The sequence below is a fragment of the Parasteatoda tepidariorum genome, chromosome 3, assembly GCF_982258835.1.
Source record: "Parasteatoda tepidariorum strain Cologne lab strain chromosome 3, Ptep-v5.0, whole genome shotgun sequence".
NCBI classification, from domain to species: domain Eukaryota; kingdom Metazoa; phylum Arthropoda; class Arachnida; order Araneae; family Theridiidae; genus Parasteatoda; species Parasteatoda tepidariorum.
Genome location: NC_141757.1, coordinates 89635353 through 89707441, shown reverse-complemented (window position 1 = coordinate 89707441; position 72089 = coordinate 89635353). Strand labels below are relative to the sequence as shown.

The 72089-nt window shown below is 28.3% G+C and overlaps 1 protein-coding gene across 1 annotated transcript; it reads right to left on the bottom strand.

Moving 5' to 3' along the window:
• Positions 1 to 22036: 22036 nt before the first annotated feature.
• LOC139426552 (uncharacterized) lies at positions 22037 to 56479 on the bottom strand. The gene is made up of 2 exons (XM_071185819.2): positions 56331 to 56479; positions 22037 to 22622 (listed from the first exon to the last, which is right to left on the bottom strand). Exons 1-2 carry the CDS (start codon positions 56477 to 56479, stop codon positions 22037 to 22039), a joined length of 735 nt encoding a protein of 244 aa, XP_071041920.2.
• Positions 56480 to 72089: the final 15610 nt, after the last annotated feature.

Genomic DNA, 72089 nt, shown 5'->3' with positions numbered 1-72089 from the left:
TCTAGTAAAATTTTTGAGTGCTTCTTACACTATTGTATTGATATATTTTGCTGCTTTGACCATATTGATGCAATATTGGAAAGCCGCTATTTTTTGCGGATATAAGCGTGTGAGCTGATGAGAAGATTATATCTTTTATTTTCCGTTTTTTTTTAAATGTTTTTTTTTTCGTCTTTTTTAAAAGTTTTTTTTTTCCGTCTTTTTTAATTTTTATTATTATTTTTCTTTTTTTTTCCCCTTTTTCATTGTTCTGTAATTTTTCCCTTGTTTTCTCTACATTTTGAACTTATTATATATATATATATATATATATATATATATATATATATATATATATATATATATATATATATATATATATATATATATATATATATATATATATATATATATATATATATATATATATATATATATATATATATATATAACATAGTGATGCATGTGCAACAGATAAAACAGAACATACATTATTAATCCAATAGTTACAATAAAACGGTTTTGAATATTTAAATTTTTAAAAAGAATAATGCATCTTTAAATGTTTCATTTCTCAAGAACTGTTTCTCTGAGATCAACCAACTTTTTTTTTTATTTATCTTCTTTTTTTTTAATTTTAGTTGCATTGTCTAAATGATTGATAGCAAAATAATAGCAAAATATTCCGTATATTACTATTCAACAAATGTTTTATTTAATGCTAATTTAAGTAATAAAATATTTTGATTTAATTATCTTTTATAAAAAAGTTTAATATTTTTGTGCAACAAGTTTTTGAATCTCTTAAATAATCCACTGTAGATAAATAAAAATTACGTAATAAAAAGTATATTAGCAAGTATATGAAAAGATGTTTACAATGTTCGTAAAGTTTTCAGAATACTAATTGTTTTAGAGTGATAAATGCAACGCACTATTTAGACAGAATGCATTTTATTGTTTGGTTTTGTAACTGAATATATTGCCAGCTGAATTTAATTAGCATAACGAAAGGTAGTTTTTCAAACGACCAAAACTGAATCATAGAAATTAAAAGTCTGATTCTTAAATCAAAAGTCATTACGGTGAACTATTGTTTTTATTTTTTTATATTTTTCACGTAGGGAAACATTTTGTACGTAATACATAGACGATTGCTGAAAGTCTCTGAAAAAGTTTCGCTGAAGAACAAATGTTAACACAAATGAATATCATTGTCTATGAGAATTTCATCTGTATATTAGCAAATTTTTGAATGCTATTATATGATACTGCTTAGTCTATTAACATACTGGCGGTTTATCAAATTGGCAAAATTGGAAGAATCTTTCTGTCCTATTATTTCTTTATCTTGTAGCATGGAAAAACCGGTTTGCTATGCGAAGAAGACTGTAGGTTGAAATAAGACGTTTTACGTGCTGTAACGTGAGAGTGTTGATCAGTAAAAAGGTCAGTAAAACAATTGATCAGTACTTCATTGGTCAGTAAAAACATTAATTTATGCAAAAATAAAATAAAAAACAGATAAACCTGTTAATTATGAAGAATAATTATCTGTTTTACTAATAAAGCAAAAATAAATGCTTTATTACAAGCTGTAATAATATTAAATATGAATTCCTTTTTATGAAAATATTCACGTCATTTCAATAAGGTATTCCTTAAGAACAAGCTTTTATTTTTTAAATATTTTGTGTTGAAAAAACATGAAAAATAAAATGAAAATCACGAATCTTTGCATGCTAATAGTTTACTTTTATGATGAATATTTTCACCTTTAATATAGATGCATGAGAAATTCAAAGCGGAAAAAAATCTCCTTGCTTATTATTTTTTAAGCTAACCTATAAGAGCCTCTTTTATTAAAAATTCCCTTTCTATAAAGGCGGAAAAAAGTGTAGTAAAATGTATTTTAAAAAAGCAATTTTTCAAATAAAAACTTGTAGCAAAAAAATAAATTTGTTTGCTTTCTTAAACGATGTTCTCAAAAGAAATTGTTTACAGTAAAATCTGTATTTTTAAATGTATTAAACCTGTTCGTCGAATGTATTTCTGAATAATAAAGCATGTTTATTTTTCTTGCACGAAGAAATATCATTTATTTCGTAATTTCGCAGCTCATGTGGAAACGGTTTACAGGAAATTTTGATTTTCAAATTTATAATTCTTATTACCACACATTTATTAAAAAAATTAAATCCAAAAAGCATAATTAATAAATATTGCTTACGTCATGTTCTAAGGTATTATAATAAAATCACAAAATCGTACATATTATAAAGCCGTATTCTATTGTCAATTGTACCAAAATCATAAACAAAGTGCATTATCAAGCTTTTCGATGTTCTCGTAGAGCCAGAAACAATGTGAATTTCAACATTTGAAAATTTAAACCATGTTTTTTTTCTCAGTGCACAGCGAGAAAAATAAAAAAACAGACCACCCAGAATAATTTTTGATCTAATGATCGGATCTTCACGTTTTCAGACTCAATCTTAATGATTCGTGGGGTTTACCTGAAATATGATAATTAATTAGTGGAGGAGATATTTTAAGTTAAGAAATCGGACGCAAACTTGTATTTTCTCCTAATTCGACAAACTCGGATTTTTTACTCCCTAAATATAGGGCGTAGTTGCAATCTCTGTAGCTTAGTCTGGAGAGTGGTTTAAAGTTTGAAACCTTCAATGTCAATATTAATTTTTGCTTATTTAATCATAACTCAAGAACTTTTTATGCACAAAAGTAAAGAACTGGAAAACTTTTTGATTCCTGAGAAATTGAATTTTAAAAAGCTGTATTTTTAATATATATATATATATATATATATATATATGTGTGTGTGTGTGTGTGTGTGTGTGTGTGTGTGTGTGGGGAGGGGTGTTTTCCACACTGCTTTGTAATTGCAAATTTATTAGTTTAATAAATTTTGCATTGGATGGGAAGAAAAGTTGAACTCTCAACTGGGGCGTAGGTGCTTACGATTTTTTAATATAGTGAGAAACTAGCGTTCCATCAAACAATTGACTGTTTATTTTGAAATAGTGAAATAAATAAAAAAACTTATTGCATAGGTATTAAAATCTAAAATTTCTTTTTTTCCCATAAAACACGTGGCTAACAATATTTTCCACTATCATATAATCATTAAATAGTATTGATTAATTACATGTGAAAACGTTTTTGAAATTCTGTCAAATAGAAATTCATTATCCATCAAACCATGCTAAGTCTACAAAAAATATTTTTCGTTTCTCTTTCCAAGTTGTGACTTTCAACTAATCATAGAATAAAAATAAATCACATTTTTCTGTTAGTTATTACTCATGAATTACATTAGATAGAATGATTCTTGGCAATGCGACTGATTAATATTTATACTTTAAAAAAACTGCGTAAGTCATGTTACAACACGTTTTACATGTATTTTGAATGTCCGCTTAATCCCGATTTTTAAAGTACTTTATGCAATAAACACAATAATAAAACTATTTGTCCAAAAACTTTAGTTATGAAAAAGAATAGATCGGTAAAATTTATAATCAAATATATTTTTTCCATCCATATATGGAAAATATTGATACAATTTTGTTTTATGTATCTTAGATGCGCAGAAGGGATAATTCACTAAAATATTTTATCTTTGTAGGCGCCATGGGATTTACTTCATCGTAATGTCCCTAGACTTGGGTCATATTTCTTCTGATTCCATTCATATCACATTTCTTTGTTTCCATAGCTTGCATTTTTTTTTTCTAAACATCCCTCAGAGAGCACTCCGGAAGCAATTTAGACTAAAGATTTTCTTTTCACCAAAATAAGAAAAATGATCTTTTTTAGTTGGAGTTAAAAAACCGTTCTGAATTTTCTAATTTTTAGTTTAATTTTCGTTTATCTAGTGAATTAGTTTTGAACACTATTTTATTTTTTAAGACTAATATAAAAAATGATGTTTAAAAATTTTCTAAATTGTGAGTAAAATGTTTTTAATAATCACGAAGCGTGATTATTAAAAACATTTAACTCACAATTAGGAAACAAACATTTCTGGAGTTCTTATTTTGAACACATTTAGTTCCATTTATTTCTTTTTTAATGTTCAGTTTCTGGTTGTATAGAAGGAAAATCATTTAATTTTGCCATCAATAACTTTTTGTTTACTCGAGAATACACTATAAGTACTGCAAATCGTCATACATTTATAGTTTTTCAGTGAATGCCATTAAATAATACAAGCTGCATACATTTTTCCAAAGCAAAAATCTTAAAAACTTTCAAAAAAGCATAGTTTTAGTTTTGAGCCTACGCTATAAAAACATATTTAAAAACAGACGTAAAACTCAGGTACTTACGGAATTTTGGGGCAATAATCTGAACAATACACATGTACAGTGCTCCAAAAAAACTGGATCGCCATAAATAACTCTTGATCTAATGATTGGATCTTCACGTTCTAGAATCTTCACGTTCTAAATGGTTTAAAGGATTTACCTCGAATATGCTAATTAATTTGGGCAGACGATATTTTAAGTTACGAAATCAGTCACAGAAACATACTTTCTCTGAATAAATATACCTTCTTATTCGCCGGATTTCTGACCCCAAAAATAAAGGGGGAGCCCCAATTTGGGCGCAAATGGTCCTAATAGTTTAATCAATAGTATGGTTCCAGCAGTTTATTCATTAGCGCCGTTAAAAGTTTGTTAATTTTAGCCCCTTCATATTAGTTTTACTCTTTCCGTATCTCGAGAACTTTTCAAGCAAATTGAAAAATGTCTGCAAATAATTATAAAATTCGTTTATCCAAGGATAATTCCAATACATAATAATTATTTTTTATAATTTTATTTAATAAATAGTCGATAAAAATTTGAATTGTAATATATATAATTTTTGACATCATTTAAAAGTACCAAATTTTGCATGTCAAAATATAAAATTTGAATGAAATTGTTTGAGAATCAGTTGATGAGAATTTGAACTTTAAAAAAGATGTATATTTAATTAGCAGTTTTTTTTAGCGCACTGTTCATAATGCTCATTTTTAACAATGAGATATCTGAATGATACGAGATGTTTCACAAATAATTTCCCACTTTCAATGTTTTTTTTAACTGTTTTATTTAGACTACTTGCAACTAATCATGTCTCCAACCAAAGGCAAATCAACCTAGTTTTAATTACAAACGAATTATGAATCATATTTTTACAAATGTAATTACCTAAATGTTTCATTAAATTCCAAAAAACATTAGTTATTTGGCCTATATTCAATATAAAATTTAATTATTGCCATACATAGGTTAAAAAGTCTGTTATAATGAATCGCTATCAACATTGTAATGTGTTTCACTACATCATGAAAATAAAAGATAATTCCTAGCATAGTCAAAATCCAAGAAAGTTCAACGAAATATGATGCACACGTGATTCAGTAAATCATTGATAAAATACAATTAAATGCAAGAGCAGTTCATTTCGGAAACTTAAACACGCTAATTTTTAAAATTTAATTAGGGTAAACCAACCAGTGATGGAACACGACCCAGTGAAGGAACATTTCATATATATTGATTTAAAAAAAGATTTTGAAAGCTTTTCTTTAGATTGATTGGTAACAACAGCTAACTGCCAAGCAATAGGAAGTCATCTAACAATGTATTGGATTACCTGGCACATAGTGTTCTCTGGAAAAAAATTTTTTATTTGTTATTATCTGTGCAACACCTTGTTTCTTTGATAAAATTATAAGGTGAGTTCTTGTATTTATCTGTATAGTGTGGAATTAATTGAATGTAGTGGTTTTATTTTTCTCGGGGTGAAAAAGAGAATTCAAAGTATAGTTATTGAAGCTACGTTTTATTTATTTTAAGCATCATAACATAATCAAGTTCTGAGATAAGGGGGCGTTTATTTACTGGATCACCAAACGATGAAAAACCAGTGAGGGAACAGATTTCTCTAAGTTTATGAAAATAAAAGAAAAACTTTAATTTTCTTGCACCTTTAGTGATGTTATGCATCAAAAGTATGTTAAAAATGCAAAAAACAACTTCTAACCAGTGAGGGAACAGGCATGCTCCTTTACTGGGCAAAGATTTTCCAGTGTATGAACAGTATGTGTTGATATGTTGACACTTCACTTTTCAATTTATGATTTCTAAAAAGTCATCATTTTGTAAAAGTATTTGTATGTTATAATTTCCAGAATTGGCTTGTTTTTAGATGTTTGTGTGGCTTATAAATTCATAAAGAGCACCTAAAAATAACCAAAATTAAGTGTTTCTTTACTGGGAAATTTTGTGTTAATTCAATGGTAAGAACTGTTCCTTCACTCGGTCTTCTTACTGCTTGTTATTTGAACCTCCAAAACCTTAAAACTATATTATGTAAATTCACTACATTTTTTTTTACATAATTTGCAATTAGTAACACATATGTTGACACTGTCATTTGACTAAAATTACGAATTTTAAAATTATTAGGATTTTTTAAAAGACAAACGAAGCTTAAGTGTTCCTTCTCTGGATAGTGTACCCTAGTTCGTGTATCAAATATACTCGTAGCACAGAGAGATTATTAAGATTTATGTATAAATAAAGAAATAAAGAAATTTGGAAAAGTTTCTTACATGGTCTCCGTTGTTTTAACTACTTCATATGAATATTTTTCATTTCATACATAATCAAAAGCATAAATTAATAAATCGTGATATCCTTTTCTTAAACTTAGTTAGATTTAAGAAAAAAATTTTTTTTCATTAACTATGTAATTTAATAGTATACGTTTTAGGAAAGATTTAGAAAATAATTCGTGATCATAAACAATAATCAACAACAAAAAACATTATTTAACGGGCTTAATAACTCCTGCTATCCCAATTAAAAGTTGAAACTTTTAAAGAAAATAATATTCTTTTCTGCAGTTAGGTAGAAAAGCAATTCCAAATGAAACGTGTAAAGGTAAAACGGAATTTTCCGAAGCTCCGTTGAATTCATTACTGATTAAACTTAGATTTCGAGACATTTCGCGGTTGTAGAATTCTTTTATTCTGAAGAATTCTTAAATTAAATGAACCCTAACGAAAATGTAGAACTAAAAAAAGAATGGTTATATCCATAACTTTTGCAATTAATAGGAAAGAGTAAAATAATGATTTTCTCGTTACAGTCCTTAGATATTAAATTGCAAAATTTTTAGTATCAATGTAAAATTAATTAAGTTTCAGGTTCCTTTAATTTGAATACATTTAAATTTTGAATGCAATTTTTGTAAGAAAAGTGTCACTTAATATTCTTTTAGATATGTTTGATTAAAAATGTAAAATAGGAATATATGATATTTATGCATGTTCAAACTAACATTATTGTAAGAAAATGTTAGTATTTTTATATAAACAGGTGATGCAGTGGTAGCTTAGTGGTTAGAGATTCTGACTCCGGTCTGAATTTGAGGGATTCGATCTATGACCCACAGGATACATGCGATACATGTGCTCGTAAAATCTGTGGAATCAAAAGTCCTGTGGTCAAACGATAAGTCGTACCATGGATACAGGGATCTGGAGAAAATTTCCTTCCCTGTCAAATTTAAGTTCAAACTAGAGAAATTGCCTCACGAATGAGTGTTACTGTGATCTACCCGTGGGCCTCTGAGCCAATGTGTACCTTCCCCCATGCGGTGCTCTCTTGTCAAACGAAAGGCGTCCATTCCTGACTTAATGCGCAAAACCAATGTCTGACGAGCTTGGCTTGTCCAAGTGTTGTAAGAAAAAATAATAAGAATTGTTATTTTTTCTGTAAGAATTGTTCAATCATGTAAGGTGAAGAGAAAAAAATTTTAAACTATGAAATTATTTCCAAAATTTTAAATCAATGGCAGATTTGAAGAATTCTAGCAGAAGAAAATTCTCAAGCTTATGTTTAGAATTCCAACTATGTAGGGCGATGGTAGGTCGTTTAAATGTTTAAGTTCCTGATGAATTTCCTTTAATATTGTGATTTACCTACAACTCATTATAATGGGAATAAATTATACTTTTAAATAAAACATTTAGTTTTAAAAACATGCACATTTTTAGTAATCTGTACTATTTTTTTTTAAAACAATTATTATTTCGTCAACTTAGTATAATGTTTGCATGATTAACGCTGTTTTCTAATAAAAGATGTATTTAGTGTACCTCTACACCAATAATGGTGGCAAGTATATACGAATCTTTTTTACAGTATACACTATACTTATAACATTCTCACAACACATTTTCTGAAATGTATATAGTAGGTGAACAACAAAACGCATTTGTATTAATATAAAACTAGGAGTTTCACTTTCAAAAGATAAATTTACTATTTTAAAACTAAATTTTATTTTGAGAAACCAACTTTTCTTTGATTTTTAAATAAAAACAACATTTCGCAAATTCGTATTGCTCCTATTTTTTTCTATTTTTATTCTCATTTATTTGCTCATTCATTTTAGATTTATTTAAATCTTTTTCTCATGGATTTAAAAAGTATTGTTTTTAAAAGTCATATACGTTTTCATCTTTTTCAAATTTATGAGTATCTAAATTTCTACTTTCATTTTTCATATATAAATGGAAACTTCAACAAAACTACAGTAAGAGCGGCGTGTGGCTATCGATTTATCCCATTTCCTCACCTTTATTTATTCTCCATTTACTTTCTTGAGCTGTTATCCTATTTTACGCATTTGTTTATGGTTCGCAAAGATTCTTTTTTCCGCAAAAGCACTTCCGCTCAGAGCATTTATGATCAATATTTGTTGTAGCTCTATTGTTGCGGTTAGCAGTTCAGGATAGAAATGTGAAAGAGAGAATAAGAAAAATTTTCTTAAGAGAAACAACTTACAAAAGAAGTGTTTTTCCGTCATTTAAAGTATTCTAGTTATAGTTTACGGAAATACAATTAATTCATTTTTATTATTCCATACCAATTGCAGTTAAGTGTTTTCTTATATTTTGTGAACATTTTTGTTCCTGAGTAAATACTCAATTTTGCATTGTATATCGGCTTGTTTTGTTATTTATTATTAGTTTTACCAGTTTTTTCACCAATGCTCAATTCATTTAAAAGAGTAAGGGAATGAATGCAGTCTTTCAAAAATGCCGCAATAAAGTCAGATAAGTATTTTATTTTTAAGGATTTTTTCACTTTTTTACCTAAATTAACTATTGTGTGAAATATTTTCATTCTATGAAATATTTATTTTCTAACGAAACTTTAAAACCAGAAAAAAAACATCTTTATGTTAAACAATTTTGAAAATAAGTTTCTTGCACAATTTAAAGTAATCCAGTTTTAATTTTGTGGAAATGCAATTAATTTATTTTTATCAATTCATTATATATTTTGCACTAATTTTTTTTCGGAGTAAATACTCAATTTTGCTTTGTATATCCATATAAATGTTTTGTTATTTAATATTACTAACCAGTATTTTCATTAATATTCTATCCATTGAACAGAATATGAGACAAAATTTATCGATACAATTATAGTAAAATACTGCTTAAAAGTCCACTAATTATTTTATTTTATCTGTTTTGATTAAATTTTACCTAAATCAATTATTATATGAAGCAATTTTTCTAAAACTGACAAGAACTTAAAACTATAATTTATTTGAAATTTTTTTTTAGGTAAAGCAGCTTACAAAAGACGTTTTTTTTTTCCCGCAATTTTTAAGTATTCCAGTTATATTTTAGGAAAATACAATTACTTTTATTTATTAATCCATATAAATGTGACTTATATGATTTCTTGTATTTTGTACGCATTATTTTCGGAGTAAATACTCAATTATGCGTTGTATGTTTACCTATTTGATAATTTATTATTAATTACCAGATCTTTCATTTTTACTCTGTGAGGAGAGTAGGGAAATAAAAGTAGTATTTCAAAAATGCCGCATTAAGGCCAATTAATTATTTTTTAACCTGTTTTTATTAAATTTTACCTAAACTTACTATTATATGAAATAAATTTGCGAAAATTGAATAAGTGAAAAACTTAAATCAAAAATCTATTTCTTTTAAAAAAATCAGGTAAGACAGTTTACAAAAGAAGTATTTTTATCTCCATGTAAAGTATTCTTGAATAGTTATAGTAAATAATAACAAATATAATTTCAACAAATATAATTACAAATATATAATAACACATACAATAAAGCCAATGAATTATTTTATTTTAACAGTTTTTAATTAATTTTTACCTTAAAACTTTTATGAGAAATAAATTTTTAAAACCTGACAAGAACTTAAAACTACAATATATTTTAAAGAAAAATCTTCAGGTAAAGCAATGAAAGGCGTATTGTAAAATTCAAGCGTTTGTACGCCATTTAAAGTATTCTAGTTACAGTTTGCTGAAATGCAATTAATTTCTTTTTATTAATCCATACAAATGAGTGTTATATGTTTTCTTATCTATACGATCTTTTTTCTATGCAAATTATAAATCCTGGATTGTATATCCCTTTGTTTTGTATGTTACTGACCAGTGTTTTCATTATAACTCTATAAATTGAACAGAATTTAAAACTAAAAATAGATTTTGAAAATTCGGAATAAAAATCAATTATTTTATTTTAACAGTTTTTATTTAATTTTTCCTTAATTTAAATATTATATAAAATATTTTTGTGAAAACTGAACTAGAATTTATTATATAACAGCCGTTGAACAGAGCACCCAATTTCGAGTTTACGATTACTAATGAACTCCCTAGCCTTGTCATTTTGAACCTAATCCATAAGGCAAGATAATTCCTGGATCAGGTATTTAGAGAAATTTTTCTTCGGGGAGAATTTTTTTGATGGAATTAACCAGCATTTGCGTAACATGGAGAGGAAAACCACAGAATACTATCACGTTTAGCGTGGCGGGAAGGGGTTTCTAACACATGATTCTTCCACAACTGAGAATATTTTGCAGGTTTACGGATTCGATTCATCTCATAGGGAGGTGGGTGCTCTATCCTTCGAGCCAGAGCGGCTCAGAATTTTTTAAAAAAAAAAAAAGATATTCTCAGGTATGACAGGGAATGTTTGATTTATAATTATAATTGCCTCGCTATTTCTCGGTATTAAAAATCATAAGCCCTGCCGCAGAGAACTCTATCTGGCCGAAACCCAAGAAATTAAATCACTCATAAATACTAATTATTTATGTTTTTAGTCTAAAAAGTATGAAACATAACATGAACTTGCTCATTAACACAGTATTCTAATTATTATTATTGCAACTTTTCATATATATAAGTGGTTTCAAGCTTAGTTACTTTCCATTAAGTGGTTTCAAGTTCTCCGCATCTGGAATGTGATATTTTGTTACGCTCTTCGAGCTGTAGTTACTTCAGAATTAATTGTACTTTCATTACAGCTATTGATTTCTCATATTTTAGGAGCTTAAAAATCATTTTTCTATGCTGACATCATGTAAATAATTAGTATAATTCAGAGTTTATAGTCTTAATGCAAAATTGTCTAGTTCATATAGCTTTACAGGTTCATTGTGATTTCGACTAAACGATCTCTTATGTTCTGAAGAAAACAAAAAAAAAAGCAGACAAAATTTCTCTCTCTGATTTTATTGATAAAAATATTTAAAAAAAGTAGGTTTAAAAATTTTTTCTCTAAAATTTAATGTAACAATTATTAAAAAAAAGCATGTTTTTTTTATTATTCTCATTGAAAATAAAAAGATATTATTAAGCAAATGCAATCAATTTCGACCTTTCTTCGAATTTCTAAGTGTTTTTAGGAACAACACTTTTGTAAAAAAAGTTAAAAAATTATAGCTGCTTGTATTAAAAATAGCAATTTATTGTTAGTGAGTCGTAATAATCAATTACGAGTTTAGTGTGTGCAGTTTTGTAAAATTATAAAATGTATTTTGCTGTTATTTGAATTTTTTTTCCCAAACATATATGTAGGCCATGTTCTTAATTTTTTATTTGAAAATCAATCTAAACTTGAATTATCTCAAGAAAAGATTTTAGATTGCACGACGGTCAAGATTTATTCACAACTGCCAAAATGACAGGGATGGAAAATTCTTAATTTGGTTTTTATCCTCCTTATTTTATTTTAATAAATAAACTGATGGCAGATGTTTAGTCTATTTAGTAGAATCTTTCGATAGGCATAAAATACAAGGTTGTCATCTAATTAAAATTTGTCATACATTAAAAATATGAGTTATAATTTACACGTGATATTTCTGATTAGTTTACATTTTTTCTGAAGAAATTATACCAATACAAAGGTGAAATCCCCATCGGTTTTGTTAAGGCAGTTTAGTATAATACATTCATCTGTTTTAGAATTTTGATAATATCTTTGTTTTTGCGTAATTAATGCTAAAATAATTTGCGTCATTCAAATCGTAATAATTTTAAATTGAACTAGGTAAAAAAATCAAACTTTTAAAGTTCGAGTTTGAGAGCTTGGTGAATTGCGAGATTAATTTTTTTATCAATGGAATCAGTAAAACATTAGAAGAAAATACGCATTCTACAGTAATTGCTTAAAGCTAAAGGATCGCTTTATCGAGGAGATAAATATTTGAACAAATTTTAGATGCACAGTAAACAAATCAGTTACCTATTGCAATTTCGAATAATAAAAGCGTCTAAGAAAACTGCAAGTGCTTATTCAAACGTAAATTGTAAGCAAAGATCTATAGAATCTATAATATTGAAAACGTGATTGAAGTCAGCATTGTCTATCAATGGAAAACAATCATCGACATATCGTCTATAAAAGGGGAACTTTAATAAATCAAAGAGTTTCGCTTGAAGCTAGGGCATACACAGGAAACTTAAGAAGGGGCTGAGAGGATTACCCGTAGCTAAGCCATCACTCATTGGAGGAAATTTACCATTAAAAGTAAAGGTGGATTACTATAAATACATGTGAGTATAAGATGTACTGGTTCGTAAATTTCAACTTGGCTAAAGTGGAACTCATGAAATCTCTTTTTAAGGCTAAAAAGGTGTCACATGAAGAAATATTAACACCATTTTGAGTCTGCAAATTTGAATCTTGAAATTTAATATTCTTATAAAATATAAGTGGAAAAACATATTTTTCAGGAAAAAAAGAAAAAAAAACATTTTTAGAGTTTCATTCTTTGCCAGTTTCTTTTTCCTAGTTTAGACCAGGTTTTGGTGCTCAACTTCAAATATTTTTATATCACTCATGGGCTGCAACAGTGGCACAACTCAAAAAACACGCGTTTTGAACTAAGAGCAGGTGTAAATATGAAAATACGCATTCTTTTCCGCAGCAATTCTAGCACAACTCATAATTAAACTTGAAAGTAATCTTCATCTAAGCAAACTAAAGCATTTCTTATGCATTTTCCTTAGCAATGAAAACTTTAAACCCACTTATATCAAAACATGATTTTTTTGAATTGTGCCGCTATTGCAGCCCATGAGTGATATATATATATATATATATATATATATATATATATATATATAAATGCTTTTAATTTTGGCTGTACAATTACTTGTAAATTAATGATTTTCAAAATTATTTTTATGATTTTTGAATTTTTATAAATGATTTTTTTAATTATTTAGTAAATATAAAATTGTGCTAAGATTAACAGCAGAATTGTTTTACCATCAGCACTACATACTAATTTTCAAAAATGGATAGGCATATTTTGAACAAACTTTAAATACTAGAAATAGTTCTTTCTTTCAGTAATTATCCTTTCAGTTGAGCTTACCCTCTCCTGCTCATACTCTTTACGTTTCTGATAATAAGGAAAAATGAAATTTCAGAATTTAATGAATTGCTCCAAGAAAAAGAAAAGAGCAAGAAATACTTATGAACTTTACATAATAAAACTTTTTACTTTTTTTTCAAAAAGGCAATGACTTTAATGACTTGTAATTAGTTGAAAGAAAGCTAAATAATACTAAAAATCTAAGGGTTACCGAGCTAGATGTATGGGCTGTTAATTTCTGCTCCCAAAAAGTAATTTATTTTGGCTTCTAAAAAAGTAATTTCTTTTCAAGAAACTGTGGATTTTAAAAAAAAATCCTTCTTTTTAATTTTCATAATGTCTTCTAATTTTTCTTACGTTTATTTTTGTAAGTTTTTGCAAGTGAAATGATAGTTCTTCTTTGTCTAGTTTATTACTATATTGTAAAAGGAGGTATAGAAAAATAAGTCCTCAGTTTTTTATAGCTTCCAGATTTTCAAACTAGAATAAAGACAAAAGTTTTTAACTATTAATTAACTATTACTGTAATTACAATCTACGCAGCACTCCAAAAAATATTTTAAGCGCCTGGTTTCAAAACTGTTAATAAAAAATCATATTTTTTAAAAAATTCGACATAAAAACTAAAAGAAATTTATTATTTTTAGTCTTTTAGGTATTGTAGAACATAACAGAAATACCATCACTTTAATCTTCATATTTTCTTTTTTAAAAAAAGTAAGAAAACTTTATGTGTTTAAAACATGTTGGCTCGAAGAGAAACACCACTAAAAAGCAAACCCAACATAAATAATCTATTGTAAGTATTTTTTAAACAAATAATTAAATTTTCATTGATTATTTGTATTAGTCAGAACTTTTTTGAAATGTATATTATGTATTGTAACTGAAATATTTACCTACCTCCTCTCTTAAGTAGCGTTTTGTGGCCATTTTCAATCAGGGAAGATCCGAGATAATATATCAATTTTCATTCTATCCTTATATGTGTAAGGATAGAATGATTATTCTGATTATTAGTGATTATTCTTCGTAATACTAAACTGACCTATGCTTCAATTTCACATATTCTTTTACAATTAGTATAAGGGACGGTTAGATATTTTGGCGTAAGTTTTATGTACCTATGGTATTTTTCTAACATTCAATCATACACATTTTTATTGGAATATATACATATACAATAAATTTTTTGACCAATACTATTAAAGAAAAATTACATAATTTTTTATTTCTAAGAACATATAGATCATGCTGATGGTTATTTATTTATTGCTTTTTTAACTTGAATTGTTTTTGATTTTTATGCCAGCTAACTATTGTATTTTTCTTCTTAATTCTTAATGTTAATTTAAATTGAATTAATGATTAAGTAAGCGATTAATTTAAATTTAGAATGTAGAGGCATAAATGTACTACAAGAAATATTTCTGTTTCATTAAGGTTTAAATATGAAAAGGCTTTTATACATCTTATATTACTAAAAGAGTCTTTAACAATCAACTTCTCGCTTTCAAAAAAAAATGCAATGGGCCCATAAAGATGATAAAATTGATTTTATTGGATATGAAATTTGACTAAAACTTTTTTAATTATTTTCCGAAAGATGTAAGTTAATTCAACTCATGTTTTTTTCTATTTCAAATAAAGTAGTTTAAGATTTAGTTTTATACATGCAAACATGGTAGATAATATTCTACTTTCAAACCAGGAGCAATTCAAGTTTATTTTTTTTAGTCTCCCACCAACTTAAAGTTTTCAAGCAAAATCAATATTGAGTTAGACATTTGGATCTATTAGAGATACCTAATAAATGTAAAACTCAAGCGTAGCCTTGTAATTTCGAACACGAATCAGAAGTCAAGGGAACTCCTGAATCAAGAAGTGGAAGAAAGTTGCGTTCATGGTGGACTGTTTTTGATGGAGTTATATTGAGGGGAAAACCACGAAAACCTGCAATGGTTAACATGACGCAAGGAAACACTAACACATGATTCATCTAACACTCTTAAAATTTTACATCAGCGCTGTAGTCGGTGCAAGCCTTGTGCAGAATTCGTCTCGACCAGTCACCGCAGTGATTCGAACCCTGGCCACATCATTGAGAGGCGAGCGCTCTATCTCCTGAGCCACCACTGATTCATCCTACGTATTTTATTTTATATCCGTCGATGAACCGCTACGATTCGAACCCTGGTAACATCATTGGGAGGTAAAAGATCTATCCCCTAACCCACCTATTCTACATATATAAGTAATCCAATTCAGTTTTGTTGAAGTGGTTTCAGAGTAAAATGCATACTAAATTGTATATAGTAATTATTTGTTTTCTAGCAAAATGGTTAGAATAATGAACCCACCGAGTTTCGCTTTTACAATTATATATTAAAATAAAAATAATATAATAAAAATAGTAAAAATATAATACAATTGAATCAATGCAGGAACACTGTATTGCACTTTATAAAATGTCAAACGTAATCCCGGTACTATATTGACAATATCATGATATTTTTGTTGATATTTATTTGCAGGCAACTTATTTCTTTCCGTGAAGTATAAATTATATTTTAGTGCAGTCAAAATTTAACATATTTTTTCTTGCTATTGCGTATTAGTTACCTGAACATGATGAAAAAGCTGCTTTTTCGGAAAGATAAAATATTCTCCTTATACATTTTTTAGAGTTGTAAGGTAAAATTCGATTGAAAATTTATCTAAGGGAATAGCTGAGTATTTAAAATCAACTTTTTTCATCTCATTATTTAATTAAAGAAGTATTTATTTTTCAGTACCTCTTTCAGTTCAGTTCCGGCTATTTATTATTCAGTACTTTGTGATAGTGTTAACATGGTATAGATATTTAAAATGATAAATAATGATAGCAGTAAACACTCAGTTACTTCCCTATAAATTAATATTTTTCTTATGATTTACTGTGTTTAATATGAAAGAAAAAAATTTGAAAAAAAGGAAGTTTTTGCATGTACCGACTAATGAATTTTATTTTGCATAATTTAACAATATTTTTTTGATAATAACTCATATTATAATAAATTCAATATCTTTTTTTTCTGAATTAAAAATTATTATATTACAAAATTCCAGGATTAAATAAAAATAATTTCTGCCTTTTTTCACCCTCTACTCATATATTTAGTAGGTAGGTAGTTTATTTACGTCGCACTATATTGGCGACAATCTGGGAAGCAGACCTGCCATCGCAATTTTTATCCTCTGAGGAGGGGAATGAACCTCCGCATTGGTATCTCGATGACCTGCGAGCGAACTTGAACTCTTCACGGTCGAAACTTCTTGATAGAACAGTTTAAAGAGGACAGACGCCGCACACCATCGGTCCCTAGGCAGGCTGATCAAAGTGGTCACCCACCCGCTAACTGACAGCCGCAAATGATGCTCGACTTTGTTCTATTGGGAAATGTGACTTCATGATCAATCCACTGTAGGACACTTTCACACAGTTTTATTTCTTTTTTGTGGGAGAACTACAAAAATTATTAAAAAAGAAAAAAATTAATGATGGTAGAAAATAATTCATTTTTCGATGTAAATTGTTAATGATGTTAAAATTCCCTTCATGAAAATACAGAAGAATAAAATTTAAATGTTATATTATGCAAAAAGAAAAAAAAAACTTAACTTTTCATTCACTTATTAAATGTTTTTTTGGTAATAATTTTTTTCTTACTCTAAAAGCATTTATACGTACTTAAAATATTAATATTTACTTTGATTTCTCATAGATTATAAATAAAATTATAATCTATGAGATAAAAATAATATAATAAAATTATTATATAGTATAAATAAAATCAAATACACTTGTAAATATGTCAAAGTGAGTTGTGAAAGTTTTTATATATTTTCAAGGAAAAAATGCTATTTGAAGCTATTTCGCTATTCTTTTGTTGTATGTTTTAAGCGAAAAAAAATCGAAGTTACTTTGCGCCTATGTATGTTAGTGTCAGTTTTCACTATCCGAAGGTAAAAACAATTCCAAAAGCATTTCACGTTCCATTTGGAAACACATGCGCTTGTCACTTTCGTAGAGCAAAGAAGCTCATACCATATTTCTCGCTTCCAGTAAAATGACTCATATTGTGGTTTAGAAAGAAAAGAATTTTTCTGTAGTATCATCATATTTCAGAATTTATTTAGTTTATTTTTTTCTTTTTCCAGAGCAAGTTTATGAACAATTGTTATGTTAAATAGAAACAGTCATTAAAATAAATATAAACTATGTTAAAGATAAGCAAACGATTAAAACACATTGTTCTATCCACAATTTTGTTTTGATAATATCGCTTGTAACTATTCAAATTACGGATAGTTAGTCTCCGAGCACTTTCTGATATTTTTCACTAGAAAAATGCCTCTAAATTTTTATTTTATATTTTATGCATTACAATAGTTTCGGGTAAAGTTATTTAAATAAGCATTACTAGACTTTCGTGAAACGTGAATCAATGCTTTACAATTCAGTCGTTGATTCTTAATTAAGTTTTAGTTTTTAATTTCAATCGTTTATTTTTAATTAAAAGGTATTTTTACTGAAAAATATTATAATTGAAAAAGAGAGTGCTTAAAGCCGACTTGAGCGATATTGTTGTATTTTTTCCCTTCCTAAACCATGCAAGAAAAATCATTTTTATATTATATTTAAAGTAGCCCAATTATGTTTACGTTTTCCTGAAATTAGCAGGCAGTAGAAAAAATTCAAATCTCCAAACATCTGATCAATTATTACTTTACATTTTTTATTATTTTTTATAATTTTAGGGGAGAATTAATAAGTATCGTTTTAAGAAAAGTTATTGGTTTATAATTATTTTTATTATTTATATGAAGTGTTTATAAGTTTTATACATTATTTACGTTTTTGTTGATAATATTAGCTCTTCTAAATTGCACATTCGAAAAGCATGAATTTTATAATCACTTTGGTTTTAAAAGACTGATTAGTTGAAGTTGTATTAAAATTATATAAACACTTTAAAATTTTTAAAGTTCTAAAATTTTAAATTCTCTATATATGTTTATTCATGGAAAAAAAATTCATCACTCGATTTCTCAATTTAATTATAAAAGTGCTTAAGTGAATTAGCTTTGCAAAGATGTTACTGTCAAACTATGACTATTACGTTTAATACGTGGAAATAGGAACATTAAATCAAAGTTAGTCCTGTTAATTTTTTATGCTGCACTGACTCAATATTCACAACATTCACTAGGATATTAATCCCTTCTTTCTCACTCCCGCCGGAAAGGCAGGGTCAAGTTTTGACCTCTATTTCTTGAGTCCTTGATCGAGACTCAAGAAATAGAGGTCAATCCTTGACCGCGCTGGAGTGTTAAAAAGTGACTCGCCAAAAAGATTTTGAAATATACATATTTCCTATGCCGGGAAATATGTTCATATCTTAATATATATGTCACGGCGAAAGACCGAAATCGGTGGTTGTTGACTTTCACCAGTGACTGTCGACAACACCAAATACGTCGGTGAAAGATCGAATATTTCATTGCATTCTTGTACATTCGGACCCTCACCGGTGTATGTCGACAATCACAGATATGCTTTGGTGAATGTCCGAAATATTTATTGCATTCGATTTGATATGAATTTATTCGAGGATATAATTACATTTATTCGATATTTTAACCCAACACTGATGTTTTTTTAAGGTTAAGTGCCACTGCCCGGTATACATTTGCCCGGTATACCCTACACTGATGTTTTTTTAAGGTTAAGTGCCACTGCCCGGTATATATTTGCCCGTTACTACAAACACTGATGTTTCTTCTAATCTATCGTCAGTAAGTAGTATAATATAGAATAAATATAAATATATCAAATAAATATAATAATATTAACGAATAAATTAATATAAAATTGGCCATAACAAATATTTCGGACATTCACCAAAGTGACTATGTGATTGTTGACATTCACCGGAGAATGTTGACATTCTCCAGATTTCGGTGTTTCACCATAACATATACACCAAATAGCATTGTCAAACTATTTGTACTGTGTTTGGACATAGTTTATTGCAGAATAGATGCATACATTCATCAAACATGTAAGATAAATATTAATCCTTAAATAAAACCATTAGTAATTATATTGTATTTACCATTAGTTTTATAAAATTTTCTTGAATAAAACATAAGAACTTTCATGACTATTTTCTTAAAAATTATGACAACACTAAAGCGTTAATAGGCATTTTCTGTTAAATGAAGCCATACAGCAGCATCGCCAAGAATTATTTATTTGTTATTTTGATTACATAGCGAATGCATTTAAATGCTTTTCCCAAATAATGTTTTTAATAAAGAACCGAATTACAGCAAAAGTTCTCATTATTTACTTAATTAAATTCCCGCTTTGTAAATAAATGAGCAAGATTATATCATTTCTAGATCTAAGATAATGATATGACCGTTTTTAAATGTCTTAATGAATGCTTGATTCCATAATCTTAATTTAATCTCTGATTCAATGATGTTAATTTAAAACAATTTCTTAAAAGCATTCTGTGGTATTATCTTGCAAACCTATTGCTCATTCTTACGTTAACAACGAATTTTTAATGCCTTTTCTGTATGTAGATTCTTTAATGATCAGGATCTTACTGTTTTCTGCAAGGCGATGTAGTGAGATTTAATCACCATTTAGAGGTATTCCATTTTAAGAACTTCTATAAATAGGTTTTCAGGTTTTCTGAAATTATTTTGTCGTACAACATTTCAATTATTGGCTTCTGTGTATTAAAATTACGACAATTGACAGAAAATGCTAATTGATAATTTACTAAAATAAAGTACAACAAGTTTCAATACTTTTAAAACATGTATATATTAGTTATTTTTGAAATTAAAAATGAAATAATGTAATAGGAAAACTTTATAAATCTGCTTAAATTTATTATAAATAAATATATTAATAAAATATAATACAATATTTTAATATACATTAAATATTAAAAATTAAATACTATTATTATAATGATGTAATTTGTAATAAAAATATTAAATTTTTTTGTTTCTGGATATCCGATCAGTGCTAAATTATAAATTTATTAAGAAAAATAATTTCATTTTTTTTAAGTAGTTTTTAGTTCATTTAAAATATTTTTTTTTTCAAGTTTCATTTGCTAAAACTGTAACAAGTCTTATGTCTTTACAAAATTATTGATTATTGACGTTTTATGCTTAAAAAAATTTTTCTACTTTTCTGTGAGAATGTGCGTTAAGAAAAAAATATCATGGGTGAATATTTATTCTTTTTTGGATATTAAGGGTACTTTTAATATTAAATTCTAGATTTATGCGCGTTTAAAAACTGCATGTATTAACATGTGTAAAACTGCAAATATTTAAATGACGTGAGAAATTACTAATTTTTTTGAAACTAAATTGTCTTTTATTGTTAAATGTTTATGCATTGAAGATAAAAATTGCTGCTTACCAATTTTTTCTTATTTAAAAATGAATATATGAAAAGGTAAGTCAAATCATAAGTAATGCAAATGGGTTAGTAATGTATTTTTACAAAACCATAATACTTTTTGCTTTCGGCATCAATTTAGACAAAATTTCGGTCTAGAAATTCATCATCATCATAGTTGATCAGACAGCCCAATGTAGGCCAATCCCTTCTTCTGAAGATTTCTCCATAACGACTTCGATTTATCTTTGATCTCCAATTCTTTTCATTACTTAAAAGAAAATCAGATTCAACAGAATCAGCCCATCTAAACTGCGGCCTTCCCCGCTTTCTTGTCCCAGTGGGTTTAAAAAGCAGTATCTTATTTATTTTATTGTCATCACTCATTCGAATCACGTGGGCCATCCAATGCATTCTATTTATTTTTATGTATTTAATAATATCGGGTTGTTTATAAATCTCTTGTACAGTTCAAAGTTAAATCTCCTTCTCCAGTTATTGCTTTCATTTACACCACCAAGTATATTACGTAAAATCTTTCTCTCAAATATTGCAATACAATTTTCTTCCAGTTTTGTCTTTGTCCAAGCATCAGAAGCGTATGTGAAGACTGGCCTGACAAGAGTTTTGTAGATTAAGAACTTTTTTTTTCTCGAAAGAAACCTAGATTCAATAAATCTTCTCAATCTAAAAACAGCCCTATTTGCCAGATAGAGTCGGTTTTTAATTCAGGAGTCATTCTGTTGTCAATAGTAATAATTGATCCTAAGTAAGTACAACTCCTTACTGTTTCAGTAAATCTATAAGAATCTGTTTCAAGATAAGGGTTTGGGTCTTGAGAATAACATATATTTTGTTTTCTCTACATTTATGACTAAGCTCACTTGTCTTGCAGCTACCTCAAGGGCAAGAAATGCCTCTTTCACTGCATGAAAGGAACGAGCAATTACATCAATATCATCAGCATATGCAAGTAGTTGTACTAACCTAGTAAAAATGTGGCCACTGGTATTTATGCTTGAATCACTAACTCTCTCAAGTGCAATTGTAAAAAGAAGACAGGAGAAAGAATCACCCTGTTGAACACCTGTAAATGTGTCAAGATTTTCTGACAGGTATCCCAGAAACTTAATCTTGCACTTTGTATCTTTCAATGTAAGTCTCGTCAATTTAATGGGTTTTGAAGGTATTTTAAAAGTATTCATTGCTTCAGAAAGATAATTTCTATTGATACAATGAAAAGCAGCCTTGAAATCAATAAAAATATTATGTGTTCCAACGTTAAATTCCATTGACTTCTCTAAAATCTGATGGAGACAAAATATCTGATCTTTAGTTGATTTTCCAGCACGGAATCCACATTGATAGTTTCCTGTTTGTGAGTCAACGGATGTTAACATCCTGAAAAATAAAGTTTTAGATAGAATTTTATAAGTTATACAAAGCAGACTAATTCCACTATAGTTGACACGGGTCATAGGATCTCCTTTCTTGCAAATTGGACACAAAATTCTACCGTTGGCATAATCTGAGAGTGCCAGATGTCAGTAATAAGTTCAGATAAATTCCTCAATAAGGTAGGTTCACAATTTTTTAGTAGTTCTGCGGAAGTAAGATCATGTCCCGAAGCCTTCTTTTTCTTTAAGTTTTTAATTGCAGCTCAATAGTTGGAGCCTCAACTTCTATGCCATTGCTGGATTCAGGTGCAATCTGAACATCTGGATTTCAACGTCCTCACACTTTTCATTAAGAAGTTCTTTAAAATGTTCATGCCATTGTTTTAAAATGTCTTGCTTCACAGTAATAATTTCACCAAATTTGTTTTCGCATAAGCTAGAGTTCTATTTAAAGTCCAGTCGACTGAGGTTAATTTTCCGATAGAATGCTCTACAGATAGTGGTTTGAATATTTTTATCCCCCCCCAAAATTATAATTTTGCATATTATTTAAAAATTCCGTATCGATATTCGAAATTGGGGGAATTTACTATGCACTACAGTAAGGATTATGGGAAAAACTAAGATTGAATTAAAGAAAAAAATATGAAATTAAATACTCTAAATTAAGAAAAATTAAGGAAATAAATTTGGTATCAAATTTATCCCATCCAAGTTAGAGAGTTAGTGACACGGAATGTTTTGTTTTTAAACATTCCTCACCATGTAGAAAAAAGATTTACTTACTTATTAAAAGATTACTTACTTATTAAAAGATTACTTACTTATAAAAGATTTACTTACTAGTTCAGATTTAACGGGAAAATAAGTAAAAATCGACATTTTAATTTAAACGAGTTTTTCAAACAGCCTTCAAAATCACACAAAAGCAGCTCCACTTTACGGTTAGAAAAACATTCATTAAATGTAAATAAAGGAGTTTAAAAACCACAACATTTGAGTTTTCATTTGTATTTTCCTTAAATAGTAATATATTTTTTTTGATCAATAACTTAAGCATAATATATAAACATTTTTTATGCATTTACATTTAATAAAAAGAATTTCAAATTTCATGAAAAAATTCTGTTTCTAAATATTTAAAATTTCAGCGTTTAAGGTAAGGAATTTATAACAGTTGAAATATTGCATGCAAGCTATTTTGAGGAAATAAATTATGCTTTACTATAACTGAAAAGAAGCAAGATATGAATAAAGATAAAATGGGTCAGATATTTGCTTCCTCTTTCAGAAGCGAGATAAAACAATTTTTATCTGTAAAAGCAATAAAATATATTCAATATTGTAAAAAAATAAAAGTCATTCATTTTTACTGTTAAATCGAAATGCATGTTCAACGATTCTTCTTTTTCTTTGAGTAAATAGTAAATGAAAGAAGTTCGTTACAATTAATATGCTGTTTTAGGTACATTAATTCAGTTTAAGGATTCTAAGAGAAAATCAAGGTAGATTATGCAAGTCACAAAAGTTGAACTCAAGAAACTCATATGTATGCAAATTGAATGGTGATTTACCGAATGAAATTGAATTATTATACTAATTAAGAGCAGCAAGTAAAAGAATCAGGCGTAGCATAGTAATCAAAGCATAAACTTGTCATAAAGTATAATAAATGGTTTTGATCTAATTTAAGAAAAAGGGCGTGATATACGTCTAGAATAAAAAATAAATGTATGACTAGAACAAAGTTTCATGAATGCTTTATTTTATATCCAAATTTTAAACGGAAAAATATTTGGAATACATTAAGTGTTTCTAAGTAAAAAATTATTTTGTTCACAAAAATAGAGGCAATGGCAATTTTCAACGATCTAATGCGAAATATATTCCTCCTCTATTAATTCTTGACAATAGTGCCAATTATTAGGAATCTCTTCGAGCATGTGTTCCGTTCAGTAGCGGTAATGATACTGAAGCAATTTTTAGGGTCGATACAGTTGTGGTAATGCTATTTATCCAATTCAAACTGTCTGATTAACCAATAATATTTAATCAATAAAAAAAAACATTATTGTAGACTTTAACAGGCAGTGGAATTTATCCTTAAAGAATAAAAAAACATCATTTCAGGAAATACCGAACTAATGTATACCGAGCAGTTGCACGTATCCTTAAGAAAAGATATCGGTAAGGTAAATCAGGTAAATGTATAACAGGTAGTGCACTTTATCGTCCTAAAATTAATAACATCAGAGTAGGGTATCTCAATTCCGATATAGCTTTTTCTAATTCCTCATAAAAAGAAAAACGTTATCTAACAGCAGTGGTCCTCACTATTATTAAAACTAAAAGAAAAATAATAAAAAAAATGATTGGGAAGAGTCACGAGAACAAAACCCGGTCCTCGATAGGTCAAAATTTGCTTAAAAAAAGAAAAAAAAAGCTTAATGTATTGAGAGAAAAAACTTTTGGCTAGCGTAAAACCGTTTATTTCACAGAAAAATACGGACACCAGTCTTTTAAGTATATAAGTACCGTTACTTTTAGAAATTAACTTTGTTATCTTGATAAATAAACCAACTTTTTAATTGCAATAAAAGACTCTGTAAAATAACATTGTGGTCGGTGAGAGCAGCGAGCAGAAGTTGTACGAGTAATCAATGATTGGATTAGCCCCTGGGCCATCGCATTGGAAGACGAGTGCTCCGTCTCCTGAGCAACTGAAGATCTAGTTTTCATTGCAAAGAAAAATTTTGAAATGTATTTATCTTAAGGGCCTTATAGAAATCTCATTTAAGAGCGAAACTATACTGACCATTATAAAATTGTCTGACTGTTATAAAATTGTAAGACTTCACAAAAATTTAAAAGAAACATAAAAATCCGGCAGAGTAAAATTTTTACAAGAAATTTGATTCAAGCGATACTATGTTCAAAACTGTAAGAGAATAGCTGGAAAGATATACAAGTAAAGAAAATAATAGTAAAGTAATTTGAAAAAAGGTAGATTTACCTTAAGCAAAACTGGATGGCAGTAACTAGAATTCGAACTCGCAGTTTTAATCCGTTTATGGTTGGGAAGAAAGAAAGAGAAAAACCGTTTAATAAGCAAAACAGATTTTAACCATCAAATACACGAAAAAGCCAAGTTTTTATTTGCGGATAACGTAGTTTTTTTACACTTTGTGGATAACAAAACAAAAAAAATCTGCATTCCATTAATTCAAAATCGTGTAACTATTATTTTATTAATGCATAACTTTAAGGCTGCATAAATATATTTAATGAAATCAAATTTTAAACAAAATTATAAATTTTATAAGCGAAAATATTCAATATGTCACTTTTAACTAGCAGAGTCTTCAAAATCCTACATAAAAACTCAGTGCTAAAAGTGTTAAGCAAAAAGAACAAAAATGAGAGAGTTAAACAAAACTAAAAAAATCCGAATGTTAAACAGATAAATAAAAATACTTCATATAAAGAAAGAATGTAAAAATTCCACGACACTCTGACAACATTTTTTAATAAAAAATATTTTTCTATCAAATTTATTAAAATGGCTGAGAAATGGAAGAAAAAAATTCCAGAAAACAAAACGTTACATGTCTCATTCGATAAATTAATTAGCACATTTTTGTTAAAATTGGTACCTAAAATGAAAGACAAAAAAATCACATGTATTTATTAAAAAAACATTTTATAAAAATAAAAAAAATCGCCTTTTTCCCTTTCACAAGTAATTAATGTTCTTTGTAAATATTTTTTTTAAAAATAACAAATTTAAAAAATAACGGCAAGTAGGAAAAATCATATTTCTTCTCAGCCAACGTGAGTGAATTGTTTTTATCTTCCTCTAGAAGTTTAAAAGTAGTACCATTATTTAAATTATAATTTTTCCTCAGCTTAAAATATTTATATAGATAAAATTTATCCATTTTTATTTTACCTAGTTCATTAATTTACAAATTGTCACTTTTGAGTATATATTTTTTTCTTTCGTTTGTATGTAAAAAAAAATAAAGTTTTATTTTTGAAAGTACTTTTTTACAAGAATTGTATTATCGTTTAAGAAAAAGCCTGCGTATCAAATGGTTCCATAAAATTTAAAATGCAGAAATCTTTAGAAAAGTAAAACAGAAACGAATACATCTAGAAATTAAAAAAAACACAAATGTAAATGTATTGGAGATGCACGACGTAAACCTGAAAAATTTAAAGTTGGAACCCTCAGGGCAACATAAAAAGAGGAAGTCCTAAAAATACAAGGTGAGGATGATTATATACAAGTGAAAACAATAGAAAAGACATAGAGAGAGGCGAAATATCTGATAACAAAATGGAGGGAATGGAAAGCTATAATAGAAGCCCTATGCTCCAATTCGGAGTGAAATGGAATGAGTATATGTATGTTCTAAAAAAGATAACCAATTATTTTACTTACTTAGTCCTTTAAAATTCGAGCAAGAGTATGACGAATGTGATGATTCGAAGAAAATCATTTACTTTTCATTTTTATATATATAAAAAAAATTTTAAGATTTTTTTAAATTTCAGTATTTTCGAATTCTATAATTACCTGTCAGTAACTATTGTTGAAATGCCTAGAATTATTTATTTTTTGATTAAAATTACTATGAATATTTCAGTAATAAATTACTAAATACTTTTTTCTAGAATAAATACAAAGTCACTAAACCTTTCTTAACAAATATATCGCTTAGTTTAATTAAAATTCACTCTGCATGCAAGAGTGAAAAGCTTGAATTTTCTGCCAGATATTTATTATTCAGAAATTGCAACAGTTACTTAACTTATTGATTCTGAAAAAAATGATTGCATTTAATTAAGAAAATATTTAAGATAAGTGCTACCAATACATTTGACAGGTTTGCTTTGGGAAAATAAATGGTCTAGTACATTATTTACAAAATATATGCTGTATAAATTTGCTTTGACAAAAGGTGAATAAAATAGATTAAACATGTGATATTTTTGTGATCTTTATGACTAAGATAGCTTAAATGCTTGAGATAATGCATAATACAAAAATACTAGTAAAGCTATAATCGTAATTCAATTTTTTATTGCAGTCATTATTTTGTTAACATTTCTTTGTTAAAAGATATATTCATATAGCTCCTCAATTGCGACTTTGATTCGAGACGTCAGGAATTAAATATATATTTTATTTATACATTCTTCATTTTTTATTTATATTTTTATTTTATTTAAATACAATGTAAAACAAAACTGCAATTATTAACATTATTTTCTATAATAAGGAAGAAATCGGAAGCTTTGTTAAAATATTAAAATTATTATACATAACGTATACATATTAAAACTTCCAGTTTTCTCTAAACGTGAAATCAAATCCTTTGAAATGATTCCTAATTTATTCAAAGTAGTTAATATGATGTTTTTTCATGTTACATAAAATTTTATAAATGGGAGATCGAGGAGCGATCAAAAAATGTCGAGTTAGAAAAATGATGTGTAATTCGGCTGTCTGCTTAGAGATTACTTAGACCAATTTTCTATCTGTGTTCATGGTATTTTTGTAGTCAGCAAGAAACTTTGTCATCGGTTTAATCAAGGCTTTCGTACCGTTTGATTTTTTTCTATCTTTTCCGACTTCTTCCATGTATGATTGCCTGCTTAGACGCATAAAGAGAGATAGAACTTTGAGTTTAACAGACTCCGCATCCCGTTCTCATGGACTTTCGTTCATGGTCCTAGTTGTGGAAAGGCATAGGAATTCTAATAGATAAACACTCTTTTTAGAGGTACCTTGGATATGTTCATGTAATTCTCTTATGAATTCTAGTAAAAATATTTGACAAACTATGCAGGTAGTTGTGTATTCTTAATTAAATTTTAGTATGGCTTTGTAACGAAAAAATAACGATAAATTTTATCTTCATTGTTTTGTTTTAAGAGTTTGTATTATTTCATCCATGAAGTCTTTCTAGTGGATGTTTTTCTAGAATTTCTATCTTTGCAGCAGTTTTACGGTTTATTTGACAAAGTTAACATAAATTTGAAAACCAACATTACAATATTCTCTTGAATCCGTTATTGCAAACTTAAAATTAGAGAAAGAAAGATTTTTAGTTTAATACTAGTGATATTGTATGTAAAAATATATACTTCATAAATTAAAGCAAAACATCTATAACTAAAACCTAAAATTAATATTATTTAAACGAACTCAAAAGTCAGTTCTTTTTTCATTTAGAATTTCCCTGAGTTATAGCATTGCTTTCTGAAATTTGCTAATGTCTAAAAATATCATTGAAAAATTAGGAAAAACGTAAAATATAGTAATTGATAATCTTTGTTATTCCCATTGACATGTTCGATAAAATTGATGTTCGATACATGTTCGATATTGCACATTTCTTTACAGTTTTCTACGGATTACATGAGCATGCCCATTTCTTTACAGTTTTCTACTGTTTACATGACCATGCACATTATTAGAACAAGTTAAAATAAACTCGAAATTAAATAGAAAAATATTTTTCGATGAATAAGGCTAATATAATACGTCTGCGTTTAAAATATGTATTTGATAAATTGAAGCAAAACTTATAAACCAAAACCTAAAACTAATCTTATTCAAAAATTTATAAAAACCAATCTCAATTCATTTTTTCATTTAGAATTCCATTGAGTAATAGCATTACTTAGTGAAATCACTTGAAATTTTGTTAATAGCTAAAAATAATATTGAACAAATTAGGAAAAACGTAAAATATGGATATTGATATTTCGTGTATTGCCACTGACGTGATTCATTAAATGAAATATTGCACACTTTGCAAGAGGTCCAGAAAAAAATTAAAATAAATTAGAATTCTTAGCAATCTTAGTATGTAACAGCTTTTGAAGATTAGTTTAACTAGTTTTTACTTTTAAGTATATACACCCTAAGTCTAATAAACTTTCGTAATGATCTTTACATAAATTCTTATTTTACATGAACTTAAAAGGAAAAAAAAATCTAACTTAAAAGCACATCCTAACAATTGTTCTCAGGCCAAAACAAAAGGAATTAAAATAACGAAAGATGACTATCAGTCAAGTTTTATGTTCTTGAAAACAATCTGCTTGTTCTTGAAAATAACCCACTCCCCTCAAGAACAAGCGTAATAACCCTTTTTGAAGCCGTTTGGAGTGAAATAATGACTGCTATTAAAAACAATGACTTGAGTCATTTGTTAGATACTGAATCGTAGCAGAAAATTCTGAAAAAAAGAAGCTTTTGTTACATACCAAAAGCCATAAAAATATGTCATCCCCCCATTTGCATTTTAACATTTCTTCTTTTTATCTTTACGATAAATTCATGATCATCGGTATTTTAAACAAAGCTTTAAAAATCTTTCACATAAATATATACTTATACAGTCTATTTTATAGTATGAAAAAAGCTATGCTGTTGATTTAAATATTGTTGAAAAAAGATAGTGTTCAGGTAAAAACCTGTTTTGTTTTGAATTTATTTTGCTCTTTTTAATGATGCAGAATTGTTATGATAATATATGTAGGAAGATTAAATATGTATTTATAATTTTGCAACGACCAGGATCCACATATTATTTATGTAGATATTATAATTAAATATATTTTAAGAAAGGTCAACCACTAATTTAACACAAAACTTTTTATTTAGTAGCTAAATATAAAATTCTTCATTTACGTTCAATGTGTGATAACCAATTTTTTTTTAATAATCTATAGCTAAAATGTTTCATTTTATACGTAATTTCATTCATCTCTCATCATTTTAAGTTGTGACATTTTAATAAGTTGCAAGTTATAGATTAAATTTTTATGCATTGGAAACTCCAAATTTTCTTGATTTCATATGAGAATATTATATTAGAACAAATGCAGCTCAGAAAATGGAAAATAATACTGAAACGTCGACCAAATTCATCACCAATCGGAGCAATAAAAAGATTCTGGCTGGTTGATGTTTCATAATTGTCGTCGGATTGGTTTTCAAATCCTGTCTATGTACGTGTTTCAAGAAGTCACAAAATACTTTTCCTTCTCTAGTAATCATATGTATTATGAAATCACCTTCAAGCCAGTAATTATAAGTTAATAATAAAAAGATTACAAAAATACTCTAAATTATTATTACGTAAATGCAATACAAATGCCTGCTAGTGAAAAGAAAATGAAAATTAGCTGCTGTCGCATGCAACGACGCATGTTCACTGTTTACCAAAACTCTTCAACACAGTTGAAAAAGTGTGATGACGTCCAATTAAGTTTCGCACGTCATCAAACCCAGAACAAGACCCATTTTGGCAATGGGTAAAAATTTTTGAAACATAAATCCGAGTGAATTAAACTAGAAGAAAAAAGGAAGATAAACCATTTGGAAGATTGTAAAATGGACCACGCACCGAATAACTTTTTACTTTATGAATATATTTTCATGAACTATGACTAAATTCTATGAATTTGAAGGCCTAACCACTTAATCACGCTTATTAATTAGTACAGATATTTTGAACAGTAAAATAGGACACAAAACATTCTATTTCTTGAACAAACATACCTTTTCTAACCTTGAAAATAGCAATCTGAAGATAAGATCAAATCGTTTGGTCCAGAAAGGAAGTCTATTTTTGGGGTTTTACTAAGTCTAACTATCCAAAATATTAATTTTACTTTTTGCGCATTTCGTCATATCTCGAAAACATTTTAAACGAATTAAAAAAATTACTATTCAATTCATCTATGCAATTTCATGTAAAAATAAATTTTAATAATAATTTATTATTTTTGGTATTTACTTAATTAATTGCCAAAAAAGTTTTCAATTGTAAGATATACAAATATTTATATCTATTTAAAATTATGTAAATTTATGTGGCTAAATACAAAGTTTAAGTGTGCATTTTTCAATATTTAAATAAGTCATTGATTTAAAATTTAATTTCACATGAACTACTACTGATTTCGTTTGGATTTTGCAATTTCTCACATAAAATTACATTCTTTAAAAATATGTATATATTTGAATACTTAACATTTTAAAATGTATTGTATTTTATTAAATACATAAATATAATAAATAATTATTAAAAAAAATGGTTTTTGCATAAAACTATCTTTGGATAAACGAATTTTATAATAATCTCTTTATAGAAGTTAACGAGATATGGCGAAAAACACGAAATATAAAATAATTAACATTAAGGGGGGCACAAACTTCGGAACTTTCCCGTAACTAAATTATTGGGACTATCCTCAGATTACAGCTGTTCGACACATTTTGAGGGTCAGAAATCCAAAAATTTCGAGAAAATTTCGTAACAAAATATACCTGTTCTATCAAATTAGCATATTTAATATTATGCTCTTGAGCTAACAAGACTCTTTCTTATTACGTGAAAATTTCATCATAAGATCAAAAATTACTTATGATTTCTTATTACCTTTCTCCTAATCTCAAGTACCAATATGTTGAAATTGGTACTTACGATTAAAAAAAACATACATTCGTTCCACAATAAATATTTTTTTCTTTCTTTTTTTATAACGGCCGTTGAACAGTTTACCCAATTTTAAGTTTAACACTATGAAAATTCAACTAAATGGCCTTTTAAATTTGAACCCAATTCAGAAGGCTAGGAAATTCATGGATCAAACATTGAGAAAAATTTACCTTCATGGATGAGTTTTTGATGAAACTAGCCCGCATTTGCGTTACATGGTGGGTTAAAACACAAAACCTCCCACGGTTAGCCTGACAGCAAGGAAATTCTAACCCATTATTTCCGTTTACAACTGAGGATATTTTACGTTATCACTGCAGTCGATTGGACCCGGGTATATAGATAGTTCAGAAATTATTGGTATACATAATAATAAAATCTCAAAGTAGAAAATTCCCCAATTTTCATGAAAAATATTGGTATATTTAAAATTGCCATGGAATGATATGCAAGAAAAAGGAACAAGGAGAGGAGACTTGGAGAGGAATTAATTTCGAATTGATGGATAACAGCTTGTCAGTGAAGTCAATGTGGCCGAGGCGTAAAACTGACCAAATTGCAACTATCATGCCTTAACCAGAATCAAGAAGTAACAGAAATGTAATTTCCATGACCCGCATGGACCAAGATTGTTAAAAATTACGTATACGGTATAAAATAGCAGCACCTTGCATGCTTCATTTACCGTAAAATACTGAACCGAATTTTTTTATAGTGACATTTATTTAACAAGAGAGATTCAATGATTTCATAATATTTATTAAATGTAAAAACTACTGTACCTAAAATTTTTTGTTCCGTAACATGGTTTGGTGAAAATGGTTATTACAGTGAAAAGTACTGGCACTCTAAGTGTCGGTACTTTTTATCGTAATTTGCAGTGAATATTACTACAGTAGAAAAACCATAAGCTCTTAATAATACATCACGTTTACAGTATCATACAATAACTGTAATCTCTTTAAAGAGATTTCAAAGAGCAGGATCACTTATGGTAAATAAAATGTTTAAATTACAGAGCTGTCAAAAATTTATCTCGCTTTTTGTCAGTAAACTCTTCAATGATTTATTTAAGTCTTGAAATGCAATAAATCATGCTTATTTTTATCAATAAGTATTTGGTTAAAAGTTTGAGTTATCTCATAATAGACTTTGAATGTGTTTTTAACCACCTAAGTTCTTTTTAATTGCCTGCAAGAATTTCTCCTTTATGATATGAAGAAAAATTTAAATAGAATTCACTAAAAGAATAATACATTTTTCCTAAAAATTCAAGTTTGATTTCAATTGAATTCAAATAATTTTTTTTTTCAATTTTCACTTAAATGTCTTTTCTAAACCCTTATAATGTATTTAAATATTTTCAGCTATTGAAATATTAAAGAAGCTATCAGCTATTTAGATATTGAGGAAAAAACAAGTTTTTTTTTAATTTTGAGTTTTAAATTAGTCTTATATACTACCATAATTTTTAATCATATTTCTTAAGCGTTATTGTTTCAATATATTTGGATATAGAACATTTATGAAATTATGATGATCAGATTCTTTTTAAAACCCAAGTTTCAATTTATATATCAGATTCATGCAATTTTTATATCTATACACTTGGTATGACATAATTATAAAATCATAAAAAATCTTTTTTTTGGAACAAAATAACATGTAATACAACTTCCTAAATTTAAAATGACACGTTATTAAAACATCGATCACTTAATTTGAACACCTTTAATTAAATATTTAAACTTTATTAATTAATTAAAAAGAAAATGTTCCATATTGTAGAAAATACTGGACAAAGAAATTGCTATTCTTTCTTTAAGAAAAAGCAAAAAAAAACAAATTATTCTATTAATATTTATGCTTTCAGAAATGATTGTCACGTATTCAAATGTATTTAATTAAACTAAATTTAAGTAGACTATTTTAAATAAATATAAGACATCTTTAATATTGCCTATTATTTAATCTTTTAATGAAGTATTCACTATAAAAGATACGATTATTTTTTTCCTCTTTAATGCATTCAATATTACTTTTATAAATAAATATAATTATCGTTCTCATTTTACAGTATAATTGCAGCACATTTATAAAAGCAATTCGGTAAGCATATTTATTGGTTAAAAATAAGGAAATTAATTAAACATAGTAACTCAAGTATGAATAGAAGTATTATATTGCATTCATTAAATAGAGAGCAACTTACAGAGTGAAAATTTCATCTTTTATAAAGTAGTTAATTAGAATTTTTTTTTCAGTACATATACTTACAGAAGTGAAAAAAAATTAGATCATATAAACTGTTCTAAATAAATATATTTCTAAAGAGTTAACTATTTTACAATTTTTTCAAGCAGAAGGAAAGTGCTAGTACTTATTCTTTTAAGAAGTTTAAGAATGCTTTCTTCATTTTACAAAGTGACTATCATTGATTTGAAACATGATGCCAAAAAAATGGCTGCAATTTTTATAAAGTATTATTCTGTTTTTTTTCATCCTATTAAATTTATAACATACTTGAATTATGCAATGCTTTAACTCATTCATTAAAAAGGGAAATGATTAAAATATCTATATATCAGTTCAAATCATTAAACACTTTATGCAATACGATAAAAAGTATCTAAAATTATCCACTAGTCATAGCAAATATACATTTAAAGATGAAGATCACTGGCTTAACCATTTCCGCATTTTATTTTCAAGGGCATTAAAAATTTATTTATTAAAATATTAAAGGCAGTGTTCTTCCATTGTGTTAAAGAAGCATAATGGGTAACTATTCCAGAGATATTAACAATTCTGTCTCATTTCCTTATCAATGTTTCAATTTTACTTCTTTCTCAAATATTATTTTTATAGACGACAGGCTTAAGTGGCTATTATGAAGGCAAATTAATAAGGTTTTCCTTTGTATCTTATAGCTTTTGTCCCTTTATATTTGCTTGCAAATATAGAGTTATTCTTTTTAATAAGATGTATGACATAAATAGAGTCAGTGTTAAGCATTTTCTCAACAATAGTAGCGATTATTTTCACGAAGTTTTATATTATATAACAGTATTATAAAACAATGTATTATAAAAAAGAATATTATAAAACAATGTATTATGAAATAATATATTATACAACAATAATTCTTTTTAGTATATTATTTTTGAGTCGGCATTGGATTTTGAATATGATTGGAATATGATATGATTATTTATCCATTTTATAACTGTTTTATACCAGTTAATCTGTAGGAAGTTTGTCAAAGTTTTCACTGAATTTCTTTTATTAAGGTGCTCTAAATTTTGAATAAATGTTTTTAGGCGTTGGAATTTTTATAGAGGGATGGTCATTTCTGTGAGTTGCAAAGTGATTGATCCGTTTGCCCCGATTTTTATCAGGTCATTTGTTGTCATAAGGTGCTGCAACCATGAGGTGCTGCCACCTTCGCTAATAGGATTCAATTGAGGAGCTCTAACTCTTGCGTGAATCGAGTCGTTGTGGTGATGAATCATTGAAATACTTTATTTGCCGTTGCTCCTAAAGCGGTATTGGACTTTCAAAATTTGGAAAATGGTCCAAATGTCTTGGGGCGAGACACAACTCATTTTCACAAAAGATAAAGAAGATAAATATATATGTATAAATATACAGATTTAATTATGTCTGTGGACTGATTAGATTTAATTATATTGAGATTTAATAATATTTTGAATACTCTCCCTCACCAGACATGAAGAAAAATTGGTTTAAAAGTGAACCGCAATATCGATACTATGCACATTTGCCGCAGCTTTAAAAAAAGTTGTTCAATTGAACTGTGCTGTTAAAACCTCTACCCTAGCCACCATAGATTCTAGTTTAAATTTTTAATTTGCGTTCTCTCGATACTTTTTATCCTTACCAAACTTTTGATAATATAGTATTATTAGCCAGCAAGAAAATAAAGAGGTAGCTTTATTTTGAAAAATAGAGCTTGATAATTTTTGGAACTTCTATGAATTTTTCTTCTAAATTTCAAATCACTAAAATGATGCGAATTGGGATTTTGAGTAAGTAATTTAAAAAAATACGCTTTTTCTGTTTTTAGAACTTAAAAAAAAATCTAATCTCATAACACTTTACACTGATGAAAACCGATTTGGATGACGCTGCTCATTTTCTTTAAAGTAAATATCATGAAAATGAAAATGCTTAAGAGATTTCAATAAATTAATAACTATTGCCTACTTAAATATCTTTCAAAAACTGTTGATTGTTGTGAGAAAAAAATTTATAGAGTATCTATAATATGGCACGCTTTATATCCCAAATACTGAATGGGGGACAGCCTTATATTCATATGTATCAAATGATAGTGCCAAATAGAGTAAATATTCATTATCAGTTTAATTGCGAAAATTAAGTGAAAATGATTAAAGGCATATTTAGAATTCTTCCACCCCGTCTTCACCCTTTCAACAGTTGAATTTTGTTCGGAGAGGAAAATTAATATTGGATCTAAAAATAATATAGGGTAGTTTAATCTAAAACCTTACCAATAAAGCATATTTATCTGTGTATATATATATATATATATATATATATAGTTTAATCGAAATATTTATTCTAGATTTTTCGGTATTCTAATATTCTGATATTGAGATCATCAATTTATATTTTCCTATCTCTTTCAATTCTCAGCAAAACACTGAGAAAATCTCTAAAATTCATGATATTTTCTTTATTGATTCTATAACCATAGTAAACTCGATAATATGAAATAAATGCTTAAATATTTATTTCAAGAGCCCCGTTTTACCATGAGGAGACTTTTTTCTTGCTGTAAAACTATTTTTCTATTGAAAAAAAGTACTGAATATGCTTCCAGCTTTGTGATTTTTGCTTTAACTTTAATGGTAGTTTGTTTCAAATAAAATATTTTAAGCCATATAGTATGCGCATGTTTGTGTTTCAACTTTATATTATCCAACAGTGTTTTTAAATTATATTATTGATTTGAAAACTATTACAGTAACTATAAAACTCCAACGCGTAACAGCATATTTGTTCATTTTACTGAAATATAACATTATTTTGTAACATTTGGCGATATTTGAGTTCCACGTTATACTCATTTCTTTTTGATATGACAGTTAGGTGACTAAGACTTTTTTCTATAAATTTAATGTCTAAAATGATCAAAGCGAAGTTGATGTTTTTGATGACTATTTTTTGATTTTATTAATTTATTGTTTCCTTATTTCCGTTTTTAATTGCTGTGTTAAGAAACTTTATAAATCCTACACTGTAAAAGTTTCGGATCAAATTACAGCATTAAATACTAGCACTTTGGAAGCATCATCCGTAGAACCCATTTTTACCGTAAAACATTATACCTAATTTTTACTGTATTGCTTTTACTGTAACTCTAAATATAGAGTCATTCAATGATTTTACTGTAATTATTACTGTAAAAATCTCGATTGATAAGATTTTTCGTTTCCAAATAAGTTACGGTAAAAATAAATTTTATAATAAAAAGTACTGGCACACTGAGTGTGGGAAATTTTTGCGCTAATTTGATCCCGAATTTTTTACAGTTCACCGAATTTTAACAATGGTAGTTATTTGAATGAATTTGCAATATTTTTTTATTAAAAGTAAACATTGAATTTTAGCGTAACTCAACATAATTTCCAAAATTGAAAACTTGCAAGGGGACTAAAATTTTATTTAAATATTTAAAACACGGCTGCATGTTACCAACGCTGAATCTAAATCAGGCTCTTTCATGGAATTTGAATAAATGGATAAGAAAAGAGCGTAAAACATATACAGTGACCACCAACTTACGCATCTTTTACGCACGTTTTTCATTTATACGACGATTTTCAATGATCCCTGCTTATAGTCAAATACTGATAATTATAATTCGGTTATGCGTTGCTCAGAAAAAAAATATTTCACTTATGCGTCGAAATGTTTCTCAGAATAGCCACAAAAATTTTTTTTTTCTTCGAATAGAAAAAGAAAAAAAAATTAAAAAATAAGCTTGTAGATTAAAACTTCCAGCAAATAAACAAATTTCATTACAGATAAGGTGAAATATAGTGAGGGATCAAGTGAAATAGTTCCTTTTTTCTACCTCTTATGACTTTTCCATATTTGTTGTTTCTATAGGAAAACCTTTTTTTTTCTACAATTTTGAATCGGGTGTTTTATGTGTAAAACTACATACATTGAAAATCATCCATCTGTTAGGAAAAAACTTTTGCTCAAAACCAGCTACTAATTTTTTCTCTGAGGCTGTATTCTAGAAAAAAGGACACCTTTAATACGAAATATGAAAGCGACGGTGGTCAGTTGCTTGTAATCAGATATACATCAGGTATACAAATTAAAATTGTAGCTTTGAAAATTTATCATGCAGCTTTTCTCCCACCTCCTTAACCAATAAAACTTTAATTACTTGGTTAAGGACTGATGAGTTATAGTAATTACTTGAACTTATAGCGATTACTATAATTCAGTTTTAGTGATAACGAGGATGACGAAAAAGTTTTTCCTAACCATACAAAAGTGCTAAATACCAAACCAGTATAAATTTTAACATTTTATCTCTAGAAATAATTTTGTTAATTCTCTCAATGCAATTTGTATTAAGTTTTAGAACTTTTAATAGGCTTTTCCCTTATGCGCAGGATTTTAAATGCAGATTGCACAGGATTCTTAAAAAAAAACATTATATGTAGCAACAAATAAAATTTTAAAAAAAAATTAAATATATTTTGGTTAAGGATCCTCTATGCATTTTTCTCTTTCCATATAAATACCTTCTATAATAATTTCTATAAAATAATGCAATGCAGAAAGAAAATTCAAGTGTTACGAAAGTATTGTTCATAAATAATAAATCTGAATACTATAGCACTCTAAATACATATGACGTGCATGCGTCGATGCAGCAACTATTTTATACTTTCGTAAAGATTCACAAATGTTAACTTTCGTTGAAAAACCAGAAATCGAAGATGGTATAAGTTCTTTAGATATATCTTTGCTGATGTCACTTTAATAACCAATCCTCCTGTAACCCATCAATGATGTATCAATTATATATGCAATCAACAGGAATACGTTTCTATTGAGTTACGAAAACCAATTGCTTAATAGAAATAGTGAAAATGAAAATTTATTGAAAGATAGTGGAACACTGATCTAATTAAGCATCTGACTTGAGCATCTCTTATATTTTAGAAATTAGGAAAGAAAAAAGTGCTTTTTTTTGTGCAGGACAGAGTTATAAGAACTGTCCATCTAAAATGTGGAAATAATATTTTGCCTCATCCACTACAACTGGTTTGAGGAAGATGGCGAGAACTTTGAAATTAAAGTTCGCATAAGCAGTCACTGAGTAGGGATGATCAGTAAAGGGTGACATTTTTATAGGCTGTGGGGGGGAGGAGTTATCGACAATGCCAACCTTCATCTATCAAAAGGTACCCCGTGATTGAATCAAGTTAGTATGTCTTATATAACAGTGAATAGATGTTTAATAATCGTAGTGGTAGTAACGCCACAATACTCACCCGCCAGAATTTTATCAGGGATAAAATTCGATGAAGTTGCTGTATTTGTGAAAGACCGGGAGAGCTGGATTAAGGTCACCAGGATTTTGAGTGCTGAATGTGAGAGGTGTATTAACTTCATGGTCGTAGTCGCTCCTGTGTTGCCTTTAGCTGTCAAATGCATGCAGGCTGATGTTGTGTATGATCGAGACGAGACTGAGTAGCAAGAGCATGAGGAGGTGGTAAAATGTCGCAGCCACAAGTAGCAAGTCAACTGTTGAATGTGGACCATCCATCGAAGTAGGCGTCACCAGATCGAAGTGAGCGTTACTGTCAAGATCGGCGGGATCATATCACCTATGTGTCGGGAGGAGTTCACCAATGTGGGGAGAGGAGTTATCAACAATGCCAACCTTCATTCAAAGATACCTCATGATTGAATCAAGTTAGCATGTCTTATATACCAGTGAATAGATGTTTAATATTCATAGTGGTAGTAACGCCACAAGGCGAGCGTGAGGCTTTTCTATAATTTTTGAGCACTAAGAAAAATACGTTTATGATTTTGAGACGCTAGATTTACGCCAGTTAGAAATATTTTTTATCCTTACTTTTTATGCAATTTATGATAAATTTGTTATCCTCTGAAACATCCCTCTTTATTTATGATTCACACAACACAACAATTTTGTTAAGGGTAGATAGGGGGTGGAGACAATGTTAGGGATTCAATTTGTTAATAAAAATGCATCTTATTACTTTTCATTTATTTTGCTTATTCAATGGGAACAATGAATAGAAACGTCATTCAGTCAGTGAAACGCTGCTATTGGACACGTGTCTCTTTCGCTAAACTTTGAGTTATGCACTGTGTCTATAGTGTTCAATGTTTTTTCACCATATGATTATTTTCTTCTCACATTTTTTCAACTTTTAAACAATAGTTATCAAAAAGGGAAGCAAAATAACTCTTTAAAATTTGAATTACATATTTAGATTACGTGTTCAGATATTTCATCAAAAAAAATTATAACTTCATTTTATATTTTGATTTATAATTTTAAAAAGAAATATTGAAAAGAAAAAAAAATTGCCAACTACAAATTACAATTAGGATAGTTTGAAAAAAATACCATAATCTCTAAAGCATAATATTTCCTTCTCCGCAAAATATTAAACACAGCACATTTTTAAATACAGTGCGTTCAATCATAAAATTTAACTTTGCAAGTTTTTATCAGCATTTTTCAACTATGTTATGTAACAGATTTCTTCAAATAAGAGGTAAACTTTTCTTTAGTTTTCTCCTTTTTTTTTTATTCTAACTTCTCAAAAAGATTTTCCACACTCATATTATCTGACACATATTATTCTCTTGTGGCATTTAATTTTAAACGCCTTAGATACGTTTTCGAAAAGTTCTAGTTAAGATTTTTATTTGGCGAACATTTTTGGAACATCAACTAAATAAAAGCATTATCCCACAAAGCTAAAATGAAACATATCATTATTTTCAAGCATTCTAAAAAATAAAATAAACTAAGTATAGGAAATATTTTAGCTTCTTTTAACGAGAAAAAAATTCAAGGACTGTCACAAGGGTTTCAAGCTATCTTATTAAAACTTCAAACATATTTTTGCTTTATTCTAATACTATTCTAAGCTTTAGAGCTAATGATGCAGCATTCCAGATTTTCTTTTAAGAAACGAAGAACTTATAAGATGCAACTGACAATCTGTCAAATTCTTTGAGTTTCAGCACTTTTATATTAGCTTTCACTGAAAAGTTTTGGAATCACATAAATAAAAGAATGGGGTTTCTGCTTTATTTGATTTTTGTAAGGACTGAAGGACGTCTCCTATTCGAAAGAAGTTCGTGAAGACGCGTAGGAAGTGTTGAAAGTAGATATTTTTTATAATGCAAATTAAACTGAATATTGTATTAGATCCCTTGTTCCTTTATTAAAAGTTTAATAACCGCCGTGTAAAACATGAATTTTTTTTTGCAGAGCTGCCATCAAATGACTAGTAATGATAAATTATATCACTCTTACAGTAAGCAAAAAATATATCCCTCTAGATGTGCTTGTTACTCGCTACTTGGTTATAATACGATTATTGCAAAGTTTTTAAAATGATTAATGCCAAATTTATAATTTAAATTTCATGTAATCTTCAAAAATGCACTTCATCATATTTCACGTAAGCTTAAAGCATTTTAATACTTTTGATTCATTTTCAAAAATTGAAGGAAGTGAAGGAGTTAAAAGAATCTTATGAGTACGTCTGAAAGGAGAAAATAAATTCTGGTTAAATTATACTACTGTTTGGTAGTTAAATTTCTTGGTAGAAAAATCAGACATATACGGTACTTAAACTATTAAGATCATAACTTTTCTCGTTCTAAAGTAGCAGTTTACCGGAAATTGTGGTTCTTAAAATTATAGTTCTTTTATCATCCTTCATTTAACAAAAAATACAAAACTGAACCGTAGATTTTACCAAATAAATGATTTTTATGCTATGTTCTGAAGATTCATGAAAAAATTACCAAATTTTACCACATTTACTAAATTTTATCACACAATGTAAAATATATTTCATTGTTAATTTTACCAAAATCGATACCAAAGCTCTTCAATAAAAGTTACATAGATTTTGATGTTTCCATTGAGTCAGAAACAGGGAAAAATTCCGAAATATTCTTATAAATTTGACCACACTTTTTCCTTCACTCTAGGAAGAATTTATTGTACACATTTTTTATGATACAAAAGGATTTGGATATTTTATTCGATTTCTTGTTTCGTCACGGCTCTGTAAGAAGGGATTTATGAAAATTGAGAAAAGATGCGTACTAATGCAAAATGTTGAGTAAAGGAGTCGTCTTAAAAGAATAAATGTGTTGGGAGAAATCGGTGATAGAAGTAGTCGTTGGCTGCCGAAAGGTGTCGAACCAATGACCTCCGAGTTCGTAGCAGGTTGCACTAACCATCAGAGTTGTACACTCTACTTTAGGGAGATTTGAAACTCTATATATAGTGGTTGTAGAAATGTATAGTGCCATAAACATATTTCTTATCCTGAAATGGAAACTAAATTATTGCAGTAAGTCTCTTGTTCCATTAATTTAATAGCCTTTAAAAATGTGTTATCCTTTAATGCAGTAAAATTTCAATCCTTATATTTCATTAGTCTGGAATACTTAAGAAAATTAATTTACCAATTAAAGACACACTATCGAATGATAGAACAAATGATTTCAATCATAATATTATTACCATTAGAAAAATTTAATTAAAAACTATAAGCATGTATTATTTTTAATTATTTTCTCTTAAACCAGTTAATTTTAAATCTGTTTTTTTTCACTTTAACTCTTTTGGATTTTATTTAGTAATAATATTATATCCAAACGTGTTTTTTTTAAACTTTTGGGAAAATCATTGGTTTGAGTATAATTATTTATATAATTTTTCATTAGGCAATAATATTATATCCAAATGTGCTTATTTAAAACTTTTGGGGAAATCATTGGTTTGAGTATAATTATTTATGTAATATTTTTTTCACTTTAGCTCTTTTGGATTTTATTTAGTAATAATATTATATCCAAATGTGTTTTTTTTAAACTTTTGGGAAAATCATTGGTTTGAGTATAATTATTTACGTAATATTGAAGTTGAAACTTACATATAAATCTCAATTATTCTTATTTTAATAGTGAAAAGTTACATTATTTACTATTTGCTGTACTGAGATAAAAAAAAATGTGATCAAAACAACCAGAATCTAACATAAATTAGTATGTTTTCACCTCTATTGGAACAAAAAACAGCTCTATAATTTTAGCATTTACGATACATTATGTTTTATAATTTGCGATTCAATTGGGTAAATGAGGTGAAATTTTATCATAAATCTTTAGAGCATGTTATAAAAACCATTTATTGGATGAAATTCACCATTCAGTTTTGGTTTTTTATTAAATGTGTGTTGAACTATAATTTTAAAAACCAGAATTTTCGCAATGCTTTTTGCTAACGGAAAAAGTAAAATATGAATAAGTTGAATACCGTATATTAATATTTTATTAACTAGAATTAGATTTTTTTTTTGCCCAGAATCGCCATTACCATACAGAATTGTAATTTTATCAGTATTTTCGTGTAATTTGCCATTATTCTTGGTTAAGCTCTTAGCTAGAACAACTTTCTGGAACTTATTTCATATCCTTTTTTCAAAATGTGGTTAATTATAGAGTAAATCGAATAAAATTGAATACCTTTAAATTAAAAAATCATTAAGATTTCATGCATGCCTATATATTCTATATAATACTGATGTATCAGGGGATAGAGCATTCGCCTTCAAATAAGGTGGTCCTGGTTCAAATCCAAGCGATGGCTGGTCGATACGAATTTCGTCAGTCTAACCGGGGGAGGTTTTCATGTTTTTTATTTTCACCCGGTAACGCAAATGCTCATTAGTTCTATCAAAACGTCCACCATGAAGTCTCCCAATACTTGATCCAGATCCAGGAGTTCTCTTGTCATCTGGATTGGGTTCAAAATTACAAGGCTGCGGGCTTGAGCACTAGTAGTGGTAAACCCGAAAATTGGGTCGGCTGTTCAACGACGGTTATAACATAAAATAGTCGCAAACGTTGCAAGTTTTCTATATAATGAATAGGATAATTATACAAAATTTCTCATATTTAACAATTTGCTTAGAAAAAGCAATTTCTTTAGAGTACCAGTTTTTCATAAATTAACAGCAATATATGTAACAAATTTCTTTGATTCATTAAAAAAATTCTTCAAATTTCAAAAGAAAAAGAGCGAAAAAATATTTTAATTTTTCACTTATTTCAACTTTTATACTAAGCTCAGTAAAAAAGCTTTAATAATTCTCGAAGAGGCTTGAAAAATACTTTTAAAGTAATTCATTGCATAAATGTCTTATGAATGAACGAAGAAATATTTTATGAATATGCAAATGTTATAGTATGCACTCTAATGGAAACTAATTGCATGTCTAAACTTTGGATGGCTCTTAAATGAATTATTTATTATCACATGACAGAAATGCAACAAAAATATTTCTTCAACAAATCTAGAAGATTTCAACTATAATTTAATAAATGCTGGTGTTACACTTATTCTTATGTATATTTAATGGCATAACTTTCTTACTTAATATGCTTTTATTTTATTTTTTACTTAGGTGGTATATACCAGTAACAGTAGAGACTAATAATTTAATCTTTCTTTAATGCTAGTTTTATTACTTTACTTGCATGAAGGAAAGTAATTTTTATCTAACTAATTTCAGCTATTTATTATAAATTTATATTAATATTATAAAGATTACGGTCTTAATTGATCATGATCAACAAGTTACGATAAAATAACAAACCATTGAAATTAAAGCAAAAACAGTTGTACATGCTGTCCTAAAATTCGTGAAAAAATTTATTTTAATAGAACTTTGCAAACTTTTTTATTCATTCAAACAGTGCATGGTAAGTAAAAATGAAAACCCATTTGATAGGTTAACTACGCAACATGCAATATAAGCATTCATTAAACATGAACATGCACGCAGAGGAAGTTTTGAATATCGGCCAATGGGTGGAGCTGTAAGTTGAATCATTGCTTGTTTTCTACGGACACAAAATGAGCAGGGAAACAACTCCTTCGTAAAATAGCAATGCAACAGCAATTTTTTTATGTGTTTTAGTGTTAAGCCATACCTTACCCTCCTCGATCCCTAGATCTTATTCCATGAGATTTTTTTTCTTGTGGAAGTCTAACACACTCTAAAATTGTTTAAAAGGTCGCAAAGAATGAATGGTAGAATATGATCCCGTAGTTAGCACAATATCATGCACTGTAAGTGATTTCACGGCAAAAATGGTTATAGCAAGACTTAATCACATTGAAGCCAAAAGAGAACCAAGATGGACCAAGCGCGGTGGTGCCAAACCCTCTGCAAGTGCTTGGAATCAAGGCCGACGGCAGGAGTGGCCTCCGCCACACCGCGACCTATCGAGGCATCCTCTGACAGGAAAATATTGAAAACCACTCTGAACTTATTCCCTTGCACTCGAACCTGAAGTTCAGTTGGATTGATATGAGCTTTCAGAGACTTTTCTGTCTCCTCCGAGGTGAAAGATACTATCGAGCGTTCCACGAGGACGTGATTTGGACACACTCTATGAGCACCAATTTGTATGTTGTTCTTTGCGCATAGTTTTCTGCATTTTTTAGCACTTTTCTCTATCGCTTGTTTTTATGCATTTTGCGCTTTATCTTGGAGACCTTTCGTGGAGACCTTTCGCCAAGGCCTCGTTTTGACGAAGGCAATTTTCGTTAGCTCATGCATTTTCATAGCATCCAACTTTTTACTTAAACACTCATTAATAAAGCTTAAAAAGCGCTCATTTATCTCTTCTGATGCCTTGAACATGCTTTTTGAGACAAGTCAAAAGACTCGTCAAAGTCCTCCGGGATAGAATCCCCTTCTTCACTATCACTCATGTGTGGGCATTTGATTTAAAGCTCAAAATGATTTAAAAAGTTTCTTATTTAACACTATAGTCAGCACACAAAAAGGCTGTCTCCTGTCTACCGCACCCTCTGTCTGCGTTAGCAGTCTGATGGATTGATATTACCTCGTACCTCGTTGAGGTGCAGAGCAGGATGTTAATGCTACTATGTTATGGTAATTGGTAGACGATTTAAGAATTCGACGTGGGACTCTACGTCCGTGTTCCACCATGAGCATTCGTTTTCGAAATACTTTTTATAGCTCGTTCGAATTCTAAGGTGCATGAGGGAGAAAAAAATGGTTGAATAAAAATTTATTTCATTGTTATTTTACCGTATTCAAACAATACAGTCAGATAACAATTAGTAAGATGGTATTCAAATAGTCTTTTCTAAGAAAATTCCTTTAATAACTTCTTTCACCTAATATGGTTTAACAACCAAACTTTTATCACACCAAGTTACATTTGGGTACATATTATAGCCGAAAAGACAAATCTGTCAATCTATTGACTGAACGAACAGGGGTTTCAGTCCCAGTGATAAAACCACAATATTTCTTCCTGTCCTTTCAACACATGGAGAGTTTCTAGTATCCTGAATGGAGAGTTTCTAGTATTCCTTCCTGATTTTTGACCCTGGATTATTAGAATATGATGCTCTCATTCGCGCACGTATGGCAACACTATAATGCTGTTTAATGCTAATAAGTCCAGTATTTTTTCCTTAGATCAAACAACTAGATAAATTAATTAAACCACATTCCACGGGTCATTTAATGAAGCACAAATCCAAAGCCGATTACATAACTAAAAACTTAGCTCCAATCCCCAGATAAATTTCTTTTTTGAGGTGTTTAAACCTTTCTAGAGGTGAATTGTTAAAAAACAGTATAGTTTTGTATTCATGTTTTTTTTAACCATAGAAGTAGCAAACGGTATCTAATCTGTGAAATAAAAAAATACTCTTTACCATAAACTTTTCGGTTAAATAGATGGAAAGACTGCTGTCCGGTATTTTACCTTAATTTTAGAATGAAAATTCTAAAAGTGCAAAATGGTGGCCTGTCACTTTCACTGTCATTAAAAAGCTATAAAATAATCTACTGTGCAATTTCAACAACTAATACTGGTAAAGTAATTTATTTTTATGAATATTTCAAAACTAACTTCCATCGATTTATTTTGAGTAGATAGAGCAGTGTTGATTTTTTGTAGTTAGTAACGAAGAATATTACTATGATATAGCAAAATGTTTTTCTTTGACTCAGGTTTTGTTACATTAGTTTTAACAGCTAATATTGCAAATGTAATTATTATTGCTTTATAAAGAAAATCAATGGAAGACATTTTAAACAATTTATCTAAATGAATTGAGAATTAAATAATAACTAGTTGATTTCTATCGACACCTGAATCATAATTTTGGTCTATATGGAACTTATGCTAATTAGTTACGGTAAGAATTATTTAATTGTAAAAATAAATCTTTTTATATTTTAATGATATAAAAATATAAAAATATAAAATGATATATAAATGAATCATTTTATATTTTTATATTTTAATTATTTGAGTATTATATTCGTTGTGTTTTAGGTTTTGTGGTATTTTTTAATAATTAATTCGTGCTTATTAAAATCACTGGGAAAATTAAAGTAATAAAATATTTTAAAAAGGCATATCTTCCTTCCAAAAATCGTGAATAATATGCATTTTCTTCAGAATTTTGCAATATAAATGAATTAGAATTGCAAATTTCAATAGAAAACACTGATTTATAATTTTAACACTGAATTTAACACTAGAAAGACAGAAACTTAGTATACACCTACATTGTCAAAAATCAGTCAAAATTACAGGATTGTAAAAGAATAACAAAAGCGTAAAGAAATTTGCTTGAAATTAATTTTTAATATTTTTTATATTATTTACAGTTTATATCAAGTTATCAGTAAATATTAACAATAAAAAAATTATATGTTGTACAAAATTCTAAGAAATTGTGTCATTATATACATCATTGTTTTTCGAATTGAATTTAAAAGTAGTCAAAATGACTTATTTAGGCAATCTAGTGTTAATATAATAATCATTTAATGTAAAAAAATCAATATAAAAGTGTCAGAATCTTTAAACTCTCTCTTTTTTGAACTTGAGTATGGTTTTTACCCTTAAAATACAATAACAAAATGTTCGTTACACTGTATGATCATAATGCAATTCTTTAAAAATCAATCTAAAATACAATGCGTTTTTTAAAATTAATAAAAATATTTTATGTTCTGACAACTTGAAATACAATATCGCACATAATACTAATACAAATTTCAATTCACATCTCACATATATTAAAAGATTCTATCCCTGTCTCAGTTTATTCTCCCTTACAGCTGTCACCAATTGCAAACATACGAAAAAAAAAAACCTTTGAACTAAGTTTTGTAAGAAACATCCAGATCTTCGCGTCATGTATAGGCCAAAATGAAACAAAAAGCTTAAATCATATTTCTTTTGTAACTAATAAATAACATCTGAAAGCAGGTAAGATCTCGATGTCAAAAGCAATTTCTTCATTCTTTCACTTTGCAGTCAAGATTACTGATATTTCCTAGAAGAAACAGATCTCTAAAAATATCTTAAATCAAACAAACAAAATATCATAAACTTGTTAGGATTTCTATTACATTGGTTATAACGTTTTGTTTCGTGTTTTTCGTTTATAAAGATTGATATACTTTTTTTATTGAAAAAAGTAAATTTATATTATACTTGTGATAAGAATGTGAATGAAATTCTGCATTCTAAAAGTCTTCTATATTGTACATTTTTGTTGGATAAAAAAAAAGATATATCCAGAAGTTAAGAACATACGTATTACAATTTAATAATGCGCATTTAGGACTAAAAAAATAATAAAAAACGGGGATGTAACTGAATGACTTTTTATCCTATGATCGGATCTTTGCATTCTAGGGCTTAATATAGTCGTGATTTTTGAGATGGAGCACTCTCCTCCCATTGAATTAACCCAAGTTTGAATCCCAGACATGGCTGGTCGATAAGAACTCCGGACCTGGATCACACCAACCACAGTGCTGACGAAAAATATCCTCAGTGGTAAACGAATCATGGATTAGATTCTCTTTGAAACGGCAAGAGAGGTTGGAATTCTTCATGAGACGCAAATGCTTGTTAGTTTCACTAAAAAGTCCTCCATGACGGCAAAGTCCTTGATCCAGGAGTTCATTGATGGTCCATGATCCAGATGGTCTCTATAATGGTCCTTGATCCAGGAGTTCTCTTGTCTTCTGGATCGTGTTCAAAATCACAAGGGTATAGAATTAAACATTGGTACTCAGAATTGGGTCATCTGCTTAGCGCCAGTTATGAATTCAATTAAAATATCATTTCTCAGGAATTATACGATCGATTTCACTCAGAGTTTAAGAAAATACCATACGGAATTATATTCTTCATTTAAAATTATGCAAATTTACATGTAATTTATGTAAATTTAATTAAGTTGCATATTTTATAAGTTGCATACTGTTTTTTCCACTATTATTAAGTTAAATAATAAAAACTTATAAGAAATGCTAACAAGTTATTAAAAGTTGTTTTTTGCATGGACATATCTTTGGTAAACGAATTTCATAATTGTGTAAAAGAATTTCAAAGTTCACCTAAAAAGCTCCCAAGATATGGCAAAAAAGGCAAAAATTTAAACTAACGTTAAGGAGGGCCCATGCGTTGAACGTCTCTCCTGACCAAACTGTTCCGATTATATCTACCCCCCCCCCCATATTTTGGGGGATAGAAATCCGAATCTATCGAAAAGAAGGTATGTTTATTCAAATAAAGTACGCTTTTATGTCTGATTTTACAACTTAAAATATCGTCTGAAATTATTTTTTAGCATACTTTGAGGCCAACTACTCAAACCCTTAAGATTGAATTCTAGAACGTGAAGAGCAGATCATCAAATCAAAATTTATTCAGGGGAATCCTTAAGCACTATACATTCAGTAAATTTTTTATCTATACATTCAGTAAATTCACTATATCCCTATACATTCAGTAAATTCTTCACATTAAATAAATAAATGATAATGCAAGTCGATTATGAAAGTTGAAATAATGGTACATGAATTTTGTTGAGTTTTATTCTATAACACAAAAATAAAGACAGTCTTTTTCAAATGTCAAATCAATATATTTAAAAAAAATGAAACTAATATATTCCATCCAGACAGAATTATCATTGAATCTGAGTAAAATACTACACATACATCTATTTAAGAAAAAATGAATATTTCTCGAAGCAATTACTTTCCACTTAAGTAATCACACGACGTAGATATTTATTCGGAAAATGAACAGCGCAATTAGATGCTTTAAAAATAACTCAAAACTGTGAAATCTCAAGAGAGTATTGAAGCATATTTTTTGAGAAACAAGTACCGAAAATGAAATGGATATCCATTAACTGTCGTTAAAAGTTTAAATGTCTGGAAATAAACTAGTCATTAAAGAAAAGTTTTATTAGAACTCTTGAGTTGAATTTTCGCCTATCAAACATGCATTACTATCAAGCAAAATTGTTAAATTGTATAGTTGCTTGTAATAAATCTTATTTTGCAAATGCTGAGTTTAATAACATAATGGTAATGGTTAAACCTTTAACTGAATAAAACTAAGCTTCCTTTTCAAGATTTTGTTAAGTAAAAATTGCTTATCACTTTTAAATTGCCCTATTTGTTTTCTGTCTCTCTAAAGACTATTGTCTGAGCAAAGCTGATTTGTGACTATCTACAAAGTTATTAGTATTAGAAATTTAGTTAATTTTTAGGTTGTTTTTATTAAATGCGTATCTATTGCTATCAAACTATTTTCGCCTTTGGGTATTCTGAACAATTGACGTTTGAGGGTTGCTTAGAGCTGTCAGACGACCATTAGCACTGAAAACTGAAACATTTAAATGCAATCAAGCTACAGATTATTAACGTATGCAACAATTTTGCTTATCTGTCATTCGATAAATTATCTGGCAGTTGAAAGCAATGTGATTACTTTAGTGTCACTCTAGATTCATGAGCACGGGCCTTGTGATCACAATTGGTTGTTACATGTTGGCCAAATTAGTTGTTTGTGGAGAAAAAAGAAAAGGCATTCACTTCAGATTTTCATGAAAATGGTTCATTTTGTTGAGTCTTTTTGCAAACATAATTCTTCCTAGAATCAGAATAGATGATAATGGAGGTCTGATCCCTATGCCATCAGGTCCCTTTATAGTTTCTTCCACGTACTCTACTTACTAGACAATAGGCACTTGGTGATATTTGAATTAAAATAAAGATTGAGGCTGAAATGTTGTAAAAGGAACAAATATTATGTGAAAAATAACATAATTTCCTCTTGAGAATTGCGAGATACTTCCTGCATTAGTTTGTTTCTTGTAAGTAGAGTTCAGCATATCTAATATTTTATCTAAAAAAAATATCATTTCTTGTTCACTTTCATGTTAAAATCTTGACTTTTCTCTCCTTTCACATGGTTTTAAGGCATTTGGTTCTTGATATGGTTATTTCAATTTAATATCATTTCTAGATGTACTTGTGGAGTCCAGATCAATAGCAAGTTATGTTCAATTTTATTTTCCTTCGGATGGTTAAAAATATAGTTGTTTCGTTGAGTACAAGACTGAAATAGAATGTACAAATTGCTCTTTTTAACTAGGGTGTAGAATTGATTCTTTTTTTGTAAAAAAGTATGATAGAAAACTATTTTAACCAACTATGTAAACTATGTAAACTATTGTTATTTTAAATCCCATTTCACTCGCACCAAATTGTAAACCTAGAATTTCCTTGCTGATGTTGCTTTAAGCGATTTATTTCTCAAAGTGTAGTCATTTTCATGCACATCTCCTCATGGTAGAAATAATAATATATCTCCGCTGTAACTTAAGTACGTAAAAAACTGAGCCGGTTTTTCGATTACGTCATAAAATATATCACGCGAACATTCCACAGATGATACTTTTAAGAAATCTACATCCTTAACTGTTTAGAAATAAAAATAAAAAAGCTTGGTGTGGTGTTTTCTCCGAATCAATTTTTTTGCGTTTTTAATTTGGAAATGGGGATTTTAAACTTCCATTGTCTTAAAAAGTCCACCGAAACTTACACATGTTCCGTAGGTTTAGTAGGTTATTCTGTAAAATATTCCAGAGAAAATTAAGGTAAAAAGCATCGACACTCAGCGTGACAGTACTTTTTACCGTAAAATCCATTTTCAATATAAAAATTAGCACTTATCCAACTTTTATGTTCCGTAAAATTTCACAGTGGAAATTGATATTAAGAAAAAGTAGTGGCATCTTCAGTGCTGATTTTTTACAGTAATTTTATCAGATTTTTTTTACAATACAAGTAAGTGCAACAGTACCTCTCCATAATGTTCAACTTGTTTATAAATATGCAAAGCTATGCAGAATTTATTCTGTTTTAATTATTAAATATTTAAACATTTATTTAATATTTGAACAGAGCAGTTTTTTGCTGATTATTTCAAAAACTATATATAACCAAAAAGAATGTACTTTGTGTGTTACGTATAGGACTTGGCGATATTAGAAATTATATATCGTGATGCATCGTCAGTTTTGCATCGCGATATAGTATTTTTGAATTTCATTTACTTGTAAGGCACAGAAAGTCAAATTTCCATCGAAACTCCATGCTCAAATTGATTTAAATCAATTTATAAGATTGAAGATATATATGTTTTGCTTAAGAAAGATATTAAATAAATTGACTACTATGCACAAAACTTACTTAAAATATTTATTGAAAAAAAGTGTAGATACAGAATGAAATATTTGCACCTCTTTATCGTTTATAAGGTATTAGCAGTCTAATTAAGTACCTAATTACCAAAGTTATTAATTAATTAAATTATTAATTAATTAAATTATTAATTAATTAAATTATTAATTAATTAAATTATTAATTAATTAAATTATTAATTAAATTATTAATTAATTATTAATTAATATAGGTAATTATTAGGTAACTTTACTAAGCTTTTAACTAGAAATAAGAAAAAAAGTTTAAAACGATAGGTTTATGAATTATTTGAAAATCAATTAGTTCAAGCAAATGAAATTTTGAAAAAAAATAGTCTACAGCCATAAAAAATAATTTTACTAAATGAGCCATACAAGAATAACTTTGATAATTACATAATTATTAAGTTCGATTGTAATGTTCAAATTCTAAATGAAAAAGTAAACGCAAGTTTTGTTATATTTTCTTAAAATGATCACGCAAATAATTCTTAATTTAAAAATAAATAATAAACAAATAAATAAAATAGAAATTTATCAATATATTTACCTAACAATATAGAAAGAAAATTTAAAAAATAAGTGCGTTAAAAATTATTTGTATGTTCAAATAAATTTTTAAAAAAAATATGATAAAACGCTTTTAAATCACTATTTTTTATTATTATTATTTCACACAAGCAATTGCATTAAACTGAATAATGACCGAATTATGAGCGAAAAACAAAGTAAGGTTTAATTTCTTAAAAATAAAAACAAAAGAATTGTGATATTCGATAATATATTTAGCTAATTAACTAATAATATTAAAAGAAAATTTAAAAAAACTGATTGTACTCTCTAATAAAACGAAAAAAATGAATAAAATTCGCAAACCTTTCAAATTTTTTTGAATAAGCGAAGTTTATTGACTTATGTCCAAATCCAAATGACAAAAAATAAGTTTTGTTTTAACTTTATTTCTAAAAGTAAAAGCAACTCAAGATTTATAAATTTAAAATCAGTAATAAAAACCCATTAAATTATTAGAAGTTTTATCCAAAAAGTTTTTAATAAATTAAAAGAAAAGAAAAAAAACCTAACAAATTTAATTACTTTGTAACTTAATTCTTTATGGGTGATTTAAATTAGATTTCCGATAATTTTCACATTTAAAAATAAGAAAAAGTTTTGTTGAAACAAAAATTACCTAATTAATGACGAAACTCTTTATAAATTCTTTTCAATAATAGATTGCGTTCAGAACAAGGCAACGGCAGCGATCACGAAGTTAGTCCCTCTGAAAATAATCTACAAGAAACGATATCAAGTCGGGACAAAAAAAAAAAAAATACTAAGAGGTGCGAAAACGAACATGCAAGATCACGATCACCGCTAATCAATCAAGGTCATTTCAACATAACGAAACGAACACCCCGAGTCGGCATCGGAACGTAAAGGAAGATCCTTGCGTGTCTTATATCGCTATATCGTTATATCGCTATAGCGTCTTTCCTCGACGACTTAAATCAGATTTCTGATGCATCAGAAATCTGATGCATCGCCTGGAACGAAAGTAAGTCGCTGTATCGATTCGCCGATATAGACGTTAAATCGATATGTCGCGATACATCGATTTATAGCCCTATCCTAGTTACGTATACTAAGGCAAAGAAAAGAAAAAGTAACACACGAAAACTTTGTGAATAAAGTGAAAATAAAAATACAAAAATGAATAATTACAAAATGCATGGACTACAGTTCCGGTTTTATTAAAAAAGAATCATCCCTCTCTTTATCTACCGAGTTTGATTTCTGGAAATCGTTCCTAATTTCTTGAAAATTCGAATAGTTTAATTATTCGTCTCTCTGGAGCCCCTTATTTTTTTAAAGTTTAAAAAGTAATTTTAATTAAAATTTTTGCACCTTGAAATTCCTGCCAAACAACCTCACACCTGTTATTTTATTATCCTAATCAAGCTTATTCCTTTTTCCCTATTAGTTAAACCACTTTTCTAGTGTTACTTTAATTTTTTCATTCATTTACTAGAACCTAAGCTAAAAAAAGACAAATTCTGTAACTTTATTTCTGCTTATTTTCTTATTTGTTTGCTTTATCTGTATAACCATGCAAACAGATTATAAAAACAGTAAAAATAAAAAATTTAATTACTTTTACAAGGGAAATATATGTTGTTTCTTTTATCCTGAAATAAGCTTTATAAAGCCAACGCATATTTTATTCACAGTAAACTGTAGGTAGGTTAATATAAGTAATATTGATCACATTCGGCTTATGTGATTTATAAGGAACTTCATAATTGCTTTTATAATTGTTTTTTTTGTCTTCTTTTCTTTTAAATATATATATATACATATATATATATCTATCTTTATATATATATTTCGTCTGTGCGTGTGTTTGTCACTGAACTCCTCCTAAACGGCTGGACCGATTTAAATGAAATTTTCTGTGTACCTTCAGAAGGATTCGAGAATGGTTTAGATTCACAATTAGATTCACAATGTTTCTTTAATTAATTTTTTATTGAGTGGGAGAAATTCTACTTCTTAAAAGTTATACTTCTTATGCGACTTCCAACAAGAAAGCGTTAAACGTTTAACGCTACATTTTTATTGGCCGGGAAATCACGTGGTAGGATCCAGTTTTCCCTCATTCATTTCCATATTGTTTTGGTTCTCACTAGCATAAAAATAATAAAAGTCATAAGACTTTTGTTTTTCTATAAATATTTTTTTAGTTTGTTTTGATAGACATATAATTTAATAGGGAGCAGGAAAAAGAGTCGTTGAATAGAATTTGTAATTTCGTGTTATTATTGTGTTTGTAGAATTTTGAAGTGTGCATTTTAAAAATGTAAAAAACTACAAATTTTGTAGATTCAGTGCGGAATTGAAGTAAGTATTTTTTATAATTTTAGATCGAATTTATACGTGCGTTGGTTAACAACCACTGTAACCTATAAATTTATTTGTGAAGCTAATTGATTTCATATAAAACTTTTTCAATTGTTTTTATTTAAAATTTCTTATTTGAAATATTAAATAAAAAAAGCAAAAAAATAAAATTAAAAATTTTTTATCTAAAATTTGGTACAATAAATCTTTTTAGTCCTGTTACTTAATTAAAATATCATTTTCAATAAATCACTCATATTTTTTATGTACTATTTTACAGTAATTTGTTTTACAAAGAAATACCACGTCTTCGTGGAAGAGCAAGAAATATTGGTCGACGTACTCGAAACGCACAATTGGTCCATGATCATCGATTGAATAGAACAGTTGAAGAACACTTGACGGATAATGTGCATTCAAGAAATCAAGTTGCATCTTCACGTGAAAATGAAAATTCAGAGCAACGCAATCAACGTCTTCGTGCATATGCATTAAGACAACGAGAGACACGCCAACGAAAACAGAGAACGTGACCAACGGCGAATGCAAGATAATCGAGCATTGATACGGCGCATCACTTAATCGTCTTGCATTTGAATATGACCCTGAAATAGACTATTCGTCACAAGCATTAATCTTAATCGGTAGTATGGACAACGAGTGTCAATATTGTCATGCTTTAAAGTACAAAGGTGAATCGCCTGGTTTATGTTGCGCAGCTGGAAAAATTTCACTTCCACCGTTAAATCCACCACCGGAACCTTTGAAAACATTATTAGCTGGAACCGCATCTCAATCGAAATTGTTTTTGCTGAAAATTCGTAAATTCAATTCTTGCTTTCAAATGACATCATTTGGAGCAACAAAAATTGTTCATAATGAGGATGGTCGTAATTTTGAATCAACATTTAAGATTCAAGGTCAAGTGTACCACCAAATTGGTTCATTGCTTCCAATGCCTAATGTCGATCCAAAATTCTTACAAATTTACTTTATAGGCGATGAGGAGCAACAAACTCATACACGATGCGTATACAACCATATAGAGCAGATGGAGGAACGAGAAATTGTCGACATTTTGGAAACGTTCTTGCAAAACCATAACCAATTGATACGATTGTTCAAGACTCTTTCCAACAGACTGCAGAACGACAACTACGCCATTGTTATTAAAGCAGACAAAGTGCCCTATGGAGAGCACGCAGGCACATATAATGTTCCAACTGTTAATGAAGTTGCAGTTGTTATGACTGGTAACCCATGTGAACGTCGAGATATTCGCATACAACGCAGAGATAATACAATACAAATAATTCAAGACAATCATCGTTCTTACGACGCACTGCAATATCCGTTGATATTTTGGGAAGGAGAAGATGGATATCATTTAAATATTAGACAAAGGAATCTAACAACAGGCGCAACTTATAGATTATTTTATAATTTTTTTTAACCAATTATTTCTGTTTATTTTATAAATAGTTTTATTTACAGGTGAAGAACTAATCAGGAAAGTTAGTGCAATGAACTTCTACGCATACCGGTTGATGATTCGTGAAAATGAAGATAATAACATTCTCCGATGCAGACAGCTATTTCATCAGTACATTGTTGATATGTATGTAAAAATCGAAAGTGAGAGATTGCGTTATATAAAATTTAATCAAGCGAAACTTATGTCTTACTCTTAATATTATGAATTATGCCTTACTCTTAATATGCGTGTGCAACTTCAAAATGATCCATTAGCGTCAAGATTCTCCGAACAACTGTTAGACATTGGCAATGATAAAATTCAATTGTATGAAGATGCACAATATATTCGACTCCCACAGAATTTTTGCAACATTGTGCCTACCAAAGAGGAGTTAATAAAAAGTATCTTTCCAGATTTGCCACATAATTATACTAATCATGTATGGCTAAGTGAGCGAGCCATTTTAGCCGCAAAAAATTTAGATGTTGACGCAATTAATTTTAAAGTACAACATTCATTGCCTGGTAGTGAAATTACATTCAAATCGATTGACACTGTTGTTGATCCTGATGAAGTTGTCAACTATTCTGCCGAGTTTTTAAATTCACTGGATTTACCTGAAATGCCACCCCATAATTTGCGATTGAAGATTGGTTCACCTATAATTTTGCTTAGAAATTTGAATGCTCCAAAATTATGTAATGGCACGCGACTGGTCATCAAAAAAATCATGGGTAACATTTTGGAAGCCTCTATTTTAAGTGGAAAATTTCAAGGTGAAGTTGTACTTCTACCGCGGATCCAGATGATTCCTTCAGATTCGCCTATACCATTCAAACGTTTGCAATTTCCAATCCGCTTAGCATTTGCTATGACTATTAATAAGTCACAAGGTCAAACAATGACAATTTGTGGCTTAGATTTAGAAAACCCGTGCTTTTCTCACGGTCAATTATATGGTGGGTGTTCCAGAGTTGGAAAACCCTCGAATTTGTTTGTGTATGCTCCTGAAGGATTAACCAAAAATATTGTACATCTAATGGCATTACAAAAACTTAAGTTTTTTTTAATTGAAAAAATATATCTGTTATAAAATAGTTTAAGTTTTCACTTTTTTACCTTTAATTAAAATAAGTTTAAGTTTTGATTTAAAACAACCTCTACATTTAACTTCCCTGATAGTATACACATACTCACACGCTATCGATTGGTCGAATTGTGATAAGATATATGTAATGACGCTAATATGATAACTTTTTAATAAAAATTTACATCAAAACGATCCAGATTGTTACAGCTTATTCAAAAAAATTTGAAATTTTCCAATTAATGACGCGTGTACAGGACATCGTCTGTCGGGTCCGCTAGTATATCAGACCAGAGTTTTAGCCATGGGTTGAATCACATGAATTGATAAATTTCAATTATAATTTTTTTAATAATCGAAACAGTTTTAAATATCTTTCCAACAATTACTCAATGTTAATTTTTCTCTTCATTACAATTTTACATTTTCACGAAACACGTACATATTAAAAAGTTCATTCTGAAACAAATCTGTCTCTTAGTCATATTTTTTTAAGCTTAAAGATTTGATGCTTTTATATCATATCTGAAAGGGATTTTTTTTCTCTTTGAATAATTCAAAGGTGATTTCAATAAAATATCTACAACGGCGTCATACCCAGAAATTTAATTTACCTTAAACAAAAATTTTGATATATAAATTAAATATTAAGAATAAGTTTGTAGATTCCAACCTTTTTTTATAGGTCGTTGATCGGAATAAAAAAGTATATATAATTGTTTAAATAAAACGGTACTCAAATATTTACTTAACGTTCAATAAATATTTTTATTCTTTAGAGATCAAATGCTTTATGAAACATCACTATATTCATGATAAAGCTCCATTAATATAATTTAAGCAATGAATAATTTAGAAATGGAAAAAGTTATTCATTTAAATAATTAATGCAGTAAGATTTCATTTTTTCTTTTCTTATACATCAATTAAAACTGCAGAATTTTCTTCAAAGTGAATATTTAAATAAGAAAATTAAAGTAAAAAATGAAAGCAAATTTTTTTCTTATTCTAATTTAAATTTAATTAATCAATGCATTATTAATAAAGTGAAAAATAAAATTCTCATTCTTTGTTAAATTTAAATGGTATCTTTTAATTTTATATTGTTTTAAAAAAATTAGTTTTACTCTCTGAGCCTAATATTTTTCATTTATTTTTAATTTTTGAACTAAATGCTTCATCAAAAATATAAGCGGTATTTTTGAAGCAATACATATGCAATGTGTATTTTTTTTAATATTTATAAAAATTTATAAAAAATTGCATGTGCAATTAGAATCAAAAACATTAGTATTAAAATTAATTAATATAAATTAATTGTAATTGAATTGGGAATTTTGAATCTATTTCCTAATGATTAAGTTATAATTGAAAATTTTAATGATTTCACTATAATCCCACTTGAAATTTTATTATTGATTTCTTAATGAAAAATTTATTGATTTCGAATGTCTATTGCAAAATTTCAAAATATACTACAGTAGTTATAAGTCAGGTCTTTAATGTAGGTTTGAAAAGCATGCATAAAAATAAAATAGAATGGAGTGTAACACAATTATATGCATACATGAATTGGAGTAGGAATGCTTGTTAGACCTTGATTTAGAGATATGTTTTGGGCAAGCATGATTAGAACAATCATAGACCTTCCAAAACACTACTAGAAATTAATAGTTATAAGAATCTGATAATTAAAAAGAAATAAGAAGAAAATAGTTTTAAAAAAGTGAATAAAATAGTGTTTATCTATTAACATTTTGCACTCAGATACTTAAGGCATATACACATATTTAAATTTTTTTTGGACAAATACTTAGATTAAATTTATGCGTTAAACGCTTAATAACCGTAGAATTGCCCTTTGTTATTAAAGAGATGTTCGCATCACGCTTGTTTCAACATTTCTGTTTACTACCACGAAAATAAAATTGACGCATCGTGGAATCATTTAGCAGAAAAAGAACCTGAAATAAGACTTTTAATGCGTATTGTTAAGATTCATTTTCTGGTCATTGTTAAATCATGTCTTTATGGAAATCAAGTCACAATGAAGTTATACAGGTATTCAGAAATTGAGTAACACTAATGAATAAAACCATTCAAAGAATTGAAAATCTGAGAAAAAATCAATCTTTTTCTTCAGAAATATCTATCAATTGCTAGTAAAGCCATAAACTATAAATTTATTATTTTTGTACAGATCGCATGCATGTAATTTTGTATCTCATTCTCAATTTTGTATCACCCTTTGACAATTTCACATGTATACAAGATTAGATTATTTTGTATTAGTTACTTACCTTGCGTTGTTTTCTTTAATGTAAAAAATGTAATTCGTGCGCTATCTTAACGAAAACCACTTAGCTAGTTACAATAATACTGCTCTTTACAAATTCTTATTTGCTCATATTCAAACTTTTAATAAGCAGTTCCTACTCAAATCAGTTTTTCACTGTGTAGCTTATACGTAACCTAAAATTAAACTGGTGGTAAAATAACTTTTATTCCTCCCAAATGAAAACATTTATCTTTATCTTATTACAAAATATAAGTGTATAGGGATATATTATACATACAATTCTTTACAGCATTCCGAGTAATAATTAACCATTCCGAGTCTTCTGAAGGATGTTTCTGTCGAAAAAAGCTAGGAAAGCTTTGAAAGGAATATTATTCTATACCACCAACACAATGCAAATACACCGGTTGCTTAGATATGGTTAATTTCTTGTTCATTTATTTCTCTTAAATGACATTTTCTTGTAATACTATTCTAATTTTTATGATCAATTTGATATAAATAACAATTAATTTTACAACAGGATCTCCTATTGCTCAAAATGCAAATGAAACCTTAACTGAAATGTTCAAAACTAGACCACATATTATTTGCTCAACCGAATATTTCAAGAATTTCAACTTCTATTTACGCTAATATTTAATCTAAAATACATAGTGATTTAAACTCACAATTAAACAACTATATAAAATATAAGAGTTATTTAAATTTTTTTGAAAAATACGGCAGCAAAACTTATTTTTTTAAGCAAATAATTAATGAGATGACGAAAACTATGAATATTTATTTACAAATATGTTTATAGAATTTTCAGTCACTACTGTAACTATATATATATTAATTAGCACAATTAATTATGCAAATATTGGTTTAAAGTATTACTTGGGAAATAATGCTAAACGGAAAATAATGGTTGCACACTTTAATTGATTAGTAAATAGCCGATTTTGGTTAAACAGGTTAAATGTAACTTTCCAGAAGATATATGAATAAAATATTAGGAAGCTTCGTCATATTTAGAGCTGCCTATTAGTTGGCCCAATTTAAATAGTATTAGAATGAGCTAACATACCCACCAGAATCCCATTACTTTAATAGCTAATAAAACTTGCAATATAGGCCATAACACTTTAATTAATCACCAATTTATGCTACGACGGAGGGTCATTTAAATTAAATTGAGTCTATATTACATAATGATTAAAAATATATTTGTTTGATGTTGATGTTACGCTTCAGTCACATCTACCATAGATTCAGGTGATTTCTAATTGAACTAAGATTGCTATTTAATATAATACGCAAGAGATGCATCACGCATTAAAATTAACTGAAAAAACAGTTTTACAAGTTATAAAGATCCTTAAATGAAAATAAAATATGGCATATCACATATTTTTTTCGAAAGCTCCATCAGGAAGTTTTAAACAAAAATGCCCTCCAAAAGAATTTGAAAGTTTCTAAGCACTATATTGTTCACAATTTTTGTATAAAAATGTTACTTATAATTATGAAAATAATCTAAATAATAATTTAAAAACCATTTAATTTGGAATTATTATAACGTAAAAAAATATATTTTTAACGTTTAGTTTTTGTACAAAAAAGAACTTTAGTTAAAATCGTTATTAATTTACAATTAGAAAAGTTATATATGCGTATTTGGTATATGTAGTGCATTGGCAAGTAACAGACTATTTAGCTACAGAAGAAGAGGCAGGTTATAAATAATCGGAAAAAACAAGACCTTGAAACTTTCTGCTTTTTTTTCTTTCTTGTCAAAAAAAATAAGTCTTTTATGGTGGAAGTACGGAGCTCATGCATCCAAACAAATACAATCCAATAAATACAATACAGATAAATTTCAAATTTAGTTATATAAATAAGCCATTTCATAAAAGAATATTTTATCATTATGTTGCATTTTTATTGATAGGAAAAATTTACTTTAAAGAGCTCAACAAATTTTGCTACAAAATAAAAAGTATTATCCGGTTTGTCGAAACAATGTTTTGTTTGTTTTTGAATAAAACAAATCTATAAATATTATTTTATCGGCTTCTCCAATATGAAATTTACAATTTTGTAACTTAAACTTAATCAATTTATTGAAAAATATCTATCTTTTGTAGATTTTGCTTGTAAAAAAATAAGAATATATTTGACGAAACGAAAAAGAAAGCATCATATTTTAAGTGTATCATTGTTGTAAAGGCTTACGAATTTTTGCTATTCTAGTTCATCTCATTTATTTCTGTAAGAAATAGCTCGAAAAAAAACTTAATTTGATTTACAAAAAACTACTTCACAAAGCATCAGAACAAAACTTTATTTAAAATACAAATAAGAAATGTCATGTCTGAAATTGAAATAATGTTCAGAAATATAGTTTTAAAAAAAATGTGTTACTTTATAAAAATAAATTTTTACAATTCATATCTATTTCATCTCTTATTATATTATTTCCAAATTATAAAGGGTAAAAATAAGTTACATAAACTGTAACATATCTTACAGTGAAACTTCACATTTAAGCAGTCTTTTGTGTAATCTATCTATATTATATCAAACGCTAATACGTACGTATGTATCAATAAAACCGATGATATTTCTTTTCTCGCGCTGGCAACAGTTTTCATTTTTAATTGATTGGATTCGGCGCGCAAGAGCACGTAGTGAGCATCATATGTCTGATCTATATTATATGAAACGCTAATACGTTTTAATTGATAGGCTTCGGCGCGCAAGAGAACGTAGTGAGCATCATATGTCTAATCGGTTGAACTCTCACCGAATTATCAAAAAAATTCTCACAAAATTATCTTCATCGAAGCCGATGCTTTACATCCGGCGTTCAGTACTATTTCATATTGTTTACAACACATGGTTTTATCCCTCTTGCGGGAAAGACTTCAAAACAAAACTTACTACAGTTACTTTTCTCAACAACTGAAATTTAGAATAGTGTGATTAAGAAAAATATGTGAACTGTTTGCAATTTCAAATTAATATTGAAATGCACAGGTTTAGAATTTTTTACAGTGAAAAGTTTTCGGAACTTCAGTGTTCAAAAAGGTATACGAAAGCTAGACGTTAAGAGCGTATCCAATGAGCGAGCAAAGCGAGCATCGGATTGCGAAGCTAATACGTACGTATGTATGTATCAATAAAACCGATGATATTTATTTTCTCTCGCTGGCAACAGTTTTCATTTTTAATTGATAGGCTTCGGCGCGCAAGAGCACGTAGTGAGCATCATATGGCTAATCCATGTTACATAAAACGCTAATACGTTTTAATTGATGGGCTTCGGCGCGCAAGAGCACGTAGTGAGCATAATATGTCTAATCGGGTGAATTCTCACCGAATTATCAAAAAAAAATTCTCACAAAATTATCTTCATCGAAGCCGATGCTTTACATCCGGCGTTCAGTACTATTTCATATTGTTTTGCAACACATGGTTTTAGCCCTCTGGTGGGAAAGACTTTAAAACAAAACTTACAACAGTTACTTTTCTCAACAACTGAAATTTAGAATAGAGTGATTAAGAAAAATATATGAACTGTTTGCAACTTCAAATTAATATTGAAATGCACATGTTTAGAATTTTCTACAGTGAAAAGTTTTCGGAACTTCAGTGTTCAAAAAAGTATACAAAAGCTAGACGCTAAGAACGTATCCAATGAGCGAGCATCGGATTGCGAAGCAATCCGAAATGAACTGCGAAAGCAGTTCCGGGGGTTGGCGAGTGCCAGCGAGCAGGGGGCGAAGCCTCCTAGTTATTAACTTTAAAAATCTATCTAAAATGATAAAAGAGCTAAAGTGTAAATTATTTCACACTCAGCACCGTTAACAGTTAGGTTTTAATTAATTTGCATTGAATTTTCACACATTGATGCTTGATTGAAGTTTCATTGCCTTGAGCACTTAATCATATCAAAAGGTAACAACTGTCAGACTATGAATTTCAATGAACAAGGTTCGAGTAAGAGTCAGAGATCACGAGTTCGAAAAACCTCTGAAGGAGGGAGTTCGAACATTTAAAAATAGTTTAAAGATAGAATTTGCATAGTATTAATTTTGAGTGTGTAAGTACCCTCATTATGCAACTGTTATTTTGTATATATATAACAAATCAAGATTGGATTTGGAGTTTTGTTTCTTTTGATTTTCATGACTGTATGTTATTGAATTCGTTACCTCATGTTATGGAGAGGATTGTTTCTCCTTTATGATGTTTAAGTTAAGTTATGATTTTTCTTGCTTAATAAAATGTATGATTAGTTAAAAAAATGACTTTTTCATTATGCTTGCTGGGCATTTTCCACAACGCACTAAACTCTGCCAGTAACAACCACACTAATCTGCTAACTTTCAGGAATTTTCTAACTATATAGTCCAACTCTTCAGACTTAAACTTTTTCTGGACTAGAAACTGGGGAAGATCATCAGTTAGATAGCATGATAATGTGGAGGAGAACTTGAAAATATTAAAGTTTACTGATTGATAATACGCATCACTTAACCATGACCAAATGCCCAGCCCCATTTCTCTGGTCACAGCTTTTTCTATCTTTTAGAGGTTATGTTAGGAATGTCACTTAATTTTGACCCTGGCCAGGCGACGCAAATGCCTTATACCCCTTCCTCCAAACTGGTATCCCTTTTTCCGAACTTTCACGAGAGATTTAGCCACTAGAGATTCAACGCGCACCTTCCTGCCGGTAGCTTAACTGCCTTCCAGGATCGAACTCACGACCCTCAGTTCTCCACCAGTGGAGAGAGAGGAGAACAGCAAGGATCTGATTGACTCTGATGTAGAAAAGATGTTCTGGCTTTCTCTAACTGCAAGTTTCCATTTCAGTAGTTATGGGAAACAACTCCCAAATTGTTACAAATTAAAAGAAGTTTAAAAAAGTCAGTTTGAAAAGCATTTCCAACGTATTTACAACTTTAGAAATGTCAGATTTTACGACTGTGTCATGTTTTTGCACTGATCCATGTAGTTATTTTAACCGCAATCAAAAGCACTACCAAGTATGAAAAAAACTTAAACTTGTTTATTGCATTTAGCTATTCATATTTAGTGGGGATCTAAACTGAGTTTTTTTTTTTTAAATTTTTCATGGAATTGCAAAAATTTACTAAACATACAAAATAAAACATTTGCATCATATTTTAAATTTTATTTAAAGAAAGGGATTTAGAAAAAAGGCGTCAATAATACCTTAAATTTTATTTTGATGACATTCTACCCATTTATTTTCACATTTCACTCTGGAAGGTTTTTAGTCAAAGCTTCGATTAAAAAAGAAGGAAAGAACAATTCGAATGTCAAGATCTATTGGGCTGAAATATTTTGTTTTAAAAATGCGTTTTCGATTTTTTTTTTCTCTTTACAGCTGCTTCAGTTCCAATTGAAGATGTTTCAAAGTTTGTACTCAGTTACACGAAAATCGGAAAAAAAAGAATAAAAAAATAAATGAAAAGACGACTTCCTCGAAAAAGCTTAAAAGAATTCAAAGAAATTTTGTTCACAATTCCTGAAAGTTGTTAATGTTTCCTAAAAGTAAGCGGTGTTACTATGCTTGACTTTTTTTCCACTATTATAGAAGTTTTGGCTCGTGAATGCGTTGAGATTGTCTCAAAAATTAATGGTGAAAGCTATTCTATCTAAATAATTAATTATAAGACTTTATTTAACCTGATGACCTTACAGTTTGCTATTAGCATAAAAAATAATATTTCTTAATTGAAATTAAAAGTTACGTATAAAAATAAAGAGAGCATTTAACCAATTACTATTTAATCAATAACTCCAATAAATTTAAAGTATGGAAAGTAAGGACAGAAAATGTATGAACTTCATATGAATCAAAAATTGTAAAGGTGGGAAAAGGCGACAAATTTCAAGTACTCAAAAACAGAAGACCATCGTCAAAGCTCGCAGCCATGAATGAAAAATGTACACAAATTTGTGAGAAAAATCCAAGAGGGAGAAATATTAAATGAATAATTTTAAGAAATTGAAGTTAAAATATATACTTGATAATGAGAAGGTAGATGAAGTGGAAAAAGGCAACAATTTTCGAAATAATAATTTTTTATGCAAATGAAGTTTTTACATTTTCAAGTATAACTATTTGCTAGTTGTAAATAATTTTAATTTGAATTAAATAACTTTAATTTTAATAAATTATCATGATCAAAAGTAATCAAAAGATAAATTTAAAATGTAAATGAACTAATAACTAATTGAAATCAGAATTCAGCTGATTAATATTTAAAATTAGGAAAAAAAGGATCACTAATTGAATGAGACAATTAAGCTTATCAACATAAGCCGTTGTATCTAGGTATTTCCGACACTATTTTTTACAGCTTTACAGTTTTTATTCTACAGATAACTCTTCATAGTGAGATTATCTCTTATTTAGTGAGATTGTTTAATTAAAAACTTTAGAAGTGCATGTTAAATCAGTACGTTTAAAATCTGCTATTATTATTTGAGGTAATTTTTTTTAAAACCAAATTCTTCGTAAAATACTTTAAATACTGCCATTATTTTTTTTTTAAATCTTTACTATTTCACAATATGTCTACCCTGAACTTTTAAAATTTCGTACAAAATATAGCTGCATACAACACCCTTCAATTTCTTTTTTCTAAAGCATATGTTTCTTTAAGCGTTTGCTTACATGCATTTTATGCGAAATATTTGACTAGTTATTATGATGATAATGAGTTATAATTTAACATATATATATTATTTTAAGCATAAAACAAAAGGAACAAACATGTAATAAAAATTATTTTACTGTTTTTCGAAAAAAAGAATCGAATATAAAAATCGAGAATCTTTTAAAAATCCGCTATTGATCTAACTGTACGTAGGTATATAGCTATAAATGACTGCGCCATCGTGTGCATATGATGAAATAATGATACATATGAAATACATATTAATTAAATCAAATAATTAAACAAAATATGAAATAGCTAAATTAAAACAAATGCATCCATATCTTTCAGAACTACTATATGGATAAAGAAATTTAACCCTTATAATACTAAAATATTTCCTTAAATTTATGGGAGAGTAAGAGAACAATAAGCTAATTAAATTTCGATTTATTCTCCGAAGGCTGTAAATTTCAGCACACACAATCTGCCAAAAACTTTTTATGAATTTCACTCCTTAAGGAAAATAATTGAAGTTAAAGAAAATAGTTAGGGAAATACGTAATGTGGTGCAATAATGCATTTCAATCTTTGTTTTGCAATGGAAAAGTGCCATGGTTACCATTAAGAATAATAGCAGCATTTTATTACTTATCTTCAAAACTTTATTATTTATGAAGTTTTTCAACCTTTTTATATCTCTCATTAAAATTATCAATTGCTATCCACTCTTTACCATTATTATTGTTTTAAAATTTTGCCTCACCAACTATTTTAATAAATTCTTAAGTAGCTGATATATTGCCATGTGCCTCAAATTTATTAATATATATATATATATATATATATATATATATATATATATATATAATTTTAATAAATAATAATAAAATTATAATAAAGATTTCAACATTGCAAAGCAATTAAACAATTTCTATAAGTTTTCATCATTACTATTAATGGAAATAACCACTCTGTACTATTTTTTAGAAACTATAACAATGGCGATAAGGCATTAGATTTCCTGCATTTTAATTATGCAGATTTTAAATTTTTTTTTTAAAATTCAAAGAATATTTCGCTTAATTAGCGATATTTTAAGGTAACTTTACATGATAATTAAACAAAATATTTTTAAATTGTCATTGAAATTCTGCGAAATTATCGATATCCTATAGTGTCATAAAATTGCAATCATATCGGCTTTTTTAGGAGATTCCTTAGGTAAAATCTTAGAAATTTTCAGGCCAATAAAGAACTAGCCATTTCTTAATTGTATTTTTAAAGAAAAATGCTAGTCTTATTGTAAAATAACCTAGAACATACATCATATTAAGATAACTCAATGTATATTATTGTGATATTATGATATACCTCATATGAATTATTTTTCTATACACGTCTTTTACATTATATATTTTAATAAATTTTAACTTTTGCATTATTCAGAAATAACTTTTAATAATTCATTAACTATGTGCTTACTTTTAATGTGAAGCCACTTGAGAAATAAAACTTATGATTTATTGATGTTTTCTATGATATTCTGAGTAAAGAAATCTTTTTTTTTTCGTAATTCCTCCATGCAATTGTAAACATAGGAAAAGGAATATAAAAACACGACCCATTTCCCGGGTGATAAACTTTACCCTAAGCAACAATGACTCAGCAACATTCTATTGATTTGATTACATCAATTCTTCTAGGCTTGGCTTTCAGTTTAGGCTAAGGTAACATTAGTTAAAATGATGTCTTTTGCCAGACTTACTTGTTCTTTTAGATAGCCACTTAACCGAAACAAATAGTTAAGACGTCTGATTTACTACATTAATAGTAAGAACAAGAAACTGCTCAGTAGTCACTTTTTAAGTCGCATTTTTATTGATCGTCTAGTTATCCGAGAATACCCTGCTTTATGAAGAATTTATAGATCCATGCCTAGTTTGGCATCATAACTAAATGGGACGAAAGATTTTAAAAAGAAATCAAGAGACAAACTATAACTGTTGCGTGTTTACAAAAGAGGGTTTTATTTAATTTTATCTCTCTCTCTCTCTCTCTCTCTCTTCTCTCTTCTCTCTTCTCTCTTCCCTCTTCTCTCTTCTCTCTCTCTCTCTCTCACTCACTCACTCACTCACTCACTCACATGTAAAAAAGGGTAACTTGAAAAATACCACCATACCAATATTGATGACAAGACAATGATTATTGATGAGAAATGGCACTAATTCACTTAGGATAAGCTTAAAAAAACACTAAACTATTAGTGATGCCAATTATGCTTGAACAATTTTCTTAATAGATACTAACTGAAACAAAAAAGCTATGCACTAAAAAACAAAATTAATCGATTAATATTACGAGCTCGCTTAAGGTCTGGTTTCTTAGGACAAGCGCCTTATCTGGGCGTCAGCGGGACGTCAACGTCACGCTGACGCCAACAAAATACTGGTTTGTTAGCTCAAGGCCTGGTTTCTTAGAACTAGCGCCTTATCTGGACGTCAGCGGAAAGTTGACGTAGATCTGACGCCAAAAAAGGACTTTTTTGTTAGCTCAGCGTGAGCAGTCGGTCCAACGCAGACATTATCTCTCATTGCGCATGCGTTAATAACGTAAACAAATATTTATTTTGAATTTGTATTGATTTTGTCATTGTCGACCAGCGTTTTAGAGAACAAATAATGACTTTGTCCAAGAAAAAACACATTATAGCTGAGCTAAATGAAGAGTGCTATGTTTAATGAAGAAGCTATGTTTAATGTCAAAATCAAAGTCTTGACTGATTTCAATGTACTGTTGGATGTTGTCCGCCATTGCTTCTGTGGTTAACGTCACGTTGTAATCCAACTGCAGTTGAGTTGGACGGCAATTGTAGTTCAAGATGAGCGTTCGATGACGTATACTATCAAACTCACAAATGGACCAATCAGAGGTTAGCGCTGATTTCCAGCTGACGGCGTCCTGTCCTAAGAAACCAGGCCTTTAGGAAAAAAGTTACAAAATCACCTAACCATTTTCAATGCTAATGATGCTCGTTTAAATTTGGTAATATTAAATGGTACGACTTCGTTTAAAAAATCTCCATGCTTCTATTGACGCCAATGAGGCTTAATTTATTTTAGTAATAGACATTACCTGTATTATGGTAACTGGTGAAGATTTAATACATATTTGAAATACTAATAAAGGCAATATGTATAATATTAATATATTTGTTGTCTATTAAAACTACAGTAATGTAAAGTCGTACTGTGAAGAAGAGTTTTTTACGTCTCCTAGATCGAGGAAAGTAATGGAGAAAATCTCATGAGTTGGCCTCAAACAACAACATCATTTTGTTAGGCATTATGCCAAATAATACTGAAGACAGATGATCTTTCTTTTGATGGGATGAACTATTAGAAACGTGCTTTTCATAATCTAATATTGTAAAGCAATCTGAATGTGTAAAATTTAATAATAATTAAATATTGGAACTCATTTAGCTTTATTAATTGTGTTGTTATATGCTTTTCATGTTTGTGCTGCATGGTTTTGTAGTGCTTTTAGCTCTGCTTCATTCTTTTTTTTTTCTCACAAAGTTTGATGAACGGGTATTCAGCTAATATTACAAAAAATATATTTATTTAGCTATTAAAATTAATATGATGTTGCCATAATTTACTTCTACTTTGCTTAAAAAATGTTTAATCGTAGGCAATAAATATTTTGTTATGCATTTGTAAGAAGAGACATATTCTAATTCACTGTAATAAAGAATTCAAGAAGAACTAAGGTTATTCATAGAAAGACCATAAAGAATCTAAAAATCAGAATAAATTGGAATAAATACCCATTTTATAGCACATAGGACAGATAAGATAGATTCCAACTTCTCTAGGAGATAAATCTAGGTCATAAACATACGACTTTTTAAAATGATAGTAGGAATTTTGTGCATTGCCATTTTTCCGTACAGAAGAAAGATGTGTTTATGAAATTCAATATTTACATCAAGAATTCATTATTTTATGTTATCGTAATTATTTTTAACTCATCATCATTGAATAGGTAGATATTATGCTTTTATTTTGGATTGGACTTTATTTGAAAAAAAATAGTGTATTTTCCAGATGTATCATTTATGTTTAAAAATGCGCAAATAATTTTTAAAAAAATCATTGCTTTTTTAAACTAAAGCATGACTTATTTTTTTAATTGAAAAATTTTTGTGTTTAAAGCGTATTTCCTTTTATGACGTACAGTTAAAGTGCCTAATTATTTCCTTGAAAAATTTATACAAATATTAAGAGAACTTTTTTACGCTAAGTAAAATTTGAAAAATATTTTTTTTTTTGAAAAAGCAGTTTCTTTGTCATAATAGAATATAAAAATCGTTAAATAACCGTAAAATATATCCTTTCAAAACATAATTAAGACATGGCGTATTTTTTAAACTGTTATAGTTTATTTAAATAAAAAAACATTACTAAAAACATTAAAGCGATGAAAATATTATTTTGAAGAAATTAAGATTAAAATACGAGGGTTGCTATTTATATTTCTGGCCTAATAAG

Bases quoted from the DNA above. Each gene is read 5' to 3' on its own strand.
- LOC139426552 (XM_071185819.2), bottom strand. From the start codon at position 56,479: ATGCATATGCACGAAGACGTTGATTGCGTTGCTCTGAATTTTCATTTT. The intron at 22,623-56,330 runs GTACGTCGACCA...TTTATTTTTCAG, and splicing joins GGACCAATTGTGCGTTTCGA to GATGTTAACATCCGTTGACT.